At 39.4% G+C, this 60,584-nt stretch overlaps 9 protein-coding genes across 18 annotated transcripts; 4 read left to right on the top strand and 5 right to left on the bottom strand.

Moving 5' to 3' along the window:
* Positions 1 to 3,661: 3,661 nt before the first annotated feature.
* RB195_020513 (uncharacterized protein) lies at positions 3,662 to 9,100 on the top strand (the record flags this gene model as incomplete). Of its 2 annotated transcripts, XM_064188847.1 has the most annotated exons (12): positions 3,662 to 3,860; positions 3,990 to 4,042; positions 5,063 to 5,153; positions 5,502 to 5,617; positions 5,750 to 5,872; positions 5,984 to 6,067; positions 6,136 to 6,334; positions 7,123 to 7,202; positions 7,303 to 7,383; positions 8,219 to 8,350; positions 8,771 to 8,927; positions 8,985 to 9,100. In XM_064188847.1, the coding sequence occupies 12 exons, from the start codon at positions 3,662 to 3,664 to the stop codon at positions 9,098 to 9,100; spliced, it is 1,431 nt and encodes a 476-aa protein (XP_064044728.1). The 2 variants fall into 2 exon arrangements, with proteins under 2 accessions (XP_064044728.1, XP_064044727.1); XM_064188846.1 differs by lacking the exons at positions 5,063 to 5,153; positions 5,502 to 5,617.
* A 920-nt stretch (positions 9,101 to 10,020) lies between these two features.
* RB195_020512 (uncharacterized protein) lies at positions 10,021 to 18,760 on the bottom strand (the record flags this gene model as incomplete). Of its 4 annotated transcripts, none has more annotated exons than XM_064188844.1 (10): positions 10,021 to 10,113; positions 10,225 to 10,344; positions 10,863 to 11,001; positions 11,072 to 11,223; positions 11,512 to 11,632; positions 11,736 to 11,878; positions 11,962 to 12,039; positions 13,088 to 13,175; positions 13,549 to 13,753; positions 13,842 to 13,950. In XM_064188844.1, the coding sequence occupies 10 exons, from the start codon at positions 13,948 to 13,950 to the stop codon at positions 10,021 to 10,023; spliced, it is 1,248 nt and encodes a 415-aa protein (XP_064044726.1). The 4 variants fall into 4 exon arrangements, with proteins under 4 accessions (XP_064044726.1, XP_013299026.2, XP_064044725.1 ...); XM_064188845.1 differs by lacking the exons at positions 10,021 to 10,113; positions 10,225 to 10,344; positions 10,863 to 11,001; ... (3 more) ...; positions 11,962 to 12,039; positions 13,088 to 13,175 and adding exons at positions 15,434 to 15,577; positions 15,724 to 15,839; positions 16,640 to 16,661; ... (3 more) ...; positions 18,354 to 18,418; positions 18,586 to 18,760 and having other exon boundaries at positions 13,727 to 13,753; positions 13,842 to 13,964; XM_013443572.2 differs by lacking the exon at positions 13,842 to 13,950 and having other exon boundaries at positions 13,549 to 13,715.
* Positions 18,761 to 22,165: 3,405 nt separating this feature from the next.
* RB195_020511 (uncharacterized protein) lies at positions 22,166 to 25,924 on the top strand (the record flags this gene model as incomplete). Its single annotated transcript, XM_064188843.1, has 11 exons — positions 22,166 to 22,227; positions 22,285 to 22,432; positions 23,014 to 23,157; positions 23,293 to 23,368; positions 23,446 to 23,556; positions 23,726 to 23,864; positions 23,939 to 24,035; positions 25,311 to 25,409; positions 25,467 to 25,517; positions 25,612 to 25,692; positions 25,772 to 25,924. 11 exons carry the CDS (start codon positions 22,166 to 22,168, stop codon positions 25,922 to 25,924), a joined length of 1,161 nt encoding a protein of 386 aa, XP_064044724.1.
* A 1,497-nt stretch (positions 25,925 to 27,421) lies between these two features.
* On the top strand, positions 27,422 to 30,251 carry RB195_020510 (uncharacterized protein; the record flags this gene model as incomplete). 2 transcript variants are annotated; one of them, XM_064188842.1, is made up of 5 exons in its annotated part: positions 27,422 to 27,437; positions 27,927 to 28,002; positions 28,146 to 28,234; positions 28,291 to 28,385; positions 29,345 to 29,467. In XM_064188842.1, the coding sequence occupies 5 exons, from the start codon at positions 27,422 to 27,424 to the stop codon at positions 29,465 to 29,467; spliced, it is 399 nt and encodes a 132-aa protein (XP_064044723.1). The 2 variants fall into 2 exon arrangements, with proteins under 2 accessions (XP_064044723.1, XP_064044722.1); XM_064188841.1 differs by lacking the exons at positions 27,422 to 27,437; positions 29,345 to 29,467 and adding an exon at positions 30,135 to 30,251 and having other exon boundaries at positions 27,911 to 28,002.
* Positions 30,252 to 31,118: 867 nt separating this feature from the next.
* On the bottom strand, positions 31,119 to 32,547 carry RB195_020509 (uncharacterized protein; the record flags this gene model as incomplete). Its single annotated transcript, XM_064188840.1, has 3 exons — positions 31,119 to 31,199; positions 32,162 to 32,305; positions 32,503 to 32,547. The coding sequence occupies 3 exons, from the start codon at positions 32,545 to 32,547 to the stop codon at positions 31,119 to 31,121; spliced, it is 270 nt and encodes an 89-aa protein (XP_064044721.1).
* Positions 32,548 to 34,798: 2,251 nt separating this feature from the next.
* RB195_020508 (uncharacterized protein) lies at positions 34,799 to 40,842 on the bottom strand (the record flags this gene model as incomplete). Of its 3 annotated transcripts, XM_064188839.1 has the most annotated exons (8): positions 34,799 to 34,945; positions 36,127 to 36,273; positions 36,733 to 36,785; positions 39,171 to 39,208; positions 39,894 to 40,009; positions 40,439 to 40,576; positions 40,639 to 40,714; positions 40,835 to 40,842. In XM_064188839.1, 8 exons carry the CDS (start codon positions 40,840 to 40,842, stop codon positions 34,799 to 34,801), a joined length of 723 nt encoding a protein of 240 aa, XP_064044718.1. The 3 variants fall into 3 exon arrangements, with proteins under 3 accessions (XP_064044718.1, XP_064044720.1, XP_064044719.1); XM_064188837.1 differs by lacking the exons at positions 34,799 to 34,945; positions 36,127 to 36,273; positions 36,733 to 36,785 and having other exon boundaries at positions 39,028 to 39,208; XM_064188838.1 differs by lacking the exons at positions 39,171 to 39,208; positions 39,894 to 40,009; positions 40,439 to 40,576; positions 40,639 to 40,714; positions 40,835 to 40,842 and having other exon boundaries at positions 36,733 to 36,777.
* Positions 40,843 to 42,305: 1,463 nt separating this feature from the next.
* On the bottom strand, positions 42,306 to 43,946 carry RB195_020507 (uncharacterized protein; the record flags this gene model as incomplete). The annotated part of the gene is made up of 7 exons (XM_064188836.1): positions 42,306 to 42,468; positions 42,521 to 42,633; positions 42,804 to 42,941; positions 43,006 to 43,160; positions 43,276 to 43,383; positions 43,670 to 43,842; positions 43,936 to 43,946. The coding sequence occupies 7 exons, from the start codon at positions 43,944 to 43,946 to the stop codon at positions 42,306 to 42,308; spliced, it is 861 nt and encodes a 286-aa protein (XP_064044717.1).
* A 1,238-nt stretch (positions 43,947 to 45,184) lies between these two features.
* On the bottom strand, positions 45,185 to 50,665 carry RB195_020506 (uncharacterized protein; the record flags this gene model as incomplete). 3 transcript variants are annotated; one of them, XM_064188835.1, is made up of 8 exons in its annotated part: positions 45,185 to 45,300; positions 45,417 to 45,505; positions 45,564 to 45,635; positions 46,100 to 46,311; positions 46,683 to 46,762; positions 46,830 to 47,933; positions 47,986 to 48,058; positions 48,157 to 48,225. In XM_064188835.1, 8 exons carry the CDS (start codon positions 48,223 to 48,225, stop codon positions 45,185 to 45,187), a joined length of 1,815 nt encoding a protein of 604 aa, XP_064044716.1. The 3 variants fall into 3 exon arrangements, with proteins under 3 accessions (XP_064044716.1, XP_064044715.1, XP_064044714.1); XM_064188833.1 differs by adding an exon at positions 48,435 to 48,519 and having other exon boundaries at positions 46,830 to 48,341; XM_064188834.1 differs by lacking the exons at positions 45,185 to 45,300; positions 45,417 to 45,505; positions 45,564 to 45,635; ... (3 more) ...; positions 47,986 to 48,058; positions 48,157 to 48,225 and adding exons at positions 48,317 to 48,341; positions 48,435 to 48,523; positions 50,084 to 50,104; positions 50,597 to 50,665.
* A 5,393-nt stretch (positions 50,666 to 56,058) lies between these two features.
* RB195_020505 (uncharacterized protein) lies at positions 56,059 to 59,451 on the top strand (the record flags this gene model as incomplete). Its single annotated transcript, XM_013443566.2, has 5 exons — positions 56,059 to 56,152; positions 57,889 to 57,961; positions 58,119 to 58,226; positions 58,367 to 58,462; positions 59,343 to 59,451. The coding sequence occupies 5 exons, from the start codon at positions 56,059 to 56,061 to the stop codon at positions 59,449 to 59,451; spliced, it is 480 nt and encodes a 159-aa protein (XP_013299020.1).
* Between the last annotated feature and the right edge of the window lie 1,133 nt (positions 59,452 to 60,584).

The raw sequence follows: 60,584 nt of genomic DNA, 5'->3' as shown, positions 1-60,584 counted from the left end.
CGATTTGTTTTTCATTGTTAGCTTACTGTCTCCGCTAGAATTTCTTTTAGAACGATCACAACACTACGCTCCTATCAAAGAAACTATTGTACACATTGCCAACTGCAGTACAAACGACAAATTCTAGTTCCATTTACGAACTATGAACAAGAAAAAGTGGAAGAAAAAACTACTGCGAGTTGAGAGACAGCGGTGGGCAGAATTGCGAAGACCGTATCTCAGTCACAGATCCAGAACGACGCAGGAAAAAGCGGAAAGATTGAGAAAGGAAGAAGGAGCAGGAAGAAAACTACAAGGAAACAATGAAATGTATGTGTAGCAGCTACCATCTTAGCCTCGCTTTTCAGAAATTAAGTTAATTTTTGTTGAAAACGACCTAAGTACGTCCATTCTTATTGTTTTAGATCGCATCGTTCATATAGGAAATTCTGGAAATTTCATCTCGATGCCGCTAAAATCATCGAGACAGAACGAAATCAACGGCGCCTGTTACTTTTTTTTCAGAAGAAACCCGGTCATTTACTCAGAACCCATATCCATAAGCAATGTTTTATGATAGAAATGACTTTTTACAATAGAAATTCTGAAAGAGCGCAGTTTAAGCACACCATAAATTGGTTACAAAAGCTGTTTTCATAGTCTCTGCCCAACTTCAGTGCTAAAAAAAAAGGCTAGCTATTAACTTATTACTTAGATAGAGTAATAAATTTACAAATTTGCACCCAGATACACCAATGTGGGTAGGAAAGTGCACAGAAGGAACGATGTATCTTAACAATAACGCTATCAATAGCGAATAACGAAAGATAAAGATGGCAAAGAAAGGAAAAAAGCAAAGATATTTCGGTTATCTTTAACTAAGATTTTTTTCATTGAACATTGACAGGTACTTTGAAAAAAATCGCAATAGATAGTATTTTAGATTGTTTGCTTTCCTACTGAATCTTTTTAAAAAATCACGAACACAGTCACATAGAAACTTCCACACAAATAGGTAGACATTTTTGAACCTTATCATAATTACGACTGCTTATCGCAGTTCCTTCAAACTTTATGGATTCTTTATGGACATGATGGAGTCATAAGACTTGAACTAAACGGGAATTTAACCGTAATTTCAAAAAAAAAACACTAATTTGGCGGGAATATTCTTTCCAACAGAGACTAACCACTCTAAAATCTTCTCGTAACTTTAATAATATGCAAAATTTTCCACAAAAAATCCAAAAAAGAGACTAGAGACTAGTGGTATTCGCTGCTCGAATAAGGCGACGGCAAATCGATGCGGATGCGAAACCAATAAAAGCGACCAAATGTACATGTCCATTAGAAAGAAGAAAAAAAAACGGTCAGCATCGGATGGGAAATTGCTCGAAGGAAAGGAATCACGGACAATATGGGGCATCATCTCAACAATGATGCCGTTTTCAAATCGATCATTTTTAATTGAGCACATAAGGCACAGCACCACCACCATCTCATCCGCCATTCACGGAAGGTTTCCTCCATTCAGGGAATGTCCGAAAAGAGGAAATCTGGGGGTCCCACCTATTCAGATGACCGCAACCAAATCCAAACTAGTCATTTCTCACCAACTCAGACAAATCCGTAAAAATAAGCGGTAGAAGAGAGGATTATTTCGCTGTTGACCGGAAAAAAAATGCAAAGCTCCTGTGCGGGAGGGCGGCAGCCATCTCGTCCATGCCGCCGTAGAGCATCACCGATCGCGCGCGAAATAATTCTGTTTAAATTTCATCTGGATGAATTTTGCCTTGTAAACCTCGTTTGGGTGGTGGATAACGGTGTTTTTTTTTAAAATCATTTTGGTCCTGACGGGAAATATCTATGATTAGCAGGAATGGCACGGTGTCCTGCTGTATTTTTTTTGGACGCAACATAGTAATTGAGGAGTGGACGGTCTTATCACGAAACACTGATAGCACTTCGGTTTCCTCGAGACGTCGAACATCGTTACATAAGACTGCACGTTCTAGATTTCCCGATCAAAATATGACATGCTACTCCAAGGTTCTCATGAAGGAAAGGCGAAATAAGTGAATATTCCATCGGGAAAAAGAATTAAGCACTCGGTAGCTGAGTCTGAAAACATCTTTCGCCGATCCTCAACGAAGCCAGCGATATTTGTTCCCATCTCATTAAAAAGAACAAAGAATGGAGGACAATGTAAGCTCGAAAAAAATGTGGAAAAAAGAAACAGAACTACAAGCGAAAATCCGACCTCCAAAGACTCCGCTCCACACTACAATAAATAGGTAGTCGCGCAAATTTCAAGAAACTTTTGGGTGAATAACAGCTGAGAAATATTTCTTTGAATTCTCCCTTGGATTGAACTAACACCATTTCTAATTCTCAGTCGTTAAGCTTTAAAGACAGCATACCACGAATCTGACGTAATACGGCGTATTTCCTTGGAAAACTTCTATACAGGGTCGTAGATGGTGGAGAACCAGGTGGCTCGGCTCATCTCTCCGTAATCGCTGTAAAAAACGACCCGGAAGTCGTCGTCCTTTTTTTTACGACGGCTTGCATTGCAACGCGCCACCCTTGTGTACGCGCCTCATCAACGAACGAGTCTTCAAGGGAAAGTAGCGTCTCCTCCTTTCCAGTCTATTCAAGTTAAACTAATGATTAGACTGCTGAAGAGAACGGAACGTGCACATAGGCCGGCGTTCTAAAGAACCTCGTAGGAACTAAGGCGATTCCCATGCCATTTCCTACGACGATCACGGAGCGATGAGCGGGACCATGTGGTTTTCCGTAATGTATGACCTCGTGTAGAAGCTTTCCATGAGAAATTCGTACCACGTCAGATTTATAGTATGCTATCGTTAATCGTGTTCTATACATTAGTATACTGTATAATAGAAGTAGTTTAGTTTTGCTCATAATTCTCCTTCCTTCCAACTTTTTCCAGCTATTGAACTTTCGCTGCACATCTTAAAACTAGACAAATTTTCAGAGAATCTTTGAAACAATGAAAAATCACAAATAAATAATGGGTCCCATTGGTTCGGTTTTCTCGATACAGCACTAGTACTATATTTAGTGTTTTCTTTATCTCTAAATTGCGAAATTTCTCAAAAAAAAAGAGATTTTTTAAGAAATTCAAGAAGGAATTTCGTACCGTCTTGGTATTATATAAACTTTGAAGTTTTTTCAGTTTTAAAAAGCTCTGCTCTATTTTTCACAAAACTGGCTTAATCGTGTCGAGAATCCAGGGTATATTGTGCACTTGCACAATTCGACTATCGTATATAGTTGGTAATGTTGGAATTCATCTATGTTTATTTATTCAGTTGTTTATTTGTACAATTTATTCTACGCCATAAATGAGGAACTAACGAGTGCGGGAAAAATCCGGAGAAAAGGCGCTAGCACGGAGGGAAGAAGGTAATGATGTCAGATCGAATACGTCTGGAATTACTGGTGCCACGATCCCTCCACCGAATCTCAATGATTTTTTTCAAAGCTGATCGCAAATCAAATCGTAAGCTAAGTTCTGGAACTAACGGCTAAAAAAAGAGCAATTGAATGTTCCGCATGATTTGTAAGAGTTCACTTGTACCTGGCACGACACCTAGCATGTCACGGCTGTGTGAAACCCAGTCAACCCAGCCAAGCAGGGCTGGATGGACATCTCATGGAATATCGCGGTCACTACGCGAAACCGCCACCGCGAGGGGTGGCGATTCGCGTCGTCGATCCGTCGTCGATTCGATCGATCCCAGCAACGTCCTTAATGGGTCATCCACCTCACGTTACATTACTACTGTACATAGTTTTATTTACGCTAAAATCGTTCGCAGATCTACAAGCTACTCAATACACGCCATGTTATGGTAGGTGTTTTATGAGCTCCAGAGAATTACTGTAGTTCGAAAGAAGTAGGTCCTACAAAGAGAAGATCAATAATCTCCACGTAAATTCTTCGACGTAAACATGCTGCTATTGCTATTCGAATATTCCAGGAAAATCAGCCATTGGAGGAGTATGCGACGTTAACGCTGACTGCGAGCACAAGGTAGTATCCATTTTGATCAGGTCATCCTTATTTTTCCATTTTTTACCCAGCTGACTTCTTTTTTCTCCGTTCTTTTTGCACAACAATATCCTTTATTTTTTTCCAATTTCTTTCTAAAGACATCTGTCCCGTTTTTTTTCGTGCCGTCGTTTTTCTTAGCTGCATCTTTACATTGTTATCCCAATGTGTATCCGGATATATAGTTATTGTAGTTGAAATCATATCACGGTGGCGTTTTGCGCTGAGAGAACCTGCTTCCTTAGTAACTGCATGAGAATCTCTATGGGGACATCTAATATCAATTCAAAGGGCTGACCAATGGTGACGAGAACGGAGGGCGGGGCAGTCCCGTAATTTTCCTCTCACATCCGAATGCTAGTTTCTAATGAACAACAACACATAAGTCATAAGACATCAAAAACTTTTACTTTTGAAATTCGGTACCAAAAAAAAAAAACACAGATTGCAAGTTTGCAGCATATAATTTCGCCAGGGTACGACTTATGTGCATGGCGTAGATTATTACTTTCGACATGAACTAGTTCTCTTTGCATTGTTAGGTCGCAAGTAGCACATTTTCTTGTCTCTGTGGTTGGTATTCTCTTTCTTGCGCTAGCTCTATGTGTTCCTATTTCATTTTTTTCCCTTTTACTTGTTCCGCTTTTCCCGCAAATTATAAGTTCGTTCAATATTACTTTTTTGTTACTATGACTCGTTTATTTCACGTAAGAATGTCAGATCTGATTGATTACTTGATTGGTTATAATATAATTTAACCATGCTGTCCTCAAAAAATGTGCTGAGAGAGGACTTGAACTTGCTGTATGGGCCATATTTTGGATAACTTTCATGATGGATTGTGCGTATCCTGATGGATTATGCTTATTATGTAACTCTACAATTTAGTGATTCTCTGATAATGAAAACCAAAGAGGAGAGCATGGTCATATCCACTGAGTTCATTATTTGGTGTTTACCTTTCTCTTCGCACTTCTGATTGCTACGATGCTAAGATTTTAGGGTTCAATTTGTCTTCGAAATCGTTGTCGTTGCCATCCACATTACATAGAGGCGAACGATGAAAAGGGAAGAAATACAAGATGTGTTCCTCGTGGGTATTGGAAAATTTTTCATAGAAAAAGCCTTATTTTGACATCTATGCTTGTGAGGTTCTCATATATGACCATGACCATAACGATAGTGTTCTGAGCAGTATAGATGTGTAGATGTACGCCTTGGTCACAATAATCTTATGTTTGGCGCAATTGCGTAAGCTGTTGCGCTCTCCACGGCGCGGAGTGACTTCCGCTCCTCTCTGCAGTTCGATTGTAGCTAACGAGGGTCCCATCTCGAGCACAACCGCTGAGCCAAATTGCGCCAGACTTTAGGTCTTTTCGACCCTACTTTATAGATGTATAGATCGTTTTACTTAGAGCATTTATTTCTGAATATGTTTCAGTTCCTGCCAAAGTAGGAGCTTCTTGCACTAACAAATGTCGTGAACCATTGTTTTGTCGAAATGGGGAATGTCAATGCGTGCAGCGAGGAACAACAAGGATAAGCAATGGGGAATGTGTTACCAGTAAGTCATTTTCTCTCTCATTGAATGGAAAAGTCTGGCAGGAGTACGAACTCATCACTCATCGTTATTTGTTGTTTTTTTTTTCGAATCTAAATGTAAAGTAGCATTTGAAAATCGATTACTAGATATTTTTCGCGTTTTCCGGCTCTCGTGTTGGTGATCGTTGTTCACGACATTACGATTGTACATCACCATTCTCTGCATGTGTGAATTCGCAATGTGTCTGCATTTCTGGTACCATTCAGCAGGTGAGATATGTTCTCATTTTTACCGTACTGATTTCTCTAACAGTACAACAAGAAAATATCAATTTTTCTTGAGAAAACACTGATACAGCTAATTAGTCATAAGTGTTCCAGGGATCACGTTGTGTGGCAGCAGCTAACTGTCCACTAGGCGGTCTTCCTGGACAACGTTGTGTCATTAAAACAGAATCAGCGCTGGTTTGTCGTTCATGATTATTCTTCGGAATGGTTCTCGTTATATTTCTCCCAACAAATACACGTCTTAGGCTTTCAACCTACCATCCGATCAGGACGATTGTCCCCCAGGGCAGTATTGTGTTGCAGCGGCAGACTCACCAGTTGGCCATTGTTGTCCAGTTGTTTGTCCGTTGGCCAGCCACGTTGACACAAAGTACTCGTGTGATCCAAATGCTACACAACCTCTCAGATGTCCAAGCGATACACATTTCTGTCATTATTTGTCTGGTGGGGAGATTTTAACGTAATTTATCTAGAACCATCTAAAAACTAAAGCCGGTTTGGTAGCGATGTGATGGCCTTGAATGAATTTCGTGTTTTTCAAAGAAAAAAGTGCAAATACGAAGAGTACAGCTAAATCTTCATGTTCTCTGGAACCACTGTGAACAATACTGGAAGACGTTCGACGTGGTTTTCTTTTCTTTGTAATGCATATCTTCAAACCACACGCGGTTCTTCGGTAAAATTTCTATCCGAAAATGAGGCTCTTGGATGCGTAATGCACCTTCTCTATTTCTATGCTGAGTACTATGTACTAAATTACAATTGTAAGCTTTTTGCTTCACCAGTAGGTTCAGCTTTGTTCAGTAAACTGGAATGTGACAGAATTCAGGGCATAAACGCTGGTAAGCAGATGCAAAAAATCGCAGAGAATGCAAGTTGGAAGTAAAACCATCTTAGGATGGCCCGATACTGTACTTTTGTATGGTAAGAAGTGGAGTGAAATTATAGTGTAACTATTACATTAGGAACGCCTTGGTCGTACGGTCCCACCAAGAATATTTCTCGTAAACGTTTTACAGTTACGTTATATGCCATTTATGTCAAAACAAAGCAGAAAAATTTGAAAATAGTGGGAGTTTTCGAGGTTGTACACGGTGAAAGTAGCACCTGAATTTTTGTTAGATGTTGAAAACCGGAGAAGTTTCAGAGAACAAAAAGAATAAGTCTAATAGTTGAATCTTTTGGTTTTCTTGCATTTTTTCTTCGAAATATTATTAAACAAGTACTCTTAGATGGGCTTGTCTCTCAAGCGGTCTGTTGTCGTCGACCATGTAATGCGCTGGCTCCTAACGCACTTTATGCCAACAACCAGGTATATGAGATTGATCGTTTTGTTTTTGTTAAGATTCAACTGCAAAAGTAGGTTTGTTACAAATATAGATCTTTCACAAAATTTATCCATGGTTGTTTAGTGCATTCCACGTGGCCAACTGAATTCAGCGTGTACTACAAACGCACAGTGTGGAGGAGGTGAAGGAATGGAATGCGTCAAGGTGCGGTTTTTTAAAGGTTTCCCGTAAAATTTGGGTTAAAGACAGTATATTACGAAAGCAACTGTTAGGTCTCTATGGGCAGATAGAGCTAGAGTACGCAAACGCATCATCACTGTGCGCGCGCTGCATCCACGAGCGAACGGTAGAGAGCCAATGAGGTCTCCTCAGCAGCCTATTTAATGAAAACAAATAGGATACTGAGCGAACCGGAGCGTGCACAAGGATAGCGCGTTCTAAGGTACCTCGTAGGAAGAAACGGAGTGCCTACCCCGTCTTTAAGTCCGATTTTTTTTATTTTTAAATATGGGGGAAACTAAATACGGGAGTGGAGCCACACTCATAGTCGTAATCTGAAATCCGAACTTTAAGCTGTTTCACGGAGAACCCAACATCGTCAGTTTTGTGATATGCTGGCTTTGAAAAAAGTCACTCAACTCAATTATTTTGTTGTACTGTATCAGTTCGCCTTAAAAATGACATCAAAATCATCAATCAAATCATCAATCAAAGACAGTTATAAAAATGAAAAATAAGATTAATTCCGAAATCTGAACCGAGAATGCAAAAATCCTCCCCGGCCGGGAATTGAACCCGGGTCTCGCATGTGACAGACGCGGATACTCACCACTATACTACCGAGGACTGGAACAGGAGACGCACAAAGCCCCTTTCAAAAGAATCGATACCTGCAGGAATGCTACACCTGCCTTCGATTGTATCTTGTAGTCCGAGCAGTTTCTTTTCAAATCTCTCTTCTTTTTCGATAGAGAAGGGCTCCAGCGTTTCCAGCCCTCTTATGTCTATTGATGCCTGCAATTACAAATAGCAGTTTTAGGGGCAGTGCCAGTGCTTGTCCGGATTCCACCCATCCGTCGACACACTTACTCATCCTGCCAAGAATCCATCACAGACATGTTCACGAGATTGTGAAACCGAGGCTCTTAGCAAGGATACTAGTTGTATGAAGGTTTGATGTATTACGTATTTCCTAGTATAAATGGGACATCGAAGAAATCTTTTACTTGAGAATAGTATTTTCGCGATCATACTTCGTAAAGCCTTCCTAAAACGTTTCTTTTAACTAGATAGAAGAATTACGACGCTTTGTTTGAAATATGATCGCTGCCTATCCACATCCTTCATCAAAATGAAAGGTTGAATTCATTTTTCTAATATTTCTGGGGACATATTAAAGTTCTATTTTCCGTCATGCTTTTCCACATTATGCTTGAATCAGAATAAAAAAGCAACTGAAAAAGGAAATCTTCGCCTTCAAAACATCACCATTTTCAAACCCAGCCCGAGAATGTTCTTGTATTAGCCTAAAGGAAAACGAAGCAGTATGCTAAGGCTGGAGATTTCACGCTCAACTTATTTTTTATTCCAGCCTGGAGGATTAGGCAGCTTGTGCTTCGTACAAAGACAATGTCCACAAAATTCCGGCTGCTACCGGGGTCGTTGCATGTGTCGGTGCGGATTTGAACAGAAAGGAGACAAATGTGTGGCGCTACCACCTCCACCCACTACAACACCACAACCTAATAGTTTGTCTACACTTTTAAATACTCCTTATTCCATCATTTACAATGATTTTGTTTCAGTAGCAATAATTCCTGGTGTGGCCGTACCAAGAAGCAACGATTTATTCAAATTGTTTGGACAGATTTTCGGTGGTGGAGGAGCAAACAACGCTATCGGATCGTTCATCAACGGATAGAATAAAATCACCTTACTGATATTTTTAATCGACGCTTAAGCTGATAATTATAAAAGCAAACACGCATCAACTACGGCTATCTTTTCACGGATCAAGAGTTAGTGGAAATTCTCTGCGTCAAAGTGCATTCGACGTAAATGCAGACCTACAAAATTTCATGAGTCGTGTCGCTAGGAAATCTGTAATCTCTAACATCTTGGTCGTAATGTACATTTTCTTTTAATTGCCATTTCTTTCAGTTCCTGTAATCTGTGATAATCTGTGCAGCGTTCACAATAAATCAATATTCAATTATTATCCTATTTCCGGGTGACCTTTATGTTGTTATATTATTCTATTATTTCGATTAACTATATAGATGGAATGCTCAAAAAAGTGAAAGTGATGAGAAATGTCAACTGAGTTCCACGTTAAGAATAATCCTAGAAAATAGCAGATGTAGCTGACAGAGTATTTCAGAAACTCGCACAGCATTGTCATAAAAAAAACCCAATTAGTAAATTTCACTCAAGAGTTTGAACAAAGAAATCGAACGAATTTCGACAGCTTTCTCTGGACGTTCTGCATTTTTTCGGGAACATCATTTCATACAATGAAGCCAACACACTTAACAACACTTATTATTCACCACAGGGTTCACTAACACAACTCACAGTAAGGTTGAAGAACAACATATCACTTCGTATTTCTCTTTAAATACCACTTTGGTTCCCAGAAAAAAATGAAAGAGAACAGACGAAGAGAACATATAGATGTTAGACTACTCAGACATATAAATACTAACAGCTACAAGCGATCGTTCATAACATTTTGAACGAAGTTAAGCTCAACCAGAAACCGTTGCCAGGCAGAAAACAAGCAACAAACGAGAAAAAAGAGGATAAAAATAGAAGATTTCAGAAAGAACAGGCAAAAATGTCTCAATATCTACCCAGCGCACGCTTAAATAACAGGGACCACATAAGAAACGGGGGACGTCTTTGCAATCGAGGGTTGTACAAATCATATTTTACCTGAAAAAAAAATCAAGATATGTGAACAAAGTCAATCAAATCCATTCAATACATTTTAAAATTTTACATGAAAATGGGATGTGAAAAGTGAAAGAAACTATGGAAACAAACCTTCTTGACGTTTTTAATTAGATAATTCACCATAGAAGAAGAGGCAGCAAGAGCAGGGCATAACGCGCGAGGTACGGAGGCGTATACTTTTTTTGAAGCAAGTAGATGTGAGGATGCTACCTAAACTGAGGATGATACAGCATAGCACATTTGAGTTCTGGATACTTTTGAGCAAATTTGGAAGGAAACACATGTTCTCTACAAATTTCCAAATTATCAGTAACTTCTGCTTTTCCATGTTTTCTTTCTCACATGCTTTGTAATGTTGCTTCCAGTCATGCTCGATGTCCCTTGATTTCGTCTCAATCTTTTTTTTAACCTCCTGGTATAAATGGGTGTTACTGAATTGGCTGCAAATGTCGTTCAATTGATTCTGAGCGTCTTAAAGTAATCATGCTACGCAAATACGTGACTTATTTTCAATTTGTAGCTTGCTGTTCTCTCTGGTAAACATCAGCACCAACATGACTAAAAAAATACGGGTGAAAATCATGAGATATTTTCAAATCGGTACGAAGTTGAGAGAATAGGACAAAATCATTGAATCAGTTGTTCAAACCCAATACAAGGGCCTTTCGTTACGCTCGAATATAGAGATTTAGAAAAAAATCCGTAACAAAACAGAAAATCGAACGAACCTGAACCAAATCTTTTACCAAAGCAACAACTGCTTCAGGATTTTTTCTATTGTACACTTTGTCTAGCGTAAGACTGTGCAGTGTAAGGAGATCAGTTGGCAGTAATACCACTCCTCGAGCCATTAGTGGCAGAGAGGATCTAAACATAGTTTTGCGACATGCATAGGAGACAGTATTCATATTCTCACGAACTTTTATTAGCACCTCACCTTATAAGGTTCATGATACTGTACGCCGCTCCTAATTCGTTCGCTGCGTAGACTACTTCCTCTGGAGGTGTTAAAACAGCACATTCTCTTGCAAGAGATTCCGCTTGTAGCCGTACAAGTGCACCAGTAGTAGTTTTTCCATAAGCTGATAACTGAAAGAACTGTACGCTGACATGATTCCAGATCCTGCCAAAAACAAAAAAGGAAAAAACCAAACGAGATGTTAAACATGCGATGAATAAATGCAAAATATATTATTTAGGCTGTGGTACAAGAGATGAACCGTGTGCAAACACTCTGAACTTTACAACGATAATTTGATGACATAAAGTCTTTTTCTGAATATTAAAGAATGAATGAATACTATTATTGTCATGATACAAAATAGCTAAGAAAAATTAATACGAAACATGGAAAAAAGAAAACGTATGTTAACCCACATCCTCAACAGTTTTGAAGGGTTTATCGCCAATTGACTGTTGTCTCGATGTCACTAGAGAATCGAGAAGAGGCAAAGACGCTTTGGGTGCAAATGCGCACAATGCAATTGCCACCGGCTGTCTGAAAAGAGAAAACCTATGCCCGAAAGCCACTGGACTGGGAACTTTTTAAAGCGGAATCAGAAACCACTAATATCATGAAAAAACCACAAAAAAACGGATACCTCGGAACTGGCATTGTAGAATCTCCGTAGATGGATTTGAGGGCATCACGCCAGAATTGTAGTCTATACATACCTGTAGTATCAGCACTACGCGGGCTAATTTTCTCACGTACCATTGCTAACTCAACATTGAACGCAAGTAACTGCAAAATTTCAAATAACAAGAGAACTTCATCGCCTAATTTGATTAAAGGAAAAATCATGCTGCACAAACCAATGAACTTACCGCTAATATTTCAGGTCTGTTACCTTTAGGCATGGTGAGAACTGCCTGGTAGTTGTCTTGATCGCGAGTTCGTACCAACTATAAGAAGAAAAATGAGCTTCTTGGACCTTTGTAGTACAGAACAAAGGGATCAATCTCTGTTAGAAGCACCAATATCAAGACTTATTTGATCACAGCAAAGAAGTTTTGGGCAGAAATACTACAACAATGCACTGAGAAGAGCACCTTGAAGACAAAGCCTACGAAAAAGAAGCCTCCCAAGATTTAAAAGGATTTTGACGGTTAGCTAAGGTAGGACAAAAAGATAGGAAAACGTGTGACAACCTTGGCGGTTACATAAATATGGAATAAATGTGTTTATTTGAGGGAAGAAGGTCGCAGCACTACTCTTCACTGTTTTCAATCGCAGTCGAACTCATTGTGTCAGCCTGACACATTCGTCTTAGGGGGAAGCACACACTCGCCATGGAAGCACACAGTGGTAATCATCTCCCCCGATGGATTGGACGATAATTGATGGGACCTTAGGATTTCTTCCTCGTATTTGATAGTTTTTATCTCTTTAGGAGCACAGCGGTTCAGTTCGAGTGAGGACCCCTTCTACCACCGTTCATTGTTGCAGTGGTCGATGGTCCGATCTCGATTCCAACCGCTATCTCTGCCGAGCCGCTTCGAACGCAGCTGCTCACGCACATGCACCGAGCTTCATGCCGTTTTGAACCTACTATAGCTGTTTTAGCAACGACACCACCACTATATCAACTCTTGTCCCATAAATCGGTGGAGGTGGAAAGCATTGCAAACTCAATCGAGAACGTAACGTCTCCAGTCGACACAATGCCTTCGCCACCAGTTGTGGCATACACGACAGCGCACTTTCAAGTGAACACATCAAAACAAGGCGACATGATGTTATTGTGCGGTAAACTAGTTCTTTGTTTGTTGTGCATTTCTGGATGAAATTTATCCATGTTGAGTGAATAGCAGCAGCAGACATCGTTAACTGACAGTAAGTTTATCAAATCGCCAAGGGCGTATAAAAATATAGTTGCAGACGAACGAAAACTAATGGAAAAGCTGCGAACCAGACAAGGAACGATTTTTAATAAATTAAGGAGTACGTCACCTCTAAACAATGGTCGAAAGCATCCTTCGCTTGTTCTTTTGTGATTTCCAGCACTCTCGGTGGCCTCGATGGTTTTATCTTAGGCTCCCTAAAATATGACAAGAATTCGCTCCCAGAATCATTAATGGACAAACATTGATACTAAAGACATGACAAAAGAACCTCAAAAAACGAAGTTAATGGAGAGTAGTACAAGTTCACAGCGTCAGACACTTTATTTTTCCCTACAGCGGAAAAGGGAAGGAAACAATCCAAAACTGAGGCTTTTATGATAAGAAATATAACGCTTAGCAGCTACAAATTAATAAAGTCCTTTTTGGGAAAATATTTTGCGATTGAAAAGAACATTGCACACCGTAAAAATGTTTGGGGAAACAAAAGTATCTATCCTTCAGGCAATTGTCTATCAATTTTTTTTTCATATGAAATAAGAAACAGAAGAATCTGTAAAAAAAAATTACCTTGCGCCAGGTAAATGTGTAAAATCTGGTTGAGACGAAGAAGAGGGCGGAGAATTAGGAACTGATGAAGAAGTTGTAAAGGTTTGATTTGAATGAGGTGATATAGAAGAATGTTGATGGTGAGCAACTGGACAAATTTTGAACACATTACTAGTAAATGTGCTCATATGTGCTGTGCTCAATCTTCGCGGGAAGTTGAGGCGGCCTGAAAGTTTTTCTTTAGTACAGAAAATCCACAAGCGCTATCAAATGAGCGAATATGCCAAGCAATCCTCTACTGTGAAACTCTGTACCTGTGCCACTTCCTCTGTACGCTGACGAACTACTGCATGCGCCGGCGACATAGCTTTGCCACGATGTTCGAATGTGATGAAAGACATGCAGCTCGCAGCCTCGTCCCATGACCGATTACGATTCTAAAGTGTGTACGACCATAAATAACAATCTCATGCTCTTTCATTATGAGAAAAAGAAAATCTGTTGATTCAGTTGAACAGAAGAATGTGAAACATTCACCAAACCGTAAGTATTATGAACAATTAAAAAAAGAAATCTCAGTGCACTTTTGCAAAATGAATACTGACGATGGATAAAACATGATAAGGTACTGGGTGTTAACTAGTTCGCGCCAGCTATTTCCCCAGAACAAAAACCTACGAAAATAAACAACAGACAGTAGCAATATATAACACTGCAGAATTTTCCTCGAACATGATCAGAATGAAGTACTAAGTAAATATTATGTAAGAGCCCAATATCGCAATATTGCGAGAATAGCTGCATATAACTCAAAAATTCCCTTGCAAGAGAGAGAGAACAAAAATTTTAATACTACAAAAATGACGATGAGAAATTAAGAACGATTTAGTTCTGATAATGCTGGAATTCCTGGAATCCCGAACGTTCCAGAAATCAAATATGTGGAATAGCTGCCGGAAGCGTGTCTAAAATGACGGGGGTTCAAGATCTAGTTCTCGTGTTTTTTAAATGTCAGCGAATCGATGTATCAACCGTGGAGCGCTCAGCCACGAAGAACATGAGACGGCTCCTCCCCGATAGCAAAATAACTGGATTGATTTCAAAAGCTTAGCTGCTCTCTAACACAGACCATAGCAAGCAAAGTCAAAAACAACGTCATGATCAGCATAGTCACAGAAATGATAAAGGAAAAGCTAATGATAGAAAAAAATCGATCGTTCACGACAACTCGACGGATGTAATTGAAAACATGTGTTAACACTAGTCACAATTACAACACAGATTTATTTCTTTGAAATTACTCTGAAGTGAACTCGAAGAAATTCCTGCCACAGCTAATAGCAGAATTATAAACAGCTACAAGGTCTTCCCACTGATACGTTGGAAACCCGATATCTAGTTCAGTGTCACTGAACAGCGATAATAACCATAAAAAAGTGAAATCAATACTGATGAAGTTCAGGAGTGTGTAAAAAAAAACTTCGCGGGCTAAATGCCGAAACCACTATGGACGTGACATCGAAGGTTTTTTTTTTCGAATTTATCTACATAAGGACGAGAGATAATAGGAAAGAACTTGGGCCTCCCTTATAAATGCAAAATCTGAAACTCAGCAGTGCAGAAATTACAAAGGTGGATTAGCAATAATCATCAAGAATGTCATTTCTGTGAGAGATAACGTTAGCAGACGTCAACTACGATATGATGTGTGCAAACTTTTCGGTTTTTTCCTCAAGTCGATCAGCACTACAACAGTGTCCTCAATGTTTTGCGTCATATAATCAAAAAGTGCGATGGAGGGATCTACGCTACAATCACTAGCGAAAGAATTTCGTTTGAGCTTGTAGGAATGAATCAGTAACAACTACACCAAGGTGAGAGGATTAAACTTGTTTTGGGCACTAACCGGATCACTTTTGATGTGCTGAAATGCTCCGGCGACGTGTGTAGCACCGTAGATCAAGGCGACAAGCGAAATGATCGTTTGAGCGAGTACGTCTGCGGGTAAAGAAACAAAAGGCTGCTCCGTTAAACGCAAGTAAGAGCGGTGCTGAAAAATCTAGGTTATTCAGTCAATATGGGAAAAAGGACAAAATTAAGCTAACAAGTCGCACTAACAGAAGACCAAACGAATTACACAGAAGTGAAATTTAAACTTCCGAAAAAAAAAACTCCAAAGAAACGTTAAGGTCATACCTGAGCGGCAGAATACGCGCAGTGAAGTAGACTGGCAAGCGATGCGAGTGTGATCACGTTGTAGAAGGTTTTAGACATGGCCACTCCACGGCGTCTAATAAAGCCGTGTAGCCTTCCTGAAAATAAATCTGCAATCATACACTCTGCTTAAAACAACATAAACTTGATATAGTTGCTTAACGGCATCACCCCACGAATCTGAGGTGGTACGGATTTCAGGTGGAGTATTCGTATACGGGATCGTAGATTATGGAGAGAAGGGTGATTCCGTCCATTTCTATCTGATTCCTGTAAAAAACGGCCTGGAAGATGCGGTGTGCTCCAATCGATAGAAAATAGTGCGCCAGAACGCTCGAAGCCGTATCTTCCGGGCCGTTTTCTACGGCAATTAGGAAGAAATGAACGAAATCACCTTTCTCTCAATAATTTATAATCCCATAAACTAATACTCCACCAGAAATCCGTACCACCACAGATTCGTGGAGTGATGCCTTTAAGCGGCTGCATTCGGAGCGGTCTAGTGAAGCGAGTGGTTGGGACTGAGATGAGACTCCCTCTAGCATCACTTATCGCTACAGTTCGAGGAAAATTAATGATGATTCCACTTTGATCCTTACATCTCGTCCCAACGAAATGAAATATCAAATTAACGTGAAAAAGTGGACTTCGAAAATAACAGCATCAGCATCGCTACAAAATTGAGCCTAAAGTTTCATTATGGGGAACACCACTTCTGTTCCAAAAATTGTGCACGAACATAATGGCGTATGCGACTTAGAAGCGATAAATTTTGTCAATTCTCATGATTTTCTAGAAGTGGATATTAAAGCAGAAAAAAAGCGAATGAATAAATGGTATCAAAGATCACAGGACTGTTCTCCACAAATATGGCAAGAAAGAAATCCTGTAATCTCACCGAGTAGCTTTTCACAATCGATCTCAGTCACAAATCACAATCCCAGCAAGCGTACATAAATAGGATTTCTGTAAGAAATTAAGCGAGCTGCCGACGTTAGCAGTAAGTTTAATGCAAGTGCTCTGAATAAAAACTCCCACCACCTTGCACGGTAACTACTGATGCAAAAAAAAATGTCAGTATCTCCTCCTGCGGTTGTGAGGAGAAAACGTAGTAATGTGAGGGCAAGTGATAGCGTGTTTCAGTGGGATAAACTGATTCAGTTTCGAATATACACAGAAAGGTAGTAAGAGACTGACTGGAGCCAACTTCTCAATCGCTTGTCAACAGGAACAACAGAAACGCTTCATTATCAATCAATGAACTAGAACAACTATTTGACAATAATAAAAAGAATGTAAAACCTCTCGCTATATACAAAAAGACTCATTTATATCCAAGCACTTGAGTTTCTCTCACTAAGCTATCCTAAACAATTACAGTTAGAATAAAAAATTCCGAAATCACCGCAGATGAATCCTGGAATGCGAAGAACGGCACAATTTGTAAAATTATTCCATCGCAGTTGGTGCGTAAAGTTCATCAGAGCAACTCATAAATAAAGAGTCCCACGAGGAAAACTGAGAACATTCAGAATGTCAAGAACGAAAGGCAGGTATTATTTGATCACAACACAATTTAAAACAACCGTCAATAAACGACAATTGAAAACCTAGTATCAACAATGTTACGAACTTCACTGTGGGTGGAGTTTGCACTAAACATTACACAACATTGCACTAACGACTATTAAATCTGTAATATCTGCACTGCGCATAGGTTATATGGAAAACGTTATGAAAAGTAAACACATACACACCGACTACGACGGACTCAAGACCAAATATGTAACGAGGATCAACACCTACACCGAGAAATAATTGGTGCAGTGGTGTTAAACGAGTAATTCAATTCTACCACTTGATTTACTTGTCCTCGCATTTTAATTCATGCACGAAAGCCGTCCTGGAAAGTTTCTCTCGTATCATCTTCATCTTCTCTTTCGGTAGTGCCGACAGATTTCGAATTCCAAAACGTTGTTCCAATCTTTCCACGATCCCCTTACCAGTATTGATCACCTGAAACGGAATAACAGAATTAATTAAAAATAGAAAATCTATCAGGAACCTTCCAAACATTTACAACTGCTTGTTTGTAGAGCCTGTTTTGTCAAAGAAGTTCGTCGGACAAAAAGTTACGATCATAATAAAAAGCAATAAAAATACTTATGCAGCCTTTGACGATAAGTGACTTACAGATTTCTTGAAACCCAGCAGCATCAGTTTTTCGTAAACTCCACTCATTCGTCCGCAATTAATTGCAATGTAGACACTACGTATAAGATCGGTCATTGGAACATTCAAGGAATCCTAAACGATCATCAATGAGCTGCAGAAGTGAGAAATAGTAGCAGAGCAAAGTGGAAATATCTTCCCATAGCTATATGTTGAAATGATGTCTAAACAAATGAAAGAAACAAATTACAAACCAAACTCGGACGGTATACACATCGCTCGTGCATCGCAAACAACTCGTTGTGCGAAACATTTCGTGTATATGTGGTCAACGTCCTTGTTCGACGATCGTAAACGCTCTCTTCGATTACCTGATCAACGATTTTGGCTGATAAAGAGTTAAAGAATGTAACAGATAAACTGATAAAGCATTAACATACTGGCACTGTCCTTATTTCCGTCATACGCGACAACCAGCGTGGAACCCTTTTAAGGATCGAGCTTCCTAAAGGTGCACAGCTATGAGGAGTGAAAGAAGCACAACAATCTTCCCTGAGAAGTTTCGAGCAAACTGACACTACCAGACATAAAGAAGAATATATGGGCAGAAAAAAAAACTTTGACTTGTCTTTTCAAAATGAAGGAGCGAAAAGGTAGAAAAGGCTTCCTTACCGTGCTTCACGATGAGCTTCTTTGTTACAATTGTATTTTCCGTTACTTTTCGCTCCAACACATCTTCAGAGACGATGTGTTTGGCGAATGAATTAGGATATCGGTCCCAAAACACGGACACAACCTCATCGAATGAATACGGGAAAAGGCCCGTAGGGGCGGACCAGAGCCGCATACCTGAAGTGCTCTTGTCTGGATCTAATATGCGTAGAGATTAGTAGATATCTGTTTGATACAAACCACGTTCATGATTATTCATAGCAAACATCGAGTGGGAGACTAATGCAGTAGGACAAAATTTAGTGTAAAGCGTTGCAGCACGAGGCGAACACTCAATAAATAAGATGCTCTCAGGAGCGTTCAATCGATCACGCACAAGGAAACACGTAAGTTAAATCCAAACTTTGCCGATCTTCCTAATAAGAATGTACGTTATATGCCGTGCACATCAAAGGAGAGAACAGAAATCAAACTTCCTTCTTTGTAAATGAAAAAAAAAAAAACCATCGGGAACTAGAAAAGGTTGAAAAAAGTAGTTCTTGTAAGAAGCCATTGATAGTTCTCATAAACAAAATTTCTGAAGACTTTCGAAGAAAGTTGGATATAAGAAATGAAGCGCTGAAAGTTTGGAAGACCTTCATTTATTCGTGGACTATACGTCTACAAAAAAAAAATACAAACTTGTAGAGTTAACGAGAATTTTGGAATCATAGAAGGATTTTCTCCTTACAGGTTGTCCTAGAGTGTAATTACCGTTAGATTATGTCAGTAGTGGTTAAGTCGCAATTCTTAATATGGTTGGGAAACCTTCATATCGTACGGTATGTATGCTGTCTATGAAGCTTATATTCATACGATGCCTCACACAGATAACGGTAACAATTGCAGATAACGTCCAACTAACTAACAACAAGGTCCTTAAATTTTCGAAAATCGTTAAAAATCGATTGTAGCTATGTTCCGTGATGAAAAAGCAACGTGTTTTCGATAGGCAGCAAACTCTGCCTGGGGAATGTGGAAATCGATCGAACTGCAGAAAACAACAAATAGCAACAAAAAAAAAGGTCTTCGGCTATTTACTTAAGAATTGTGACAAAATTAAGCAAAATGAAATACTTTCACAGGTTACCATGTAGATTTCACAAATCTGAAAACAGAAATTTTTCGCTCTCAATGCGAAATGCGAGTTTACCCTCTGATACTACATCTCTACCTTAGATCTATGCAACGATAATAACTGAACACTGGCTACATGGGCACAGAGTAAAGTAAGAAATTAACAAAAACAAACCGCAGCAGGCAAATGCCAAGACATAATGTATTCATTCTAACGCTGACGTGAAGGCGGTGTATGAATGCAAGTCACGAGATGCCGATCGAACTATGTACTAACCATGAAAACATCTTTTCAAGAGCACGTACGCATAAAAATAGCTATTAAGCGGGTCCCACCCATGAAACAGGTGTGTCGATTAGCAGCAAAACAAAAACTTCAGGTTATAAGTTATAAGAAGTTATAAGTTCAAGGTTCGTAGGTCTTTCACGATATTTTGACCAAACAAAAACGTACATAGATGAATACTAAAAAGTTCAAAAATGCAAAATGAGTTGTATATTCCAAGAAATCGCAAGTGTGGTGACGATATTCAGAAAAAAAAGACAGTGTGTTTTACTACGGGCATATATCTTTGCAGTCAACACCCAAAATAAATTAGGAACGGAGAAACAGTAAAAAAAAAGAAATGAGCCTACAAAACTGTAACATCAGTCGCCTCAGACTTCTAGACTTCTCTATAAAGAAAACACCAAATTTCTGAACTACTAAGTAAGCAAGTAATCAAACGTCAAGTGAGTAAATATATTTTACTTATTTCTACAGTTCCTTCTTCGATGAAGAACAGATAATGATGAGAAGATGAGAAGCTAAGGGTAAAAAAAATGCATCAAATGGAAGCTGAAGTTCTGTAGTTCACGAAAAAAAAAAGAAATGGTATTGATGAGTTAATTTTGGGGAGAAATGTAGTTGAGGGAGAGAGGGGAAGTGGGTGGGAAACACTCAGTTGCCTCTTTATTTCTCGATGCTCTAACTTGCTTTTCTCTCATAGTAACCTTAGTTTGCATTTTATAGATCCTCTAAGATAAATGACTAAGTTTTAAGGCCGCGACTGATTTAATTATCTTCTTTGAAAAATAAGCTCCTCAACTACATTTTATCCCTGATTTTGATATCTCAGTATCTTTCACGAATAAGCACGTGAACGACGCAATGAATGAAAGATGCAGAAAATATAAAAATTTAACTACTCAAACAAGAAAAGAGCGAACTTAGGTTACGAACGCTCCAGAGCAACAAAACTAATCACTTGTTCCAGGATCAAATCTGATCAGTGCAACTGTCAAATGATGAAAGGAAGATGGATCCCAAGCTAAAGTTTTTGACTTCTAGCAATTCCCAAGAATTCTTGAATATTTGGCTTCTTTATCACATTATTTCCAACTTTTCAAGAGTATGAAAGAGTAGTGTGACAGAAGGCACCCGTAAGGCCCAAGCAGAACCCATTCCCTTAAGAGGCCAATGCAGTAAAAGTCTCTGATTTTTACTGTTGAATTTCCAGTTATTGTTAAGGTCCATCATGAAAGACAAGCCTAAAGAAGTTGAGAAAGGAATTTTCGCAGAACACGTAATCACTCCGCTAGTGTTTTTTTTTTCCTAAAACTTTTTCTTAAACTTTTTCCTAAAAGTACATCCTCGTAGGGGAAAAAACATTGCAGGCTTAGTATCGAGAGAAGAACACTGACAGAGATGAAGCAATCCTACTTCACTACAATAATGCATTCATAATATCACCGCTTCTTTACAGAGTTCGCGGAGGTCCCATCAAAGAAAACAAGAAATGGATGTGATACGGTAGTTCCTAAGGTTCAGCACAGAAAGTGCTACCTCTAGCTCTGATAGATTACAACTAAATTTACCTCAAAAACATGAACAACAGTTCCCCCGTCGAACGATGACGTACGAACGATGAAGCAGTAAACAATTAAAGGACGCAGTACTATTCGGTCGTACGCTCCAACGACACTTCTTGATCTTTCGCACGCGGCATCGCACCCGAATTCGCACGCGGCATCGCACCCGAATTCGCACGCGACATATTCGCGATGCAATGCATTTTGAGGGGGATAGAGGTGGGGGCGGTTGCAGCTGTACCATGGCGAAGTTCCTTTCTCCGCGAAGGTGTGCAGGGATTAATGCGTATTCTCGAGCGGTTACCGTAAATCACTCCTTGGGTCTTTGAAGTACCAGTGGATCTAGGTGCCAGCTACGTTTGGTTGCTTTGACCGTAAAATTTGCGGGTTTTCAGTGGAAGACCAAAAAGCAGCGATGTGTGCACTTAAGTAACAAGTTTTTTTTTTGCGAATACAGCTGTCACCGCTTATTTTTGCTGGTTCGTTTTACTTCGGGGAGTTATGAATGTACTAAAGCGTGATTTCAAGGATGTGTGCTCGCTTCCTCTCATTTTTTTGTTGCCATAAATGCAGTGTCTTTTTATAACCACTAGAAAAACTCCACACAGAGGTCATGAGCGGCGCTGAAGCAAAGCAAGTGAGGCAGGAGATTGACGAGCTTCTGACATCAGGGAGGTGAGAGCTACTATAAGTTAGAACATTTGAGATTTCCTGCAATATCAAAGCTTCTAGGCTGGAACGTCTGGAGACGGTCTCAGCGCACATTTTTCAAATGTTCGGTCAACAATGGAAAGAGGTGACGGATCACAATGTATTCGTACACGTGTTTCATGATTCGCTTGACGATGTAAATAAAATTCTGGCTCGAGATCGTTTTAAGGTAGGGCTTTAGTACTGCTTGAAGGAACTTTGGTTCATATAAAAATGATCAGCACTCACATATGATAATCCACACAACACAGCCCACTTGAGTTTTGCAGGATGCAGTAAGAAGACATATCGAGGTCGTGATAAGGCTTCTGTTTGTAGTTGATAGTCCTGGTAAATAATACTTCTACCTGCTTATCACTGCGGTAAACAGAAATCTTTGAGGTTGAGGGTAACGAAGATGAGATTTCCGTATTCCGTGAAAATTGATCCACTCAAAGAGTTGATGTGTGAAATTCAAATTCATTCTCAGCTTTAAAAAGCTTGAAATATAATCAGTAGGTTCGAAAACTGTCAACATGGGCAAATGTTAGTATATATAATTTCGTTGCCGTGAATTCATGAAAGGATCTGTGTTTGCCATTGCACATTGCCATTTCCACAAACGCTGAGCATTTAAAAGTCTGGAATTAATTCAAAATTACTTAAACAACTAATTCCACACTTTTAAATGTGAAAGTGTGAAATTAGTGCGCAAGCCACATACAAACATTTTTTTCCCAAAATTTCCCAGATCAAATTTCCCCATTTCAGATGGTTTTCAACTTTGTTCCTCTTTCTGCTAGTTTCACTTTCACTAGCATGAGCAAAAAGTTTGTTCGCCTTAGTCTCAATAAATTCGATCGGACGGCACCTGCTTATGGTTTTGGATTTTCAAATCCACACGAAAAAGAATTGGTATGTGTTCTTAACATGTTTTCATTGTATTTGAAATCCGTTCCTATCCATTTCACTCATCATCGAAAATAGATAACTATTGAGAATAGTTTTTTGTTGTTGTCCGTTCAATTTTTACTTCACATTTGGTTTCAGTTTTGTACTCAATTAGATCGTATCCGTAATTACGCAAAGTCCACTTTAACTCCGACGCTTCGCATGACCTCTTTGGGTTTGTCTTGCTAATTCTTCAACTGTTTTCTTTTCTTTTTTGCCGACGATGGAACACGTGTTTCTTTCTCATTTCAGAGATGGAGAATCTCAGCATCCGATCACCGTCCACCACTCCGCCTCGACCAGCTCTCCCACATATGTACATTGATGCCCATCGTCGAGATTACCATGGACCACCTATGCCAGGTTCAGTTTTCGCCCAGTTTTTAATAATCGTGTGAAAATAACTATTCTGGACATTTGTCGAGCTCTTCTTAATGGTTTATTTCTTCTCACCCCTGGATTTTGACAGCTCCACGCGCTTAGCAATTAGTAATTCCATTTTCTTTCTGCTTCCCGATCTACATTCTTCTAGCTTACAACCAGCCACCGCCACTTCCACCACCATTCGAATGTGCGCCACCATCATACAAACACCAGCCGCCTGTGTGGGAAAGTTACTCTCAACCTCCATTTTATTGCCAGCCTCCTCCAGCTCCACCATTTATGAACAGGTACAGTATTTTGACCAAAACATGTCTACAAAACTGTCTTCCGCGTTCAATCAAATCCATCCCTCATATTTCAGCTTTGAAATTCCCTACCAAAATGACGTGTCGAACGATTACTCATTTCGAGAAGATTCTTTGCCTTTCCCTGAATACGACCCTCCTGACCTTTCGAAGGTATTTTTGTTTAATCGAAAAAATTACCTCCGCAATGATGTTGGCGGTGAAGTTCTACATCATTTTCGAAATTTTAACAAAAATGGAATCTCCCAGAGATATTGCACGGAATGATATATGTTAGGCATCACAAAAAGGTCTAGACCTATTTGTAATGTAAGACAAAGTTTGCTTTTCTCGGAATTTATTACTACCAAAAAGAGCACCAATCTCTTGTATGTATCACAGTGTCGAGTTGCTTGATGAAAGTGGATTTCTTGAAGTTAAGAGTGATCAAAGAACCCCATATAGAAATCTCTTGTAACTTAATACATATTTCTAAATTCGGCCTATGGTGAGAATTCATGATTTACTCAAATCTGGAGCATGAAAGTGCGTAGTGCGTATACTACTTTTAAAATGAAATTTCTCGAGTAGATGGATCTCCTGGACTGTGCTTAAGGACGGTATCCAAGTACTGGAAAATCAGAGAAGGTTCCAGAAACTTTTATAGAATTAAAAAAACGTAAGAGTCGTACATTATACACGATATTTATATTTGCGATATTCTACATTTCAAAACGAACTGTCGAAACACTGTGTGCTTTGCCGTATTGCCAGAGGGAATGTCAATCTATTTTGGTTGCGACGTGAGACGACAGTGCATTAACTAGGAGTATATGGTTTTCCGAACACTGCGTCATTTGTCAACTTTTAATTCTCAACTTTTTCTTACCTATCAGTTCTTCCTGTTCCCAGGAATCTCTTCAAAAATTCAGCCCAAACGAATTGGATCCCTGTCCCTTTTTGTGTAACTCTGCATTGATACCTTTCTCCTAGGGTGGGTTTTGAGTTTTTTTTCATGACTTTTATTGTAACAAACGATGACGTCAGGCCATGACGACATGCAACTCAGTGCAGTTGCGTCTGCTGCTGCGGTCGAAAACGGTGCGGCAACTGGAGATAGCAGTTGGAATCGAGGTGTGACCGTAACATGTAGCTAGGAATACTGCTAGCAAAGGTCTTCACTCGATACTAACCGCTGCGTTCCACCGCACCGCTTCATGCGCAACCATAAATACAACTGCACCGTCTTTGATGTCTTTTTGACTTTATTATAGCATATAAGGCATACTAAGAACGTACATATTGCGGCTGCGGCAGATTTTGATCACTGAGAATATTATACACGATATTGGAAATGAATCACGACTGCGAGCAGAAGCTGTAGCTGATCATTTAAGATACAAGCTTTTTTACTACTTTGCTATTTCTTTCCGTACTTCGTTCTTCAAGGTGCCCCTTCCCGGACTTCCTGCTATATCGTTACCACGCGGACCCACTTCTGATTGTCCTTTCACCAAAAGCCCTGATTCCCCAGATCGTCCTACATCGGTATTAGTTTCATATTCCCACTTCTTCAGGGTGAAATGTGAAGTATTTCTGTTTCAGGTCTGTTCTAGAAAAACACTTCGTGAAGCGGCTACTTCACCGCAAGACAAAGTGATTTTCTACAGTAATAGTTTACCTTGTGTTTATAACACACGTAAATAATAAAGAGGAAATTCAATGCACAATTAGGTGTTTTGATTTCAAGGTTGCCCTCGCTGAACGTCGTGTGCGGGCGTTGATGGACTCGATCCAGCCAGTTGGAAGCTTCTGGGATAGCCCATTGGATGTAATAGATTTCATCTGTTTAGAACTCAGCTGAACACGGTGTTTCTTTCCATCTTCTTCGCATCACACGATTTTTTGAGGTATCCAATGACAATCGCAACTTAATGATGTCCTCCAGAGCTTCCAATCGATCGGAGAATCCGGCTGGTGTCATTGGATCTCCGGTGAAAGGCAAAGGTGGCATATGCGTATCACGCAATCAGGTTTCGAACACAACTTGGCAGTGGCAGTGATTTGGCTTTCCTGGTAAAATTCTCTAAATTAAATAGGTCTGTATCCACGCGTTCCACATCTTTACTGTGATAACAATTTCATCACTTCCTGTCACGTTACTTCGGTCAGCTTAGGGAATTCCGTCACCTTTTTTTTTTTAATAAGTGGCCCAGTTTAGGTACTTCAGTTCTTTTGTTGTTTCATATACGACCTTGTACGATATTTGTATGAAGAAAAAAAATGTTTGAGGATTATATCATTTAGCATGAAATAGAGAAAAAAACCCGTAATATAAATTAGAGGATTGTGTTACGGGGGTTAAAGAAGATTTCATTCCAAAATGTGTGCATGATCAGGAAGATGAGAATAAGAGTTTCATTCAACTGTAGCTGGAGAAATTGTCTTTGTTAGTCGTTTTATTTGTATTTTACCGTACGCCTGTTCTAAAGGACAACTTTAATAAGTTAGAGTGAAGATACCGGTGGAACTCTGAGTTTATCAAGTCAAATTTATCCCTCAGCACTATGATAGTTATTGATTGTTCCGTTTTTCGACCAATCGGGTTCTCTGTGTTTTGACATCGGACCATAGTCTATTCCATAGAATTCCTTCCGTTTTACTTCATGTTTTAAAAGAAATGTCTTGTGTTTTACTGTTACTTCGAGTTAAATGATAACTGCTGTTTGGAATTTTCGTGATTATATTTTGAATTTATCCAAGATTTGGGTTCTTGTTAATAATTGATCTTACACGTCTTTCTTGTAAATGTTTTCGTGAGTTTACGCCCTGTTACTCTGTTTGTCTGGACTATAAAGTGTTGAGTTTTCTACGTATTCATGTTACATTTTGCATGTAGTAATCAAACAATAAGCTAACTCTTGCTTCAAAAGTGATTCGACTTCCGAGTTTTTGATGCGATTTCTAGTCGGATGGAAAAATGTGGAAATACGGGTTGCAAATGCAACCAAACAAATGAGAGCTATACTCTAAGACATCCTCTGCTCTTAATGGGCCACCATTAAGAGTAGAGGATGCCTACATTAAGAGTAGAGAATGGATGCCTGAAGAAGAGAATTTTTATAACGAAGAAAGAAAGTGCAACGGAAAACGAAGTGATCACTCGGACGTGTTTGCTGCTGTCGCGCGCGTTGTCGCAAAGCGATGTCTCGAGACGGAGAAGTCCGCATTGTTTGCGAAGTTCTTCTATTCTCATTTTAATAATGAGTCACTCTTGAGGAAATCATTTTCTTCTTCTGTTTTAATCCTTGTAGAAATGATATGTTGCAGAGTTCGTCTCTTGGGAACTTTTTCATAAGAACTTTGAGGTTTCTGTTAAATACGTATGAAACCTCTTTGTTTTCCTATTGAAGACGATTTTTTTCTGTTCTGAACGATGTTCGATGGTTCTTAGTCCATTTCTTTTTATGGTTATCTCCGTTGTATGTAATACTCCATACTTAATTTGTCATGATCGCAGAGAAGTGCGTTTTCTCGTCTCAAACGTGAATTTCCTAAAGATGGGAGGAGTACGAGGTATTTTTATGCATTTGCTTTATTCAATTGTTTTTCCATTAGTGCTAATGAGAGTATGTAGCGTTTGAACTGTGACAGTCTTAGGATTAGTCGGTGTTGATTCGGAGGAGACGGATTTTTGACGTTGAGAAATGTTCGGGCTCCTTTCTGTCAGTGTCTTTGCAATGCAAAAATAAAGTAAACGTTATAATTTATACTGAAATGATTTGGATCCGATAGTGAATCTGTATTGCTATCATCCAGTAGTGATCTTCAGTAGATCTTTTCTGGAAGCAATGCCTCTGTCTACAGCACTGCCCATCATCAACAACGATGCCGCAGTAGCAGCTCAGCATAAGCTATTTGTACTAGCACTTTATTTTTTGAGTTTTGAAATGAAGCAAACAGTGTCAGCATTGCGTTGTTGAGTTATCCTTTGTCTATGATATCAAAGTACTGAGTAAACAAACGGTAGCAGTTGCAACCTCATTCCAATGCATATCATTGCAGCGGTGGCAGCCCTAGCTTTCGCTGGAGTTCTCGGATTGACTTTACTTGTCCTCGGATGTGCACTTCCTATGTTTGGGTATGTTTCTTCTTTCTTTCTTTCTTTTTACTTGTTATGCTTTTATGTTAAGCTTTTATGATTTTTATCCCGGTCTTTTATGTGCTGTTCACATAACAAATATGAGCAGTAGTTTGTTAGCTTTCCGTTTACTTTGATTACAGAAATTGGTCCCCCATGTTTGTCATTGCTTTCTATATATTCTGCCCAGTTCCGCTTATGATAGCAAGGCGTTTTCAAGAGGATATGACTGGTGACATAACAACTTTATTTCCTTCGCTTTGGCATTCTGTATTGCCCCATATTAAGGAACGAATGCATGTGTTGAATTGGCGTTGTTCATCACTACGGCAATCGTTGTGTCAGCGTTTGCCCTTCCTACTGTTCTTGCTCATGCTGGCACGGTATGTCAAACTTGTTATGATCTCTTAGATTCCGAAGTGGTTATCATTTAATTTGTTGTAACTGAACACATAAACAAATGTGGCTGAAAGTTAGAATGTATCAATAGTCGCAAACATTAGATACTGTCTTGTAATGGTTTGCCATGATCAGTTACATCTTTGTTATGAAGATTCCTCTCTCCATCAGGAAGAATAGAATCTAGGAGAAATTTTTGAACGGTTTCACTCTTTTGTTACTGCTCAGTGGGAACTTCCAAGAATTAATGGAAAAACGGGAAATTTCACATCGATTCCCTTCGTAGTTACATCTCTCCACTTCATCTTTATTTCACTTTTACTTATTTTATTTTTCTAAAGATCTCTAAGAGAAGAGTATTCGTTCATCTCGCTAAAAATTTGTTTATTCATTACCTTCTTTTTATCCTCGTGATATCCATTCTTTCTTGTATGTGTGCGACAGAGAATGTCTTCAAGTTGCATGCGTACGTGGGCTTTGTACACAGTGCTTGGAATAAAACTGCTTCTAAAAACATACTGCAAAAGTAAGTTTATAACTGACACAGTGTTGTCTCCTTCTAGACGGTTCTTGCCATTTCAGCTTAACTTGAAAATTCTATTTAAGTCAAAGACTGAAACTGCTAATGCACTACAAAGATACCGTTGAAGTGTATTCTCAAATTTTGATGAGCTCCTTAACACTCACAACCTTTTAGACCCTAGATTAGGCTTGCGTGTTTTGAGATGAAATCTATCATCTTACTAATTTATTGCACTTTCAAGCCTCAGCTTGTGCACCTTTGATATCTGTCTTACTAAGGATGAAAATGCTTGAAAATTGCCATTTTATTGTAAGTAAATACCGTCGTCGTTAATTATGAACATCATTTGCGGTGGATTCCTTGCATTTGTACATAGCCTAATGCACTGTTTCAGTAACGGATGTGTTTGTCGTGTTGTAGATCAAGTTCATGGCGATGATGTTGGTGAACACCGGATCTGTTGTGATGTTCCTCACGATTATGGCGTATTTCTATTTACATCGCGACGAGGACTCAGGCAGCTGGAGTCAATCATTATTCTAAACGTGTGCGTATTGTTGTGCAAACTGTGATGGAACTCATAGAATTTCGACAATTTAGTGTAGGTTGACATTTTATTGAAAAGTAGATTTTTCGTTGTTTCGTGCAGTGGACACCGTTGTTAAATGCTTGTTCCAAATCAAAACCAAAGGTTACGCTGTTGCACGATTCCCCAGCGTGTAATTAAGTTTGCTGGTTTATTTGCGTGGTTTGATTGTAGTTCTATTTCGGATTCCTGCATTCGATTTGATTCGGATGACTCCTTGCTTGCGATGCATGATCGTTTAATTCCTTGGTAATAGTTCTTGTTTTTGAAGTTAAACGTTGACTGAGACCCAGCAAATTGTGTCACTGTGTTCGACACTTCAATAATTTATCGGTCGTGAGGAAAACCTCAATTTCTGGGAACTGTTCCTGCTAGTTTCCAATTATTCTGCTGTTGAAGAGAAAAGAAAAGATTGTGGATAAGAATGTAAGAAGCAGAAATGGAAATTTGTTCGAACTACTTACTATTTGAAGAGAAAACGTACTGCAGTTAGTTGAACTGATGGAAACTTTTAGCACAACAACCTTTTGTATCGAATTCATGTTTGATATCCTGAAACTCGAAAAGATTGAGAGCAGTCCTTTCGCACTCCACTCAGCACTTCCCAAGGTGTTGCACTTTCAGATTGCCGGGTCATCAGTGGTATTAATATATATGGCAAATGTTGTAAGTTTCGGTGCAGTTCTTGCATATTTCAAATTGTTCAATGGCGAAGATATGAACGAACTATCGCTGTGGTGATATGTGGTAGTTACTGCATCTTTCTTCTACAGTTTCACTCAATCGCTCTGATTTTCTTTGCTTAAAATTTGGTGTTGGATCAGCTGTCAATATTGGTATGCTGTCCTCCTCGGTTTACTTCTTATCATAGCAACTCTTCTCATTTTGATTCAATTCCGTTGTGCATGATGAATGCATTGTGTCCTTTGTACATTTATATTTAATATGAAGAATTTCCATTACTTGTTTTTCGTGTTTGTACGAAGAAGATGAGTGCAAACTCTACAAAGGGTAATGTTTTTTGTTTCCCTGCGAGTAGCTCCTGGCCCTCTACTATCATTTATTGCAATTGCGATATTCCTTTGTATTTTCGCTGATCCAGCTTCCTGCTTGTAAATCCTACCCTCGAGGAATAATGCGCTAAACGTGTTGAACAATACAGCCGGGCATAGCAGTTATAATGCAATGAACCACGAGACTATAAACCCAAGATCGACTGCACCTCATCGTATAGCAGAAGGCCATCAGATATAGTTGGATCTAACTTGTAATATTTCGCATAGGAACTATTTCTGACACCTAGAGCCATCTTAGGGTGATGATGCACAGTTATTTACAATTAGTTAGTTGTTTACAATTTTCAAATATTCAACCAAAAATCTGAAATCTGTCGGACAAAAACACTTCATATTGCATAACAACATACCAAAGGTGAAGAATAGAACAAAGACATCAAGCCGAGCGTAAAAGTATATATAAAGTGGAATTTTCAGAAAATGGAGGCATTTTAGTAGTTGACATGATTAAACAAATCTCCGTAGACATAGATTTCTAACAGATTTATCGGATTCGAGTGATAACTGCGTAGGTTTGGATACTTCTTGGAGGCTAATAATCGTAAGATGGTGGTGGCGGCACCACGTGGTTAGTAGACGCTACAAGTTGATATGGCGGAGCGGTCACATTCACCTGGAATTGCATTTGTGAAATATTAATGAAAAACAGTTCGATTTTGCTCACACTACAGATTTGTTGAAGAATTCCATTCCTTAAGTGTCGTGTTCGAAAAGTGTTGCTTAGTGGATTCTTTTTTTACTTTGCCATCTAACTAGTTCGTAACTCACTTATTTCACTCTCCAGTCCCTAACAACTTTGCGATTATCCGGGAGAGTTGTGTGAGTGTACCATCATAAGGAAAATATATATCATAAGGAATTATAAGGAAAAAAATCATAAGGCGAGTCGTAAGGAAAAAAATCGAGTAGTAGGCATGATCCGGGAGATAAAAAAACCACAGTTTACGGAATCAAGAGTCAATTTCAACGTGGCTTCCTCTTATAGATGCGACAGTCGGAACCAGTGTTCCGACCCCCTACAGTTTCGGACGGTTCGCGAAAGAATCCCATTCACTTGTGGAAAGTAGGTGAAGGGATCCTCATCACTTGAGCTGAGCTGCACCCCATGAACTATTCCCCTTTACCCTGACAAGGTTCCGGCTCCTCCCTATCGCACCTATTGACCCAGTGTTTCTACAATATTCACACTGGAAATTCATATCCAACTGAATTCTCTTGCTCTCCTTATCGTTGATTTTACTCCACATGCTCCAGTTTTTAAGAAAACTTTCGACTGTTTCAGCTTAAAGGCATCACCCCACAAATCTTGGGTGGTACAGGTTTCAGGCGGGTAATGAAGAAAACCCATTCGCATGTATCGCAGGCGGGGCGCAAACGTTGCGCATTGCAACGGAAGCCGTCATAAGAAACAGCATTCCAGGGTCGTCCGCTTACATAGATACAGGGAGAAATGGACGGAATCACCCTCTTCCCCACAATCTATAACCCCGTATAGGCATTACCCCGCTGAAATCCGTACCACTCCACATTCGTGGGATGATTCCTTTAAAGCAGAGGTTAAAATATAAAACTCACATGTGTGACGTGTACGGTTCGGATATCTTCCGAGCAAACCAAGCACATTGCATGGATCATCCCAGGAATAATACCGCAAGCAGTAAGGAGCACATTAATGCACAGGTCCGATGAACATCCAGAGTGACACATAACGGCAATCGGCTGAAAGGAGTTATGTTGACAAAGCGGACGTTACCATGAATCGACGACACATTCATGCACATGTCTATCTCAGTTAGTCTCTATATTAAAGGTCTGATATTATGCTAAGGAACAACAGGAGAGTGTGGTACTATAGGATAAATTCGCCATTTAATCTATGGTATTCAGATCATTAAAATTGAAAAAAAAAACCGTACTGGAAAGAGAATTGCACACAAAAACTCGCAGCAGCGACGACACATCTTGGCGCTGTATCACCTTCTTTCCCTTTGAAACCTATAAAATATTGTTGAAATTTTATCACGAACGTTCTTGTCATGGGAGCTGACACTGGATTGACAGTCACAGTTTAGAGCGCAAGAGAATTATTGGTATCTCTAGAACACCTACTGATCTATAGATTGCGATGTAAAGAGGCTAAGTTGGGGAAATCCGTATACGATGTCATTTCAAGTTACTAACATATATTCAAGTCAACCGTAGGTAGACCTAAACTTCAAAAACGAGGACAATCACAGGTTTATCATCCTATGTCGACGTATTACCTCAACAGTAAGATCAGAAAAGAATGTGCTGTCAAAAGACACCTACTTGCAAAAATATTACTTATATTACATATTTATTTATCTATCTAGTACTAGTTCCAGTGTACACATACACCTGTCCAAGCTACAAACTACTTCCGCCAATACCAGGCAGAATGACATGATCAGTGAGGAAATGGAGGAAAGGAAACCGACGAGTCATAAAGCACTGAGAAATGGAAAGCATAATCGCATCGAAATCCGCGATCAATTGAGTCATCCATTCAAATCAATGACGCAAAACTATAATAGATCGTTATGGGACCATACGTGAAATCGCTAGGGGACCACTATTGTGAAGTAAAAGTAGTAGTTGAGCTTAATTGTGCCGGGCAATGTAGAACAGGATCCCTGGGAATAGCAAAATGTGTAGTTAAAGAAAAGCGCGAGGATATTTGCATCAGCCACCGTAGAAGAAGGGAAAAATCGCTTGGCGAAGAATTGTGTGAAGTACCTGGACTCAACTACAGTCTCTTCTCTCATTTTTCTCCTCGTCGACTTAATGATATTCTTAGTGTTCTTCTTCTTTCTTTTTTTTTGCTGCTTGCTGCTTTTATAGTGAAACTAGCGACTATTTCTCGCCGGCGATATTTGTCTATGGGAACGTGTGTATTAACACTCTAGAACGAACAAAAATCCTCTCACCTCCGTATCCGGAATTGACATCGTTTCCTTTTGTATGTTTTCTCGAAACCACCTTGACAATAAGCTGAAATGCTCGGAAACAAATCTCGAAGCTGTACATGCCAAAAAACAACACCATCATCCTAGAAATTCGATTTTTATGGGGGAGTTTCGACGGCGTTTCCAACTCTATGCACGTTGTTTTTGGATATTCGGCTCCGCTATACTTAAGTTAAGGATATTCGAGACATTTTTAATCTTGATTATTTGTCAGGTACATACTAAAAACGAAACCACAATCCACAAAATGAACAAATAAAGACAGGTGATAAAATTAAAATAAGTAATAAAAGAAAATGAGTAAGAACAAAAAAAAAAGAAAATTAAGTTAGTCCAGCATCCTGTAAATCCACAAAATACCAGTGGATGCCTGGTTCCACGGACGCACAGCGTCCATTCACATTATGTCACTGGGACGTAATCGAGAGTGCTTGCTCGGAACAATTGTTTTCTAGCTGTTTTTGAATTTTTCTTCGTCTTTTTTTCCTGTAAATTCCTCTGTAATATGTGGTGAGGATAGTGATGAATTTTCTCAACACAATGTATCATTTATTTGAAGATACACTATTAAATATGTGATTGAAGTTAATTTTCTTCATGACTTTTCCAGAACTTACCTGAAATCACCGGATTTCAATAGTTCCAGCATGAAAATTAGTAATGATGTCAAAAAAAAGCAGGACTAGTGACGTGATTCTGGTTCTCTGGAGCTGAGTGCTTCAACGGCTATTCTAACACGACGAATAGAAGGTCCGGGTGTAGCTCTGCATAGATCTCGACGACTTTTCTTTCGACAAAGAACTCTTGGTGTGAAGAACGCACTAGTTTCACTGATTTCAGTTGACCGCTGCCGGATATGCAATCTTCATTGTACTATGATAAATTTGGGATTTCTTCCCATTTAGAGGGACTGAAAAATTGAATTTCTTCACGTTACGAGTACGAATTCTGTGACAAAATAAAGCTAAACTAAACTGAACTCCTTCTTGATTATAGTGTACCAACCATCTCTGACAACGATGAGATCAATTGTGCATTCACACTATTTCCATAAAATGATATCTCGTCTGGCTTTATTCAGCTTTCCTATTCAACAAAATCATAAACTATACAACAAAATGAAAGAATAACAAAGAATATGGAAATAATTACTGTTTTAACAACATGCAGCAATCATTTAACTCTAGGTAATGTGAGCGTCTTAGACATAGCACTATCCAAACACCTAGAACTTCTGACCAGGATCCGGGTAGTATACAGGAGGAGCTGGAGAGGGTTCTGGATAATAGACTGGAGCTGGAGGAGGCGCAACCGGCTGGTACATTGGCATCACTGGCTGGTACATTGGAATTGAAGGTGCGGCTACATTTACCTTTAAACAACGGATTTATTGCACGAAGAAAAAACAAACTGGTGAAAATCCAGTTCTTCCTGAGAAAATTAATTCGAGATTATTTCAATGACGGAATAGAACATAGAAAGAAAACAAAAGTAGGGTTTTATTGTTAAATCGTTACTCTTTCTTGATCACAGTGTGACACTTCTAACAAAGCTACTCGCCTGCAGTCACTTAGTACTTGTGGAGGTTTATGGATCTTCTATTCGTTCTAGCAAGATTTTAGCAGCCAGCAACAAACTGACAGACAGTTATAACAGAGAAAGCAGCTTCACTTCAGCTCTTCTCTAACGTAACGTGATTTTAACTCGGCTTTTTCCCATCATGAAAATTCCTGATATGTATTTATAGTCGAGTCAAAACGGCATGAAGCATGGTGCGTTTGCGTAAGCTGCTGCGTGCGAAGCGGTGCGTTGTAACGTAACGCATCATAGATGCCGTCGGAGCCGGTGTTTCGACCCCCTTCAATTTTGGACGGTTGGCGACTTCCTTCACTTGAGCTACACCCCATGTGTTAGACTCCCTTCACCTGAGGAAGGTTCGGCTCCTCCCTATCGCACCTATGGTTTGGATCGAGGGGAGACCCTTGGTAGTACCACACATCGCTGCAGTTCGCGATGATCCCTCCTCGATCCCAGCTCCAGCTCCGTCACCTTGAGCGCAATCGCTTGCGCAAATGCACCAAGCTTCAAGACGTTTAGACCCGACTATATCCCGGTTTTCATCTACAAAATTACTGAACAAGAACAAGAGGGATTTTGAAACGCCGCATCAGTAAAAATCTATCCCAACGATATAAAACTGAGCTGCTCCCAGAAAAGTTATCTAGTGGATACAAACTCTGCGTTTTTAAGAAACTACGAGATCATCAATCAAGGATCATGAATTGTAAAGGTATTGGCATCATATCAGCATTAAGTCTTCCTTGGACTCGCAATTCTCATTGATCCTCACGGATGGCAAGTACTAATAAAAAAACGTATTTAATAAAGAAAATATTCATCCCTACACACTATCGGGCACAAAATAGAGCGTATTCCAAAAACATGGCCACGGTTAATGCAATAATCACTAAGATCTATAAGGAATGGATAAAATTTTGAGTAGGACAGTGGTAGGGATAAAAAAAAAGAAAAAAAGTTGCTTATTACACTCACATTTGTTGTGACTCTCAGAGATTGCTTATTCTCCGAACAAATCACAAATACTGCGTGAATCATTCCCGGAATAACTCCACAACATGTAAGGATCACATTAATGAGCAGATCCGATGTGCATCCAGAATGACACATGACGGCAAGCGGCTGAAGTGGAAATAAATGGCCTAACATTCCGATATACTTGATTAATAATCTTTCGTATGTTATATGCTTTCACGGGGTTTTCTCGTCTTCTTGCAAAATATTGTGGTGTAGTAAGTTCGTTCAACTTTATTTGAATTTTGAAGTAATGTATATGTTGAAAAAAATTAAACTTCTTTACTGTCTACTGCTTCATTCGAACATTCTTTCACTGGTCTCCAGCAATCACGAAACTTTTTTCAACAAACTCTATTTCGGCTAAGCTTATGTTTACTGCAAAAATTCAATTGAAACGCAAATTAGAGTGCTTATGGTTAATATCGGCAGTAAGCTACACCTCAAATCTTCCTCAATACAATCACTTTTTTAAAAGTTAAACATGGAATAATAAAATAGTGAGCAAGGAACACAACCACAAGATATTTGCGGTGCCTAGTAAAAATGAAAGACACAAATTCTTACCGGAGCGAAGAAAGCACAGACAATTTGGCAGAAACGGCAACACATTTTTAGTGCTGGAAAAAGAACGAAGTAAACACAAAAACATGGAGTATAGTGAAAAAAAAATTAGATTGTCCCAAAAACGAGCATTTGCAACTGACTAGTAACAAAGAGGAGAATGAGTAATTGAAAAAGAAACGTGATCAACAGGAACTAAACAAAAAAAAACAATGTAAACAACAATGTAAACAATGAAATGTAGAATAAATCAGGATCGCGCATAGTAATGCCCATGCCCTGCAGCAAAGAAAGCATCAGATTCAAACGAAAAAATCGTTCTGGGACCAAATTTGGAATCTCTACTGGGCTATACTGTTGAACGAGATTGCTAAAATAGAGAAATTCACAAATATTTTTGGGAATTCATCTAAATTTTTGTACCGATGCAATAAAACCATCACAGACAGCTCCGCAAATCAATTTTAGTAATTCTATGACTGCGCAGCCATAGAATTACCAAAATGAATGTATAAATGTAGCAATATATGAAAATTAGCAACGAGTTAAAATTTGCTGTGAAAAAATGGGCCTAACTATGACTATGATTGTATTTTGGAAATGCTGTAATGATCGCATACTGATTGATCGGCGAGATCACAACTTATTTTGAACGCGATCGATAAAGCGAACCTTTCACTATCCATATAAGTTGGAGGACATTGCAACATCAGACCATAAATCTTCATCACAAGGTAATATCATAAAGAGAAAATAAAGCAAAAGGTTAAAAAAAGATGGATAGTTTCTCCCCTACCGAGACGATGCATTTTTAGATCAGCCACCCCGAGGCTCCTCAGTGGGGAGGAGAGGGAATCCAAATAAAAATACATGACATTATGTACTAATAATGTTAGGGAAAAATGTAGTTGGGGGGAGGGGAAGGGAACTCAGTGGCGCCCTCATTTCCCGAGTGCTCTAACCTACTTTTTTCTCGTAGTAACTTTAGTATACATGTCATAATCCAATATGCATGATACAATACAGAGGGTCATGTATACAATACAGTATACATGACCCTCTAAGACTAATGCTTAGGCCTTAGGGCCCCGATTGATTTGATTATTTACTTTGAGAAATAGTGGCGCCAGTGAGTGTCCCCCAACTACATCTATCGCACAATGTTATGTAAAACTTGGTAAAAAAATAAATTAAATAGTAAAGAAAGAAGAAACTGTTTTAGGTGATTAATGAGGCGATAGATATTAGAAATCCTCACATTCTCCCCCATGCACATCATAAAACAAATGAAGCGGTACTTTTTTGTAAGAAGAATGACTTATTTGCTGTCTCAAGGACCACATGACAACATATGTTCGCTCATGTGATCGCGGTGTGCGTTCGATTGGAGCATGGTTTTGTATGTCTTCTAAATTACTGATCCAGGCACGTCAAATATGGTTATTCGGACGTAAATTCAGAAGTGATTCTCTATCGCAACTTTTATCTTTGCTTGATTTCACAAATCTCTGCATTACTATGTGGTGATTGGAACGCGTCACTACGTTCACTTCAGTTCACAATCGTTTGATCTATACACAAACGTGTAACTGGCCAATGACTTGCGGGGGCTAGCCGATGTGTCAGCTCAGTGCTTTTATCCTCCCAGGGAAGCCTGTAGCCAATTCAAGGCACCGGAGGAATGAAGAGTTTGGTAGGCGCTAGGGCAGATTCGAACCTCCGACCGATTGTGAAGACAGCGGAACTTCTAACCGAATGCCCTACACCAGCCCCGTATCAAGAGAAGAAAAGAAGAAAAAGAGAAAGAAGAGAATGAAAGGAAAGGAATTGAGAAAATTTCATTTTTATAGGAAAATCCGATTAAAAGCAAATATTTTATCGTTAAGCAGAGGAGTACATCAGTGTACTATTAACAAGCAAAAATCAAATGTAGTCGCCAAGTAATTGTTCAGGAAAATTCTCTGGATTCGTTTGGATTTCGCCAATTCAACTCATTTTCTTTATTACTTACATAGAGAACTGTTCAAAATGTTATTGTCATGCTTTGGCTATCATTTTTAATCCAATTTTTTTTTTTACTCTCCGCTAACTTTTTCGAACTCAAAACTATATCTTTAGAACAATAATATAATATGTGAAATACCCTACAGATAGGACATGAAGTACGTAAATACATGACTTATAAAGCGTATAATTATAGAATATAACACCTATACATGAAGTGTTTACAAAGTAAAAAATAGAAAATATGCATAGAAATAGCTCTGAAAAAAGAGGGTGTTAATTCCGAAATGTTCCTTAGGGATTTACTAGACGATGTAAAGTGAGGTTCTTTTCACATATCGAGAACAACTGAACATTGCAGGGGAAGAAGAACATGAAAGAAGCGGACGCGACGCGACTGTTCAGATGAGCCGCACATTTCGCTTTCGTTGACCAACCATTTGCGAACGGATTGAACGGTTTGACCAACCAATTCCTAAAGGAAAAAATTAGCACAAACTCATTGAGTTTACAGTTAGTTGAGCTGTTATCACATTATTGTTTAAAATATTCTATAAAATTCCAAAGGGCAGGTGTAGCGCAGTCGATGTGAAGTTTCACTTTGGCTGCATGATCGATGGATGGGTTCGAGGTCGGTCTATTCCCAACCAAGGATTTCATCACTCTGTGGTCGACACCTTAGTTCTTCTTAATTTCCTAAGAACCCCAACCGATTTCATTATTTACTTGGAGAAATAATGGCGCTATGGCGCGACAGATTTCAAATACTCTAAGTGAAGGATCATATACAATAGATAGGAATCGATCGACAGAAGAAGACTTTGAGCAACGAAGGAAATTTTTATATCTCACAGTGTACAACTAATTCGCCATAAGAAAAAGCAAGGTTGCATAAAACTAACCACTATATTACAATAATTATCAAATACATTATCTATATTATTACGTTATTACTATTATTATATATTAACTAATACATTGCGTTATTATGTTGTGTTATATTATTATATTATCGACTGACTCAGCAGCAACCATGCTTTAAAATAAAAAGTTAATTACTTTTTCAGTTACTAAACTATTTTACTCACTACTTAAAAAAAACTACTTACAAGTTACGTAAGTTAAAAGTTACTTAAAAAATTATTATTTCTTAAACTCACACCGCCGTTGCGTTAATTCCACCACTATTGACCCATTGTGGATGATGGAAATGCTCGTCCAAAGTGATACCAACCCAACTCCACGTGTTAGGTTTCGAATATTCGGTCGCAAATCTCTAAATCCATGTTTTTCACTCAGACTATAACATATATTCAGGATGGTGTGGTCTAATAATTATTTGAATGAAAATTCATTGAGGTGCCTATTTTTTCTATTATTATTATTATTATTAGGTTTATTATTATTAATTTATTCATATGATTGATTTACTTCTTATTATGCTATATTACATATTATACCACATTATCGTATTTATATTGTGTCATTATTTATTATTTATTACTATACTATATATTGTATTATATCATCATCGTATTAATATCATCTATTAGATTTTATTAAAACCAAAAAATAATATTATAAAAATTAAAATTAAAACATTATTATATTGTTTTTATTTCCTTATGTAATCAAAATATTTGAATTTTATCTTCCATTAACGAAAACAACAATTTAATTGCTGCTCGTAAATCTGCTAACTTACATATTCCTCGAGATTTTCCGCTAAAAGAAGTGTACCACCGAAATCCCAACATTTGATTTGTGCTTTTTCAAAATCCATCAGTGGATTGTCCATAAAATAACAGGAATCGTGATATTTGTGCCAACCATTGGAACATCCCTTTAAAAAAATTCCCGTACAGTTATTCTCATTTTCTAGAAGAGGAAATGTTGAGGATGAACCTGTGTTTTCTCATCACGCAGAGGAAATGCGTTTGTTGCGTGGAAAACAAGAAATGCGTAAAATAGCGTATCGAAGCTGAAAAATGCAACTTATTGGATATTTTCTTGTTTGTTGCTTTTTTCTTCTCAGAAAATAATAAATTTAAGAAAAAATAAAAAATAGTACGGTATATAAAATAGTGTAACGAATAATTACCTGAGCATGATTATTGTTCCTGGCTAACAAACACAGAATCTTCTATTTATAAATATGAGTTTATGCTTCCGGCATGACAACACTTCGTTGAGGACACCATTAGGAAGTGTTTATGACCCGCCTTGAGGAAACAAATCCACGGGAAACATCTCCCAGGTATCATCGCCCGAGGAAATACTATTGTTCACCTAATTGTTGACATCGAAGTTGACCTTTTTATTATCACCTTTATTCACTTTTTTAATTATCAAATTTTATTTTATTATCGAACCTTTTTATCAACATCAAACATCATTCATCATCATTTAACCTATAGTCTACGAAGAGGCGATACGATCCACCTTTTTTAACTTTGCCCTCTATCCCATTTTAATTATATATTTTTAGATATAACCAGAATCTACCACAGACAACTTGTTCGAATAAAATTTATTGAAGAGAAAATAAATTTTGACGTATTTTTCCTGTATTGAACCTGTTGCGGTCCTGTCCTAGAGGATAAATCTAAAACCATTCTTTGTTATCGACTCAACTATCTGGAATCTTTTATGGTACCAGCGCATTTATGTTCCGTAGCAACAAAAAGGTGTGATGAATTTGTTGACGGATGAAGATGGATGCACAAAATTTACGCAAAAAAATTTAAATTCACTCAAATTCTTGAGAAATCGAACCTCCCGTATCATTGCGACCTCTTTCAGTTTTAAAGGAACTTCTCAGCTCACCACCACCGCCGTAGAAAAGAGTGTGTGATATTAAAATCGACAGCAAAGGCATTTTTTTTGTGTGGATCCGTAAGCCTTCAAGCGCTTCTGCCATTCTTATTAACGTTTAGGTATACCACACACAAGATCTGTTCCGGACACGGATTCCCATAGTTTCCATGATATCACATGACAAGTACATTTAGCGTTAAACACCGTTTTTCGATAATTGTTATAGTTTTTGAGTGGCGCAGAATTTGAAACTACCTGATCTCCCACTCCCTAGAAATTACCAAAGAAACCTGTAGTCAATAAATTGTCGTTTACTTGCCGCTTTAACAATTAAACTCGTAAATTTCAGAGTTAAATGAATGCATAAAATAGAAAACTCTCAGGAATACCCTTCATTCATCACTATCCAGAGGCACAGCAGGGCAAAAAATTATGTTGCTTTTTACTTCACTATTTAGTATTTTTTTTTTTCAATTTCCTCGAACCTTGATTAGGATTAAGATTAGACTCGCAAGATTGATGAGATTGATTGAAATTCTCTAACAGATCTTTGCTGGTTTAGGATTTTCTCGCTAGTGCCGTGTTGATAATTCCTCAAAATTCCAATCAATCCTCATCTTGTTATACAGAAACGCATCAAATTCGCATAAATGCACTGTGTAAACAATACTTATTGATTATATATGTTTATTAAGTACAATGGACAACAAATGTCTCAAATGTACAACTCTCTTACTGGTTGAGATCAGAGCTTATCAATTGTTTAGTTTCTTCTCACAAATCGAATAGTACTGATAGGAACACGGATAGAAGTAGATGTAGTTCGACGCGGTTAGGTCCATGTTATAGTAGGCAGCACACTTCGACGCAGATGTCCATCCATTCGACATCGGCGTAGACGATTTGATCAGCCAGTTCCTGAAATCGATCGATTTAATGGATGTAGAGATCTTGATGTACTCACACTTACAATCTTGAAGTATCCAGTGCTCCTCCTTGGAACTGAGGTTGCCCAACATCGCTATCTCTGACGATCCCAGTCCAAGTCCAGAAATAGAGCGGAGTGAACGACATCACCTCATCCTAAATTTTCTTTCTTGAAAAAAAAGACTTAAGACAAAAGAAAAAAAGACAAACTCTAATACCACTCTCTTATTTAATTAATCTTTGTCATTACATTCTTCCGGTTTCGTTATAATCAGTTTTTTTTAAATTTTAATTAAGATCTTAAAGTCCGTACTCAAGCGACCCACCCATTCCTCCATACTGTCGGCAGCAAACATCCCGGCTCCTTTTGCAGCACATCGTTGTTTGGCGTTGGTGTAGTCAAGTTTATCCATTTCAATGTAATAACACGATTCACCATAGCTTCTCCAACCATCCGGACATGCCTGGAATATCTCCGTAGGATTTTGAGAAAAGAAAATCAGTATTTCCTTAATCCTAGCCTCCAACCTCAACGTTTCCGAACGCAACTTGGTTATCGTGGACCACTTCATAGCTGGGAATCGGTACAGGTGCAGCAGCTAACTCCTGAGCTGGCTGTACTGGCTGCTGTCTAGCCGTACCTCTTCTACTACTACATCCACCACAACAGCAGCATGGTTGTTCTGGAAATTATGAACGAATATTTCAGAACTTATACTTACAATTATACTCGAAAAGTAAATAGTAGCTATTGAGCCTTCACTAGTTCTCTTTTGAAAAAATCGAAAAAAAAATCACCTGGAGCAGGAGTCGTAGTTGTAGTGGTAGTTGTTGTCGTAGTGGTAGTGGTGGTAGTAGTGGTTGGATCCTCATAGACTTCACAACAGCTACAACAACAACACGGCTCTGAAAGTTCATTAACATTATCAATACCCCAATTAACACTGTTTATTATTTAAAAAATATTTAAATTTAAAAGTTTCAAACTAATAAACAAATGAATTTAAAATTTAAAAATTCGTTTTTTTTTGTTTATTGTTGTAATTAATGTAATTTGTTGTAATTTGTAATGTAATTAGTTTCTTTATTTGTTTATCAGTTTAGTATTCCAAGTAATATTTATTAACATTATTATCATTTAAATTAATGTGCCTAAACATAGTTACCAAACTTCAAATCTGATATTTCTCACCACTGTATGCAGGTGTTGTTGGGGCAGTGGTAGTGGTTGTTGTTGTTGTTGTGGTTGTAGTTGTCGTGGTAGGATCCTCCTGTTCACAACAACATCCACATCCACAACCACATCCTGATTTCTGGGCGGGATATGAAACAGCTAGTGCAACGAGCACAGAAATCACCAGGGTTCTGTAAAGTTTAATTAATTTGTAATTTTAAAAAGATGAGAAGGAGCTGTGAATAACATTCGAGTAGTTCTAAATGGTTGTAGGATGAACTAACCTGAAAAGCATAGCTGCCTATTCACTTTCGAAGAGAGAGTAGGAGGTATTTATAGTGAGTTGAGGTCAGCTGAATGCTTCGAGCATGAAGTAATTGAGGAAGGTTGATCGTTAATGTCGGCATGGCCTGGATCTTGTGCAGTCAAGAGATTTTCGCACATGAAACACATATTAGGTCGACAGTGCAAAAGGCTAGCGCGTTCCAATCGGACTCGTTGTAGAGAATGGCGCCCCGGAACGCTCAAAACCGCATCTTCCAGGAAGTTTCTTACGGCAATTAGGATGAAATGAATGGGATCCCACCCGTTTCTGTAATCTACGATCCAGTATAGTCTTCGACAATCGGAAATCCATATCACGCCAGGTTACAACTTGTCGGTTACACCCAATTAGCTCGGGTACCTCATGAGCCTCCCTCTTCCCAGGTGTTGTGATTCTTTGCGCAATAAGATGGCGACGGTACTCTTTCGATCCTCCTGAACCTTTTCCACCCTCACTTTTATGTGCTCCAATCAATGTGATGTATAGAAATTTCTTCGTAGGGACGTGGTATGACGATCATCACGGGGTCACACTAGGTCCCTTTCGAAGTATGAAGAGAACGAAGCTGCCAAAGTTATGCTCAAAAATGACGATCTTAAAGGCAAGATACCACGAGTGTGGTGAGCGAATACGCGGGAAAAGCTAGAAATACGGTTGTAGATTGCCGGATCGTGGGTGCCTCCATCTTTCCTTTCTTAATCGTCATAAAAAAACGGCGTAGGAGCCACTTTGATTACTACGAGACGCTCCTCTATGTAGACGATCAGGTCTCCTTAGCAGTCTTTTCATTGGTTTCACTTGAATATTCTGGTCAGAAGGCACAACTGATTTTCGAACGCACACACATGGATACGTCGTGTGTTTAAGGGTACGCGTTCTCACGTGCCTCGTAGGAAATAATGTTGTTCTAACGTCGTTTTTTACGACGATTAAGAAGAGATGAGCGGAACCACCCTGAATTCCGCAATCTACAACCCTATTGCTAGCTTCTCCCTCGGTTTCCCTCACCACGTCAGATTCATCACTATGTGGAGGAATTAGAATAAATTCTTTATTTCTTTCTCCTTTCCTTCCTCCATAGTGAATTCCTTCACTTTGTGGAGGAATTAAAATAAAATATGAAGTCAATAAATAATCCGATCAATAAGCACTCAATAGAACATCAGCAATTAGAATAACCAGTATGCGAACATTTATTGAGAATTTCTTTAGAAAACGGCAAGAATTTTATCGACAACTTTTGAAACGTCTTTTTCCGAATAGTGATCCGTAACGGTGACCGCTTCCCCTTTCGGTGGAACAACCAATGTACCCAGATCAGCGCCTAAAACGAAAACCAACCACACTAATGAATTTCTAAGATTTTCTTCTGGGGGCAAAACTTTTTACAAAAGTACGACGAACAGAAATGAACAGTTTTGCTAAGGAAGAAACACTTACCATTCAGGCTAACAGCGACAACTCTCTTGAAATTGTTCATGCCTTTTGGATTCAGCTTTAACGTCTTTCTTAAATTATTCGCACTCTTTCTAAATAAAAACAAGGCAGCCATTTTTTTTTGAATCCATGTGAACTAAATCGACTTACAATCCGGAGAAGAACACCAAACAATTCGCATTTTTTTCTTTGTCACTGGCGGTGTTAAGGTTTGAAATTGCCCTATAATGATCATGGTATTAAATGAAAATAGGGGAGGAAATCTCCAAGGTTGTTCCCAACTTTGTTTCTTTTTCGGGAAAAATCAATAGTTTTTCTCAGCTATTAGATAGAAAGGAAGAAAAAAATGAAGAAAAGGAGGGCTCCAAATATTAAGATATTTTTCCGGGAAAAAAGATGCACATTACTTCCACTTTAGAAAAAAAAACATGTAGTGTTTTCGAAAAAATGTAGGAAAATGGAAATTGAAAATAAAAAGTGTTGAGGTGCTTTCAGTAACAAGAAAACTATATTTAATCGACAAACGCATCTTTTTAGCGCGTTAGTAGTAGTTTTTAAATAGGGTAGTTTTCTTACTTACTTTTAAAAGAAGGACTGAACAGCTTAGAAAAGCTAGTGACAATTGAGGTGCAAATTCCTCCAGAATCTCAAAAAAAAAAAGAAGTATTGAGACTTCTCAAACTTACCCGCTATTTGTAAGATTGGGCTTTTCAAGATCTTCGTATTTCATTTTTGTCATGACATCTTCCACAAAGCCAGCAAAGCTATCCTTCATCGTAGTGAACGTAGTTTTTAGACCTTTTGGGCCGCTCGTGTAACCGTATGCCCATGATACAGCTTTAGCATTTTTTGTGGTACTGAATAACCTTCTACCGACTTCAATCATAAACTTCTTTTCCTGAAAAACAGGTTTTTTTTCAGACATGGAGATAGATTTTCGCAAACATAGATAAGGTTTAAAAAAATTTGTTGTAATCGATAAATAATAATTGATAACGATTATCGCGACTGAAACCATTCTTTAAAGTTAATGCAAGCAACCAACAGCTGAATTCAACATTCAGTACTGTAAAGGGAACAATTTTATCATAAGAGAAGGGTTAGATGCTTTTGGTCGAATAATGCTTTAGCCCTTACATATCAGCTCAGAGAGAAGAATGTCTCAGGAAAACCGCCCGAAAACTCGGTTAACTTGTAAAGTTTAGTTTGCAAAGACGAATTAATCGGTACGTATCAACAGCACTTTTTTCCGTGCACACAGATAAATACCTTCTCGTATGCTTCTTGTTCACTGCCAAAGTTAAGAAGATCTCCAGCAAATAGACAGCTTACATTCGCACTACGGTAAACTGGAAAGACGATCAGTTGGAAAGGATGTATATGTTGCACGACAAAAATAGATAAAACGACAATCACCTTTGGTGGTTCCAAAAGTTTCTGGCTGTGTGACGAGTTCTGTGCTACCTCGCATCTCCTCCGTTGATAGTGCATCTGTTACAATCTTGGTCTCAGCCGTGAATCCTTCTGGTTCTGTTGACTGTGTGACTCGCTCAGTTTTGCTGTTGGTTACTTCTGGACGTGGTGGGTGTGTGATTCGCTCAGTCCTGCCGTTGGTTACTTCTGGAAGTGGTGGGTGTGTGATTCGCTCAGTCCTGCCATTGGTTACTTCTGGACGTGGTGGGTGTGTGACTCGCTCAGTCCTGCCATTGGTTACTTCTGGACGTGGTGGGTGTGTGACTCGCTCAGTCCTGCCATTGGTTACTTCTGGACGTGGTGGGTGTGTGATTCGCTCAGTCCTGCCATTGGTTACTTCTGGACGTGGTGGGTGTGTGATTCGCTCAGTCCTGCCATTGGTTACTTCTGGACGTGGTGGGTGTGTGACTCGCTCAGTCCTGCCATTGGTTACTTCTGGAAGTGGTGGGTGTGTGACTCGCTCAGTTCTACCAATTGTTACTTCTGGAAGTGGTGGGTGTGTGACTCGCTCAGTCCTGCCGTTGGTTACTTCTGGAAGTGGTGGGTTTGTGACTCGCTCAGTCCTGCCGTTGGTTACTTCTGGACGTGGTGGGTGTGTGATTCGCTCAGTCCTGCCGGTGGTTACTTCTGGACGTGGTGGGTGTGTGACTCGTTCAGTTCTGCCGGTGGTTACTTCTGGACGTGGTGGGTGTGTGATTCGCTCAGTCCTGCCGTTGGTTACTTCTGGAAGTGGTGGCCACGTTACTCGCTCAGTCCTGCCGTTGGTTACTTCTGGACGTGGTGGGTGTGTGACTCGCTCAGTCCTGCCATTGGTTACTTCTGGACGTGGTGGGTGTGTGACTCGCTCAGTCCTGCCATTGGTTACTTCTGGACGTGGTGGGTGTGTGACTCGTTCAGTTCTGCCGGTGGTTACTTCTGGACGTGGTGGGTGTGTGATTCGCTCAGTCCTGCCATTGGTTACTTCTGGAAGTGGTAAAGGTGTGACTCGCTCGGTCCAACCGGTGTTCACTTCTGGTTTTGGTGGATGTGTGACTCTCTCCGTCTTTGCTGTGGTTTCTCCATTGGTTGATAAAGTTCTTGTCACGTAACCTGTACTTACTACGGTTTCTGCACTCGGAGTGGTAGGAGTTCGTGGTGTTGTTGTCCCTTGATTGGGATGAGGTACTGGTATTCTGTTGAATATAAACTTCTTTTCGAACGTCCTTTTATAAGTATAAGTAGCAATGGAATCATTTCCTAATTTCGTGAATGAAGAGGAATTTTTTATTACTTCAGCAGAGAGTTCTTCCTCTGTTATTTTGTACTTCTTGTCTTTGCTTTCGAATGTTCGTGAAATCATGTTATTGCTCTCAGATATAGAGTTTGTCTGATTTGAAGGACAGAGTGAGATGGTGTTATCGCCCAACACATCACACTTCCGAAAGTTGGAATTAGGCACGATTTTGCTCACCGCTTCTGAAAATATCGTTTTCAAGTATATCGAAGACATTCAGCCGTGTGAGTGCCACATTCTATTTATTTTTCACGTTCACTGTGTTGAACGTTCACCTGTTTCTCCATGGTCCGCCAAAGGTCCGGATAGAACGTTTTGGAGAAAGATTGCGACCAGAATTACTGTTTTTGGAATCTTCATTCCACTGAAATAAGAGAAATCATACGCATTATCAAAATTAAGGCCATTCGAAAGTTAAAAGTAGCACCCCACAAATCTGAGGTGGTACGAATTTTAGGTAGAGTATTCGTATACGGGATAGCAGATTATGGAGAGGGGGATGATTCCGTGTATTTCTTCCTAATTGCCGTAAAAAACGGCCCGGAAGATATGGCTTCGAGCGTTCCGGCGCGCTATTTTCCACAAAGAGTTCGATTGGAGCGCGCCAGCCGTGTGCACACGCCGCATATTCCGAGCCGTTTTTCACGCCAATTGGCAAGAAATGAACGAAATCACCCACCTCTCGTTATTCTACGATTGTTTTACGATTTCCGTATATGAATACTCCACCTGAAATCCGTACCACCCCAGATTCGTGGTATGCTGCTTTTAAGTTCGCTAGCGCACACATAAGTACGAATAGAAAAACAGATGAGATACACTTGCTGCTAATCTGGCAAGTACGTATCTGAATTTCAGGTGATGATCTCCGACGAAAAGAAGCGGAATATCGATGGACTCGGCGGCTACAGACACTACAGGAGAGATCTGAGGAAGGGAAACTTTGGGGGGGAAGTCTCTGGTCTGGGTCTCGTCTCGTACAAGACGAACAGCGAAGATTATCAGTAACTGCTTGAAAATCATTTACTGCCACATTCCACAAGATAGATAATGCGTCCGCACACGTGTCAAAGTCAACTACAGATTTGCTTAATGCGAAAGGAATCGAATTTCTGGTGTGGCCGAGTTGTTCTCTAGATACTGACCCGATGGAAAATTTATGGGGTACACTTGTACACATGGTGTATGGGAAGACAAGTCCTTTCTCCTCGATTTCGGAGCTGAAGGCCGCTATACTTGTTGCATGGCCTGATTTAGAGCAACCCTTTATCTTAGATCTTAGATAGGTCTTTCTCAGTAGCATGCAGAATAGAATTTTTGATGTTATTTACAACAGAGGCGATGTAACAAAGTACTGAATTTGTTTTTAGACGCTATTTTTTAAAATAAATCCCAGTTTTTATGAAGTCGACCTGAGATTTTGCACCGGCCCATTTTTCAATAAAAGTTTGCCGGACTGATCAAGGGTACGTCTATAGAGGTTTTTGCAAGTGAGAAATACAGTGATAATACTGTCTGGCTCTGGTAGTCCGTTCATGGGCTGCTATTATTAAGATCAGGGGTGGACCTAAGATTTTGCACCGCCCTGTATAACTTATAAAAGGAGCTCCTTATTAGCAGGAATGCGATAAATCACAAAATAAAAGCCTTCAAATAGATTCCACACAAGTCTCCTATATTCTGTATCTCCTAAATTATTTAAGAAATTATTAAATAAAAGTACTAATTTTTAGAATCCTACTATACTCTACTAATCTTCTTTGATCCATCCATGCAGCGTTGCATGGCAAAGAGTTTCATTCTCTTCCATAAAATGTTAGAAATTTTCAGAAATAAATTATTAAATCGGAGCGATGATGTTGAGACAGAGCGGGAAGGATCGGGCAAAGAAGCTACAAAAAACAAGTAAGATTTCAGCACTAACCTCAGTTATAGTCAAATAAAACTCAGTTAATTAGAAACCGTATCAGAGAGTTAGGAGGGTTCGTTGACAAATGACTGACTATGAGTCATTTATCAGAGTTTCTTTAAAGAAATCAACGCAAATGTCAAAATCAGACACGCCCCAAAGATTTAATCAGAGGAACTAGCACGCAAATGTTAGCAACATATAAAAACAACTAGAACTATATTAAACGTTTCGTGGAATACATAGCACTTTGAAAAAAAAGTTGAAATTCTCTTATATTTTTTGTATTATTATATTTCAGCAGTCTAATTACTATCATTATCAGCAACGTGTAGGCACTTAATGTGTTCTTTTTCCAGAAGGAGAGGGACCGCGACTATAAGAATGTCGTTCAGTACGTTTTTGAGATCATCGAAATCTTTAAAAGTTTTTTTTTCTGTTTTCGCACAGATGCTGCTTCCACAACCCGGAACAGGTGATAGTCAGCGAAAAGAAAGTACGGAGCTGTGTATAGGGAATGCGGGGCACGGTTGTCCAGTCCAAACCCTCCAGAAGTTGTCGTGCCACCTTTCCCGGTTTCAGGTTGCGCGTTGTCATGCAAAAATGTGACTTTCGGGGTTGTTGGGGCGTTTTTCGCACACATCATTTGGTCAACTTTTGAAGTTGCTTTTCACATAGAGATAGGAAGTTGGTTGTCTGATCTGCATCCAGCAGATTCCCAGAAAAGAACAATTTGCGAATTCCAGAAATTTTAAAATTAAAAATAGAGAGAAGTAAAGATATTAATATACGTTCTGAAGCAAAAAACATCCATTGCTTACGCGTATCCAAGACTCAGCAGATACGCCAACTTCAACCAAATACCGTAACACTTTGGGAACATTTTACAGACTTCAATAATTGTTTTCTTTAATAGAGCCGGACACGAGGCTGTTACAATTCTTTATTCGTGGCTGACGTTTCGGCACTATCGCCTTCTCCAGAGCCTGAAAGGGTGAAATCGAACGTGATTAATCCGATCAGACGCCTTATCCGCCCAACAAAGAAAGTCCTACGTTGGCTGTTTGGCCTCATAGTTACCAGTAGAAGATAATATTGTACCTTAGGATCAGCTGACTATTCTGCCACTGCTAGATACCTGTTTTGAGGTGACTAGCGGAATCAAATATCAGCCTTAAATAGGGCGCGAGTTCCCGCGTAATGCAGAGGCATTCTTCTTTGCGATTTATCTTTGGGCCCTTGGACTTGATCCAAAAAGCCTCCAGGGCCTTTCGCGCCGTAATACTAGGTTTGCCCGCCAAAATCTTAACTTGATCTTAACTTCAAAATCTTCTCCGTTATGACGCCACACCCTATGACCACCCGACTTTTTGATTTTATAGACTATAAGCTATTTTTCGTACGAATCATTGACACTTGAAAGAAGCATCTCTGTTTTATTGACTTGAGTTTGCTTTTGGCCTGGCCAATGTGAAATTTAGCCATGAGGAAGTACTGGCAATCGAAAGTAATTATCATTATATGATCCAGTAGGTGTTCTTAATTTGAGCCGGGCGCAAGGTTGTTACTATCCTCTATTATTGGCGAAATCGCCTTCTTCTCGAAGGAAAAATCGAAGGAAGAGAACGAGCGTGATTATCTGATCGGACGCCCTCTCCGACCAACAAAGGAAATCCTAAGCCTACCTTTGGTATCCAACGAAGAACGGAGAAGAAATACGTACGAAGAAGAAGGCAATTTCTCCGGAACGTTAGCCATCCATGAAGGATCGTAACAACTTCGCGTACACGGGTCAAATTAAAAACACATTCTGAATCATCGTCATGCCGAAGTTTATCGGCATTTATTCATATCATTCTTTATTCCTTATTATTTATTTTTATTCTTTATTATTTTTATTTCTATTTTTCATTCTTTTTTACTTGGAGAATAATTATATGAAAATGATAATCAATCCCGGATGTTATGACGAATACCAGAGGAAGTCAGAAAACAGTGGACCGGATCACACGAGCTTAGATTGTTGGTCCGTCAGTGGAAAGTGGGAGCAGTGGGGTTAGTGTAGCACCAGTACCAAGAAATATATGAAACATTTCAAAAAAAAAAATGTAAAGAAAACCTTCTTAGCTATTTCTCTTTTGTTTGTTTTGTTTTTCCGTCTTGTTTCCGGAAAGATGCCCGCATCCACATAGTTGGCTTGATAGTTGGCTACCAGTTTACATGATCCACGTCCTGAGACCTTTAACCTTATTAGTATAATAGGAATAAAAAGATAAGGTCACTGGTATGTCAATCCTCTTGGGATGCGCCAACGTATTTTACTGTAGTTCGTAAGTAAGTTCATTAAGGTTCCGAAACGCATGTTGGCCTACGTAACATCTTGCTAGAGTCAGCCGATAATCAAGACAGTGTTTTTTTTATCTTCTCAGACAAATCTGGCAACAATTTGTCGACTCCGAAGGGATGAAGGGCTTGGTTGGCACCAGGGCGGTGTCGAACCATCGGTCGTTCGGCTACAGCGGACCTCTTGCCGACTGCACTACACCCACCCCTGTGTTAGTATATTAATGTAGTCGGGTGAAATTGACAGGGAGCTTAGTTTCTCTCTTTCTTCTACGATGTCTCTAAAAGAAGAAAGGTGCAGAAAGATGACGCGTTCTAACGTATCTCGTAGGAACAAACGCTGTTCCCACACGGTTTTTTTAAAGGGCGATTAGAGGAAATTGAGTGGAGCCACGCTCCTATAGGGGATCCACACCACGACCTCTGTGTTTTCATCAGGTTTCCACATTATTTTCGCTACCTTTAATAATGTTTTTATGTTCATGGGTACTGGTTATGGTCATGTAAAGCAGTAGTAGTCAGGTATTATTGTATATTTATAATATCGTATCAAATTAAGTACAAACTAATGATAAATATGAACTATGGGCTAGATGAGCGGGGTAAAATAAAATATTATATTGACAGGAAATTGCAGATAACGGGCTTAGTCAACTGTTTTGACCTTTACCTGCGTCAAAGTACTGACTGAACGAGGTGTTGACGTTGTGATAGTGTGCTGACTTCATGACAGTTCGTTTTTTTTTCACAGTAATCTTAACTACGTGTATCGGTTTAGTTTAATGGGCTGTATTGATAATGAGGGACGGTTTTATTCCAACAAATTACTCATAAATGACATCACCACTGATGAAAATCGATGACGATGTCGAAGCAATAGGAATGGCCACACAATGGAATTCGAAGGCAGCGAATAAAGTGACATGAAAAATAATAACAAATGTATTTTACATTATTCCATTCTACATATTCTACTCGTAGTTGTGGTACGTGGTGGTCTGTTGCGTTACCAAGTCTAGCAAATCAGGAAAGCATAAGCCAATGTGTTGGTGTTTGAGTTTACCTATCGTTCAGATCCTTCCTGTAAGGTGATAAGGCGCTTGACAGAATAAACCACTGATGGCTTCGATCTTTCCAGGCTCTGACGAAGGTGAAAACGCCGAAACGTTAGCTGTTAATAGATATCAACACCAATCTTGGCCACAGCTCAAAGGTATCACCCTACAAATCTGAGGTGGTACGGATTTCAGGTGGAGTGTTCGTGTACGGGATCGTAGATTAAGGAGAGGGGTGATTCCGTGTATTCCTTCCTAATTCCCGTAAAAAAACGACCCGGAAGATACGGCTTCGAGCGTTCCGGCGCGCTATTTTCTACAACGATGTCAATCGGAGCGCGCCAGCCGTGTCCACACCCACCTCTACATAATCTGCGATCCCGTGTACGAATGCTCCACCTGAAATCCGTACCACCTCAGATTCGTGGGGTGATGCCGCCTCCAAGCAATTCAATAAAAAGCTACGTGTTCAACATGCCAGGATTTAAGAACACTCAAACATGGGCAATAAATGGATAATTAGGAAATGGATAGATAAATAAATAGTCTAGAATCATCGGGTAAAATGTAATTGGGAAGGGGGGACTCAGTGGCGTCCTTAATTCCCAAAGTGAATAATCAAATTAATCGAGGTGCTAAGGTCTGAACCTTAGTCTTAGAGGATCTATGACATGTAAACTAAAGTTACTAAGAGAAAAAAGTAAGTTAGAGCGTCGGGAAATAAGGGAGCCACTGAGTGCTCCCCCCACCACAAACACATTGTCCCCGAATCATCAATGTAGTTAATATGCTCTGCCGTTTCTCAAGGATACAACATAGTTTTCCAGTAGTCAGATTTCGCCACTACTATCTATATTCGGGTCACAACGACACCAACGAACTCGGTGCGCAGTTGCGTAAGCGGCTGCGCACAAAGCGTTACGGTGAAGCGTAGCGGTTAGGATCAAAAGGAGCCCCTTGGTAGTGGGAATCACCGCTGCAGTCCGCAATGCTACCACCTAGATCCCAAGTGCTACTGGGATCATCGCATCGTTCAAGCACCGTGCTTCACGTCGTCTTGGACCAACTATACTTCGCTTGTACTCTACTCATCCAGAAATTTCTGGTGCTTAATTTCCTCAACACTCCTCATCTTTAGGTTATCCAATTTCCTTGACTTAAGCTTGTTCATTGTTATATTTTCGAACACTTTTTCTTATGAAAAAAGAAGAAAAATGACTGAAAAATCGATGTTGTTCGTTAAAAATTCTCCCGATAGTTGAGTTTGAAAATCAGAATTCCTATTTCAGACATCGGACATTGACATAAAAGGCGAAGGGTCTAAAATTGGTCATCAAACTATGTTCAGCACATTTCCTTCACTTTGCAGCGGTTTCTGATGAGCTTAGACGCAGTTAGTCCTTTTCCATCATCGTGAAATCTCTCAGACCTCTCGAAAATATCGTTCTGTCCTTCATTCCCAGAAACCGTAGAACTTTTTTTTTCATCCAAATGTTTCTGCAACTACTGAAAGTAAAAAAACAAAATCCAATGTTGACGGCTTATTCTATAGTGGATTTTTGCGAAGGTGACTGTCTTATACCATGCTATAAATCCTGAACCGAACATACTTAACATAATTTCCACTCCTGAGAATCTTAAATAATCTTAAATACAGGCTAGAAAAAAATCACAAATTCTACAACACTCCGATTAGAAGAAGCCTAGAAAGCTTTACAAAAATTACAAAGATAAAAAATTCTGCAGAAACCCGATAAGAAGAAGTCAAGAAAACTCTGCAAATAGTTCGAAAAAATCGTAAAAAAACGAAATGTTTTCCGAAAATGATCTCATTCCAAATCATCGAGTGTCACACCAGCGACTAGCCACATATTAATACAAAATTGATATATACATCAGTTTCTGTGCAGTAGAAGAGATATATCCTGGTTTCCATTCCTTAATAATTGTTTAAAAGACTTCCCATACGTATTATATTATTTGGAAACTGTGCCTTTCTTGGATCCTAAAGCTTTTCCGCGGTTTTTTTTTAAATAATAACGACTAAGAATTTATTGGAACTGTGTGAACCATTTTTTCCCCTCCAATCTCTCGATCAGTTGAACCTCCCAAATCAAAGCGTTTTACCTCATTTACCGCCATTCGTTACATTTGATACTCTGTCAACATCCACTTGTTATTATCCCCGATGTGATCCCCGTATGAGCAGCGATCCTATGTAGAAGCCGGCCGACGTTGCCGCCGCTTCCACCGCCATATACGGGGAGGGCATGAGGACGTTTGTTTGCACAGATCTACCGTATACGGCGACCACGGTTGAGCCATCCCGTTAGGCAATCACTCAATCAAACTGTGACAGTCCGGTGGTGCAGCTGAACGCTGCTCACCTGCCTTAACAAACGTAACTTATACCGTGCTCACACCTTGCATCGTTTACTTTTTCTCCCGGGTCATTCTCCGGGATTTTCAGTTGCTCTTTCTCTCTTTCTTATTATACGTCCATGTTATTTTTTTGTACTCGTACCCTTCACTTCTTTGTTATTTTTTCCCTTCTCCTTATGTGCGTGGATAAATATTGCTCTCCTCCAGAAAATGGCGTTCATCACCACACCAACATTGAGCACACTCTATAATGCAAGCCTTTTTGCCGTTCCCAAACCAACTACAACTGAAAATGAGCAGCCAGGTGAGGATCCTTACACCAGTGATTGCTCTGAGCCGAGAAAAACACAGAAAAAAGTTTTTGTGGGATAAGAGGGCTACTTTGTGGCGCACAACGGCGCTCCATCTATCCTTGCTAATCCATGATCGTACACAACTGCTTGAATTAACGGTATGAGCATATCTAATTCCTTAGTGTCTTTATTTTCTTTAGAGATAAAAAGTCTGTCTGTATTCATATGTATGAACCGAATATTGATGTCAACTCCATGAAAAAAGCAGAAATTGATTGTTATATTCATTTCCTGCTATTCTGAGGAGGTTTTCATTTCCTTCAGAAGCTGCGAACACAAAGAGGACCCAAGAAAAAAATGTGTCTTCCCACGGAACGGTCATAGTGAAGAATTGAAGATGTAAAAATCGGATATTCGATGTAGTCCTAGTACAGAAACACATATCCCATCTTCTCTGAACAAATATCTTTTAAAAAAAGTGGATAAATGAATGAGAAGATGGGTTCCAAAGCACTTCCAAAGAAATAAATTCTCGACAGAAAATTACCTGCTCGCTGGTGATCCCCACCTCCCCCTGAGTCAGGCCAGCTAGATCCCATAAATATTGCTCGTTTTTAAGTTTCTAACAGACTAGTCCTTTTTCCTGAATCTCCAAGTGTTTAGTTAGCAAACGAACAGAATGAATTTTAAAAAGGAGCTATGGTCGGGTGAAAACGACCTGAAGCACGGTGCAGTAGCGAAAGTGAACGGGATCCTTGCTCCCACCACTCATCTCTACAATTCACTGTGGTCCCACCTCGATCCCATGTGTTAACTGCACTCTACTATACCAACTAAACAGATTGAAATCTAATGCACCGATCCTGATATTCATGAGATACCTCTATTTCAAAACTAATTTTTGTCTCCTATGATTGATTTATTTAGGTGGGGACTGTATATTTCGTTATGGATAACAAGCAACAAACTCGATCGATTGCTTTAAAGGCATCACCCCACGAATCTGACGTGGTACGGATTTCAGGTGGAGTATTCGTAGACGGGATCGTAGACTATGGAGAGGGGGGTGATTCCGTCCATTTCTTCCTAATGCCGTAAAAAACGGCCGAAAGATACGGCTTCGAGCGTTCCGGCGCATTATTTTCTACAGTGAGTTCGATTGGGGCACGCCAGCCGTGCGCATTATTTTCTACAATGAGTTCGATTGGAGCACGCCAGCCGTGTGCACTCGCCGTATCTTCCAGGCCATTTTTTTAACCGCAATTAGGAAGAAATGGACAGAATCACCCCCTCTCCTTAATCTACGATCCCGTATACGAATACTCCACCTCAAATCCGTATCACCTAGGGAATAGACCTCTGATGTACAGTTTTTCTTCTGTTTCGGATTCAACATCAACGTTATATGGCTATTATGGTCGGATCAAAACGACCTGAAGCTCGGTGCAGTTGCGTACACGGCTGCGCTCGAAGCGATGCGGTGCAGCGTAGCAGTCTGGATCGAGTCGGGACCCTCGCTAACGCCAACCGTCGTTGCAGTTGTTTTGAACCAAATATAATAATTTCCCATCAAATCCTTACTCAAAATCCATTTACTGGTAAAATCGATGAGACTAGAAAATATTTCTTGCACGCGTTCACTGTTGAAGCACATCTCATTTCTAACTGTAGTCAGATTTAGTTTTCTTTTTATGTTAAGAATAATTGTACCTTTTTCCAATGCCTTAAGAAAAAATCCTTTGTTCAGCTCCTAAACGGAAAATAATCGATCCATTCGATCCGGAGGCAAGCGTTCCACTCCCATATCAACTGGACGAGCTGTAAGTTGCACATACATCTCCTGTATATACGTTTATTTATATTTATATTTACATTCTGTGTATGTTTGGTTTTGGATCCTTTTAGATCACTATGAATGAGCTTCATATCTTCATTCATACATTTCATGTGTAACATTATGAGCTTTGGCCTTTCCAGACCTTACAGCACATCCGTATGGAAACGAAATGAACGTGAACGCTACCGTGTACGTTGCGTAAACAATGGTTATGAAGCGCTACGTAGACATTTACCGGTGTCCGACACGTGAGTTCATTTCTACATACAAATATTCAGCGCTAGTCAGAATCAAGGATTTCAAATAGCCATGGTGCTATCTGTTATTGTCAAATCAATCAATCAATCAATCGATCAGTCAATCAAGGACCTCTGATCAATTTCTCTAGGGAAAAACGTATTTCGAAAGTGGACACATTGCGTCTGGCCATTCGCTACATCAGACATCTTGAAGCCGTACTCAAAAATGAGGAACATGTCTATAAGTGAGTCACGTACCGAGGATTTTCCTTTGCAGAAAAGATATTCAGAGCCCGTATTTATATATTGTTTTAGTTACATATTACTATATTATATTACTTGTATTTATTTATTCAATTTATTTATCTTTAAAAGGATAAATAAGATGGAAACGGAACTACTGGTGACTTCTTCTTTCAATCATGTCTAGCAATACTATTCGGTTATTTTGTCGGCGCAAACTCAGTGCAACGTCACTTCGTTGCGGGACCCAGCCGTTTTTCGTGGAAACATTTCCAGTGTTAAGAACGTAGCGTATCACTAGATTGACGTAGTACCGAAACCGTAGGTTCTTTCCTACGAAATCAATTGAAACGTGTCACCTTTGTGCACGCGCTGCGTCCACGAGCGAGCGGTCGACAGTCAATGATGCCCCCTCACCAGTCTATTCAACTAAACCCAACGAAACTAGACTGCTGAAGGGACCGCAACGTGCACATAGGAATGCGTTCTAACGTGTCTCGTAGGAACAAGCGCCGTTCCCACGCCTTTTTCTACGACGATTAGGGGAGGTTGAGCGGAGCCACGTTAGTTTCCGTAATCTACAACTCGATTTCTAAGATTTCCCTTTGGTTTCCGTAAAATGTCGATTTCGTGATATACTGCCCTTAAAGTGAATGCAAATGTGTTTTTGCTGAGTGTCCGCGCGGACAAAGTTTCAAAGAAAAAACAACTTTAAAAGAAGACAAAAACCATCTTTACTCGCAACTTTTTGAACGAAGGCACGTTTTTCCGCCGGAGTGCGTCTATCCAGGCGGAAAACTTTCACTGGATATGGGATAAAATTTCGCCGGATATTTTTTTTGTGGGCTCGCGCATCGAGTGCATACATGTGGTAAATTTCAGATGCCGATGTTTCAATGGATTTGCGGAGGAGTCGGAAGGACACGTGCAAATTGACATCAACGTTCGAAACGTGAATCACCAACGTATAGGAAATGAGATTAAATATTGATACACAACATGGATTCCTTGCTGTTTTTCTTTTATTGATTGCTAGTCATTGTTTCAAGAACATTCCATCTATCGTCTAGTCATTTTCTATTATAGGTTTCATTAACGGGTTTTCAATTCTGCTCCCCGTATTAACTAAAGCAATATTTCTCTAGGATAGGTGATTATTGATCGATAGAGATTTGATTGCTGTGTTCGGTATGATGCGAAACATACCGTTCTTATGTACGTACATTTACGTGATAAAATGTGAGTGTATGTATTTATAATATATGACGCATTCACGGTAAATATGAAGAAATCCCCCGATCAATATTTTTGTGGGAAAAACGTGGCTTAAGCGAAAAAGAAGAAAGAAAACAAAGAAAATCCCTGAGAAGGATCAAGTATTTAGTATCGCCGAAACTTGGTAAATAAGAAGTGCTTTTTATACTTTTTAAAATAATTTCATACTTTTTTTACTGGAAAAATCAGATGTATCGCGTGGAGCCGCACAGTCATTAGGAATTCCGTAGTGGACCATAACGATACTTTAGTTCTAGTAGTTAATAATGGTTAAGAAAATATAACATAATAATAATTATGTAATAATACAATAACGACATAATTATCAATAATAAATAACTTCCAACAATTAGTCTAATTTTAATTGTCAATAGTTTTTTTTTTCGTACCTAGTTTCACCCCCGCCGTCTGCTGTCTGACCTGCTTCTCGTTACAGCTCAAATCCAGGTGCCCCTACCTGGGTGGCCAGTAGTTACTAGTTTCCCTATGTATAATTTAGTACTCTTTTAGTTACACATATGAAACATTCAAAGAATGTTACTCTTTTGGGGAGAAAGGCCAAGGGTTCACCGTGTGTCTCCGCACAGTCATGAATCAACGACTCCACTTCTATCATTTTAAAAATTCACTGCAAGGCTGAGCAGCGTTATGGTCAATGCAGTTCGGCGGAGTTGCGTAAGCGGCTGCGCTCGAAGCGGTGCGATAGAGCGTAGCGGTTAGGGGCGAGTGAAGATCCTTGCTACCTCCGTTCATTGCTGCGGTTAGCGGTTGTCCCAGCTGGATCCCAACCGCTTGCTTCATCGTGCCCCTTCGAGCGCAGTTGCTTACGCAACTTTACCCTGTCTCGTG

Source organism: Necator americanus, chromosome II (assembly GCF_031761385.1).
Source record: "Necator americanus strain Aroian chromosome II, whole genome shotgun sequence".
NCBI lineage: Eukaryota > Metazoa > Nematoda > Chromadorea > Rhabditida > Ancylostomatidae > Necator > Necator americanus.
The sequence above is the reverse complement of the archived record's forward strand: the minus strand, read 5'-3'. Positions and strand labels throughout refer to the sequence as shown.